Source organism: Lissotriton vulgaris, chromosome 8, assembly GCF_964263255.1.
Source record: "Lissotriton vulgaris chromosome 8, aLisVul1.2, whole genome shotgun sequence".
NCBI lineage: Eukaryota > Metazoa > Chordata > Amphibia > Caudata > Salamandridae > Lissotriton > Lissotriton vulgaris.
Window position 1 is genome coordinate 920,249,077 of NC_141696.1, and position 72,089 is coordinate 920,321,165.

At 41.6% G+C, this 72,089-nt stretch overlaps 1 protein-coding gene and 3 non-coding genes across 4 annotated transcripts; all 4 read right to left on the reverse strand.

The window, feature by feature from the left end:
• Nucleotides 1-15,870: 15,870 nt before the first annotated feature.
• Nucleotides 15,871-23,958, reverse strand: LOC147698157 (large ribosomal subunit protein uL11-like). Its single transcript, XM_086936189.1, has 6 exons — nt 23,818-23,958; nt 22,470-22,543; nt 21,738-21,836; nt 21,400-21,481; nt 20,855-20,967; nt 15,871-16,116 (listed from the first exon to the last, which is right to left on the reverse strand). The coding sequence occupies exons 1-6, from the start codon at nt 23,852-23,854 to the stop codon at nt 15,871-15,873; spliced, it is 651 nt and encodes a 216-aa protein (XP_086792315.1). The 5' UTR covers nt 23,855-23,958.
• On the reverse strand, nt 20,362-20,488 carry LOC147698158 (small nucleolar RNA SNORA65). Its single transcript, XR_015299655.1, has one exon. It is a non-coding gene; the product is annotated as a small nucleolar RNA SNORA65 (small nucleolar RNA).
• Nucleotides 21,214-21,342, reverse strand: LOC147698159 (small nucleolar RNA SNORA65). Its single transcript, XR_015299656.1, has one exon. It is a non-coding gene; the product is annotated as a small nucleolar RNA SNORA65 (small nucleolar RNA).
• On the reverse strand, nt 22,616-22,740 carry LOC147698160 (small nucleolar RNA SNORA65). The gene has a single exon (XR_015299657.1). It is a non-coding gene; the product is annotated as a small nucleolar RNA SNORA65 (small nucleolar RNA).
• Nucleotides 23,959-72,089: the final 48,131 nt, after the last annotated feature.

Consider the following 72,089-nt stretch of genomic DNA (forward strand, 5'->3'; position numbering starts at 1 on the left):
GTTTGAGGTTTAAAGTGATTAAGGGTAAGAGAACCTGGTGAGACCCACACAAGTCACCACATCCCAGATTCCCCTGGGGTCTAGTTTAAAAAAATGTATAGGGTTTCCTAGGCGCCAGCAGAGTTTGGTTTCAAAATCTACAGCTAGGCACTTTGCCAAAAAAGGGTCAGTTTTGACTGTAAAAATGTTGATTGTCCACATTTCATTTTGCGCCGTTTCCTGTCACAGACATCAGGCCTGCCCACACAAGTGAGGTATCAATTTTATCAGAAGACTTTGGGGAATGCAGTGTGGGTGGAATTCTTTGGACCCATGCATTTTCCAGAACTTTTCATCCTATAAATTAAGGGCAAAGTGTTTTTTTTTATAATGTTTGAAGTTTGCAATGTGTTCTGGGTACCAGAATCTGGTAAGAGCCAGACAAATGAACCCATCCTGGATTCTCCTGGGTGTCTTGTTTTAAAAAATATATAGGTTTTCTAGGTTTCTCTAGGTGCCAGCAGAGCTAGCATTCAAAATCTACAGCTAGGAATTTTAGAAAAAAGGGCAGATTTCACTGTAAAGATGTGGTGCGTCCATGCTGTGTCTTACGCTCTTTCCTGTCTCGGGCACTAGGCCTACCCACACAAGTGAGGTATCATTATTCATCAAAAGTCTTTGGGAAATGCAGGGTGGGTGGAATTTTGTGGATCCATGCAGATCCAGAACTTTCCATCACAGAAATGTGAGGAACATTTGTTTTTTTGACAGAGTTTTAGGTTTCAAAGGATTCTTGGTAAGAGAACCTGGTGAAACCCACACAAGTCACCCTATCCTGGATTTCCTTGGTTGTCTAGTTTTAATAAATGTATAGGTTTGCTAGGTTTTCTTAGGTGCCGGCAGAACTAGCATTCAAAGTCTACAGCTAGGCAGTTTGCAAAAAAAGGTCAGTTTTGACTGTAAAAATGAGGGGTGTCCACATTGCATTTTGTGCAATTTCCTGTCACAGGCATCAATCCTACCCACACAAGTGAGGTATACTTTTTATCGGAAGACTTTGGGGAATGCAGGGCAGATGGAATTTGTGGATCCATGTAGATTCCAGAACTTTCTATCACGGAAATGAGAGGAAAATGTGTTTTTTACAAAGTTTGAGGTTTGCAAGGGATTCTGTGTAAGAGAACCTGGTGAGAGCCACACAAGTCAACACATACTGGATTCCACTGGGTGTCTACTTTTCAAAAATGTATAGGTTTGCCAGGTTTCCCTATGTCCCGGCAAAGCTAAGGTTCAAAATCCACATCTAGGCACTTTGCATACAAAGGGTCAGTTTTCATCATAAAAATGTGGTGTGTCAATGTTGCTTTTTTGGCCGTTGCAAGGTATTATGGGTAACATAACTGAATGTGAGCCAGACAATTCACCCCATCCTGGATTTCCCTGGGTGTCTAGTTTTAAAAAATGTATTGGTTATGATAGGTTTCCATAGTTGCCGGCAGAGCTAGTGTTCGAAATCTACAGCTAGGAGCTTTGGAAAAAAGGATCAGTTTTTACTGTAAAATTGTGGTGTGTCCACATTGCGTTTTGGGCCATTTCTTGTTGCTAGCACTATTCCTACCCACACAAGTGAGGTATCATTTTTATTGGGAGACTTAAGGAAACACATAATTTTAAAGCAACTAATAATACCCATTGGCTTTTGATGCATGTCTGCTTTCCAAATGTAGGACAATGTGTAAAAATAAAATCACTTTTAAAAAATGTTCTATAATTCACATGTTAGTATGTGTATTCACAATTTTGGGGATGTGCTAATAGGTACTGTTTCTAAAATCTATATTTTTTCCCATTTCATACATACATAGGTGTCTTTCATATCAATTGTTCACTGTTTATATTTTCCCAAATAAATAGCTATATACCTGGTACACAATAAAAAAGCATTGCAAGACGCTGCTCAGTTATTGACTCCGGGTTCATCGGGTTTACAAGTCCTATATATCGCCACAACAAGAAGGGTCCAGTGGATGTAAAGGTATATTGCTTTGAAAAATACGTCATACTTAGAAGAAGTTACAGGTAAAACGTTGGCACAAATGGCTGTTTTTTTCAACTCATTTTCAATTTTTCTAATTTTCAACTTTTAGTTTCTATAAAATAAAATAAAAACTTAAAGGATCTACACAAATGGCCCCTTTCTGAATTCAGAATTGTGTCTACTTTTTTTTAAATGTATAGCTTTCCAGGATCCATTATTGCTTTCATATCCATTTCTACCATTAACTGGAAGGAGATTGAAAGCACAAAAAAGAGCAAAAATAGGCTACATCCAGGTAAAATGCCAAAACTGTGTAAAAAACTGTGGGTTTTCTGACAAAAGTCAGTGTGTCCCTGAACGCCGGAAGGGTGTTGAGTTCAGCACCACAAACCTATTGTTCATACCGTTTGCAGGGAAAAAAACATATGTTTTCATCTTTAGCACTTTTTTACAATTTTCCCCCCAAAAATACAAAATATGGTTGTATTTTGGCTCATTTTTGAGTCCCCTCCAAGGGAATCAACAAACCCAAGATACCTTTAAAATTCCCATGATGTTAGAAGACAAGGTTGCACATTTCTTGTGGATACATTATGTGGTGTAAAAATTACAGGGAACTAAGCACAAACTACCCCAAATTGCCAAAAAAGGCTTAGCACAGGGGGGTAACAAGCTTAGCAGCAAAATTATTAAAGTCCCCTCTTACTAGTTGTGGTGTACTCACCCATGCCAACAATGTCTGCAGACGATCTCCAGAAAGGCAACATAGTCTGTGTTGCGAATGTACATCCTGCCCAGCACTATGGGGCGAGCATCAAGCTGCTCCATGAGAAAAACACTTTGAACCTCTATGTCGAGCTCTGTCTCCCCAAAGTTCAAATTGTGTTCCTGCTTTCAGCCAGATCACTGAACGCTGGCATAAGTAAGTAGTATAACAGAAATTTCCCCTCCATTTACGCAGCAATTTATGCCCCTGAAATGTGCAGGAGTTTCTTTTCATTTGGGATTGAATTTTATATAATTTATCCATCATCCCAATGAATTTAATGTTCCATGTGTCTATAACTAATATATCTCATGGTCCCATTGGTCTTAGGTGTTATTGTATTTAATGAGCTTGGGTTAGTGCATGATGGCCCTGCCTGGATTCATTGTGAGTCGGCTACTGCCTCAACCTCCCTCTAGATATTTCCCAAGGTGCATGATAGTGCTCTCCCCCGATTCCCAGTCAGTTGCATAATGGCAGACTGATCAATAAGAAACATTTGGAGCGCGTTCTCACTCCGAACCCGGTGCACAGCTTCGAAAAGGGAATAAACCCTCTGTTTAACTTTCTTAAATTTTATCAATGATTAGTCAAGGTCCGCCAACTTTTTTTCAAACTTAATTTATCTTCTTCGTTTTTTTTACACGTGAGATGCTCATGGGTTTTACAGCTTCTCATGCCTTGGATATGCCCATCTGGGCACTTCTCCAGACATGCCAAAACACATAGAAAAACATCCAAGCTAGTTGATATTGTACCCAATGCATTTCAGCTATTTTAAAAGCCCTTCTTCAGGGGTTAACTAAATTAAAAAGAAATCACAATTAGCATAGGGTTTTAAACACTCTATTTCACTTAAACATGTCCAGCTGGCAGTTCCAAACCATATTTGCAAATTACCCTTTTGAACAACGCTTCCCCTCTAAAATGCTACCACTATATTCGCCTGGTGCTTACTCATATATATTCTATACTTTCCCCATTCCGAGCTCATTACTCTCTATTTTTCCACAAAACACTTTCATATTAACCCTTTTAGCAACCCAGATCTTTTCCCCATCACAGCATACCTCCACTATATCGCTCTGCATGTATCGCTCAGGAGAGTTCCCTCCATTTGTGAGTGTTACGAAAACTCTTCATTACCTGCCCTCTGTTTTAAACCATGTGACGTCATCCCACCTCTAGGATTGAGTCAATCACCGACTTCCTGTACTCACTATGTAGAGGTTGAAGACTACATTGCCCATAATCCCCCTCTTTCTGAATTATTGTCAACCCAGTAACGTTCTTCTATCTTTCACTCCATATTTTCCTTGGTATAATTCTGTCTTTAACAGAGGCTCATTTTCCCCAGGAATTTGAATTGTGTCCCCCGCCCACCCTTATGATATTAAACATTACGTTGTAGTTCAGATCTCACATTGCACTTTAAACATAAATAGGATATTGCAATATATGCGTCGCATTCTGCAGTTGTTAAAAAATATAGACATTTCTGTGTTCACTAATATTCAAGTCAGTCAACTAGGTAAAACCAACGCTTTGTTTGGAATGTTCTTTTAGTTTCTGGGATGTGCATAACACTGACTGATCAATAAACCTGAATCCCTTTTTCTATCAAACACATTTGGAAGTTGACAAAGTTTGTGGGAAATTTACTGCTGTGATACTTCTGTGTGAGAGGAATCATAGCTGCCTCTATCCCAGCGCCATTGGACATACTGGTGTTACCTGCTCTACAATTTTATTGTTACAGGAGCACCCTTCCATGAGGTATCCCTGTACCCACTATTGCGGACAAACTTATTACTTCATCAAGGACTTATAGTTTAGATCACTCAAGGTTTTCTTCTGCAATTTTTTGGCCTATAGCCGATTTACTAATGCAATAAACCATTACTTCTGTCAGGCTGTTCTGGTTACAGGGATACATAGTGTTTTTTTCTCTAAAAAAGTATAAAACTCAGAGCATCAAGTGAGATGCACCTTATAATGATTTTCCATTGTATACTGACCAACCATTCATCCTTTCATATTATAAAATCGAAATAATTAAAAATGGGTCTAAAAGAAACCTATGTATGTTTGAAACAGAATATCTTTAGGAATACTATCATATGATTCAGAGGCCATTTTGCTGAATGTTTTCTTTTTAGTACACTGACTTACATTTGTGAGAAAAATATAAACTCAATTGATAATAAAATGTTTTTACTACTCTCTGTTTCTACTTTTCTTTCAATTTATATGGTACCCCACTTGAATGGGTGACCCTATCGCCCACTTATAGGAAAGGCCCCAAAATATAATAAATACATAGCAAGATATTTCCCCTCCGATTTTCTCAATCTAGATATATAAATGGCTGCAGTATTTTAGCCCAGACTGGCCAGTACCTGTGGAAACCTGCCAACCCCATACATTTCCAAAATTTAGACACAAATTGGAGTCTAGGGCATTTTTTTGTGTGTGAATCTCACACACAAATTGCCCAACAAGTCTCAAGGTTTGGCCAAAATCATGGCTTTTTCTCACATTTCTGAAATGGAAAGTAAAAGACACTGCAGGGACCTACACATTTCTGACCGTACCAACCATATTTTGATAAAAGTGGTGCCCACTTCCATGGGTGGGCCTCTTGTCCATGATAGGAAAGACTCCAAAACACCAAAACAAAACATCAATGCTTTCACTTTCAAATGTACTCATTCTGTGATGTAGCAAGCTGCAGTATTTGGGCTGGTACCCATGAAAACCTACCAAACCCATTACGTTTTGAAAATCTGACACTCAGTAGTATCCAGGGTGGTGCGACTTGCATGTATCTCACTATGAAAGCCCCCTATATTCGACAAAGTAAATTAATACGTTATAGAACATGGAACACTGCATGCAGCTATACAGCAGGACTAGATTGACTATTCAAGCATTCTACTAGGTGCTCACAGATCTTGAAAAAGTTTACTTAACATAATTTTTTGTTTTTACATTTCGGTCTGATTTTGAGAAACAAATGGACGGAACAGGGAAGTCTGTATGAGCCTAGGATGACGATGCTTGACTTTGAGATAATCACTATTGCTGGTAAGTAAGGCACATCCAATTAAGAGTATCTTAAGAGGATAATCTTGGAAGTGGGAATGATGTGGCTTCATACCAAGCTCTCCATGCATGACCACTAGAAATTGCTAGTTTAGTTGAATGTCCGGCATGGATATTCATCAGCCCCCAAGTAATTTGCTGTTTCTATTATTATCTGTGATAATACATTTATTATCGGAACATTAGCATAGAGATCCAAGCTTAGCTGCACCATGCACCAGGTAGGTCAGGACCTCAGGGGCTGTTGGTAATGGATAGGTTGCTTCTGAAAGGAAAGTATGACATTCCAGCTTTGGAGAAGAATACGACACCCAATACCTGATACTAAGAACTCACCAAAACACTAGTTTAGTCTAACTATGAAAATTGCCTAAGGAACAGTTGCAATCGGTATGGCTTGAAGCTTGAAGATATGTTGAATTAATATCACTGAATGTAGAAAACTATCATGATTTGATTACATTGATTAATGGCATTGTAGGCTTACATCATGTGCCTTATATGAAGCTTAATTGCCCTCAAGAGCTTGCCGAGTGTACTAAACACTGTATCAGTATTATTATTAACATTATCATTAGCAGTATATGTAGTAGTAGGAGCAGTAATATATTATCGTTTGTCATGTTCTGTCCATAATATCTGGGGTTTTTATTATGATTATGAACACTATTAGAAAGGTTTGCACCTCTGGGGAAACAGATGAAAACGGCAATTAAACAGTTTCAGTTTCATACATCTTTATTTTGATTTTTACACCATAAAAGACATCTTATAAAGTACATACATGGTTCATAAATATCCAGTTCATAATTTGTTTAACAATTAAAAAAAAAAATCCATAGTATCCACTAAAACATCAATGATCCAATAAAAATAGATTAAATAAATTCAAAAGACGTTCAGAAATTCATTCAAGATTAAAAGTTGTTAGTCTTCACCTGATCATATAACAGTTGGGGGCCTAGCTCTGATGATCTATGCCCACCCTAAGAATTTAGCCACGCCTATAGTCACACACTCAGAGGTATTAGATCTTAAAACCCAAAGGGCCTCCATACACACTCGTGAGTTAATCCTCCTGCAGATGGGTTTAAGCCATTTGCACCGAGGGGCTGAGTAAACTGGGCAGACAAAAAAGAGGTGGCCTATGGATTCACTTTGGCCGCTACACCAAGGACAGAACTTGTTTTGGTGACCACGCCATTTGTGTGTAAACGACCTTACAGGTGGCGTACAAACTCTAACCTGATGGTAGAGTTTTCGGTCCAGACTTCTGGTGATGCTATCCCAATAAGGCTCTAGGCGGATGTCGACCTTGTGAAGCAAAAACAGACCTGCCAAATTTGTAGACTGAGATAACATAACATGTTGTTCTTTTACAGTAGCCCAATATAATAGTTTAAATTCTATTTTCGACGGAAAAACATTGTTTCCCGGGTCTGTCCACTGTGAACTCAAGCCCATATTATGCAGGATGGACTTCACCTCTCGGAATCATAGGAGGTTACCTGACCCTGTGATTGATCTTAGATCTAGAATTTCCTTTGCGAATAAAACCAATTCTGGTGTATACCATATATGTCTCCACAGAGCAACCATCCTGTATCATGCTAGATCTTTAATAGAGTGACAGGCCATATCTGATAAAAGGGGGAGAATAGGCGTAGATTGCCGAAGACTAACCAGGCTTCGCAAAAACTTATTTTGGATTTTTACTAAAGGTGCAAGATCCACATAACTCCATAAATCCGCACCATAAAGGATTGGGGAACTTATTTTTGCATTATACATTTTTAAAACTGGCAATATCCTTTTGGTTTGTGAACATCGTTGCTCCTTTACCAAACACCCCGTTAAACGAGTACATTTTAAGCAAAGGGCCTCGATCTGTGACTTCCAACGCAGCCTATAATCTATAACCACCCCTAGGTAAGTCATAACTTTCACCTGTTCTAAGTTGGTGCCATTCATGCTAACTTGACTCCGTTGTGGTTTATTTTTCCTTAGGACCATGAATTTCGTTTTGGACACATTGATCTCAAGATCATTAATTTTACAAAAGTCCCCAAATTTATTTATTGCGGTCTGTAGCCCCGTCTGAGTTTTTGCCAAGATCAATGTGTCATTGCCAAAAATAAGCAGGGGAAACTTTCTCCCGCCTAAGACTGGTGCCTCTGTTGGGGTATCTGCTAGAAACTGCACTACCTGATTTATAAATAGTAAAAACAGGGTTGGTGCTAAGACACAACCCTGCCTTACACCGCGACTCACGGGGAAAGGCTCTGTCACTTGACCCTGCCTACCCCATCTTACTCTAGCGAAGTTGTTCTCATGCAGTCTTACAGTTAACCCTAAAAGTTCTGGTGGCATTCCCATTTTGCCCAAAGCAACCCACAGCTTCTCTCTAGGGACAAGGTCGAATGGGGATTTGAGGTCCACGAATGCTGCATAGATAGTATCCCCACCTAAAAACACAACCTTCCAATATATCAGAATAAATCTGAATACTTGGTTGATTGTGCTAGTGCTTGACCTAAAGCCAGCTTGCATCGGGGATAATATATTTTCCTCGCACATCCATGCCTGAATTTTAGCCAGAAGCATTCTTGCTATAACTTTCTGCAAGGCGTCTATAAGACTTATAGGGCAATAATTCCCTGGTAGAGACCGATTTCCTTTTTTGAACACTGGTAGGATTTCAGCCCTTTTCCATGACTCGGGAACCCTAGCCCCGTTAGCAATGGCATTGGCTAAAGTCGTTATGTATGGTTCCCAGTTGTGCTGATCATACTTGAAAAGATCGGCTGGAAAGCAGTCCATACCAGGCGCTTTAGCCGCTTGGGCCAAACTTAACGCCTTCTCAGCCTCATTATTTTCAAACACTAATGGCATACTTGTAGTTTTCGATAAGGTAAACAAGTCTCTCTCCACTTCATTCGGTGCCAACACCCGACCACAAAACTGGGTTGAGTAGTGCTCCACCCAATCCTCGGCGGATACATGATTATCTGGTATTTGCGAGTCATTGGGCCCGCCCCATTTCACGACCTGCCAAAATTTTATCTGGTTAGAAGACAGGCTGGCTTCGTACAATTCTAGCCACCAGCGGTCGTCCCATGCTTGCTTCGCTTCCTTTTGGGCCTTCTTATAGTTTGACCTTTCCGCTTTAATAACTGATATCACCCTAGATTTAATGGCATTAATCAAAGAGCTATGGGCCTGACAACAGGTTTTATTGTACCATTTGGTACCAGAGGGACCTCCACCAACTTTCCCAGATGCCACTGGCTTCGTAAAGAAGGTTTTTAATTTGTCAAACAGTTGCTCATGTAGAGAACAGATCTGCTCGGGTGGGCCCGAATTTGCAATCACCAACTTGGCCTGTTTTACCGAAGATGAAACTTCGTGGGAGATTTTGTCAAGGGTGACTGGGTCGTCCAAGACCCTACACCAACGAACCCTGTGACAATCATTTGTGAGAGTGGCCTCCGCTGTAATACAATTTGGAGCGTTGGTTCTAGCAATTCCCCCATCAGTTTTCAGACTTAATACCAGGGGATTATGGTCACTCTTTGGCCGTGCTGAGCTTACCATGTCATCTAAAAGTGACCAAAACTCTAGTTTGATTAAAAAATAATCGATTCTACTTTTGCTGGTTCCATTATCAAATGTATCCTGACCTATCCTGTCAGAATTTGCTCGTCCATTGGCTGCTCTTAAGCCCCACTCCAGGCACAGAGCTGCCTCGGTGACCTTTTTAATAGGATTCATGGCAAGGTAAGGGGCGTTCCATAATTGGTCGACCTCTCCATAGCAATCTTCTCCCTCACTAGGCAGGGGTTCAAAGGTGCAGTTTAAGTCACCTGCCAATACTATGAACTTATCCCTCCCAATAGAGTCCAATAAAAGGTCAAGTTCATCTATAATTGCTGGGCTCCGACCTCCTGGTAAGCCCCTAGCATAGATATTGATTATATATAAATCCTGTTGATTTTCTCTACTAAGTTTTAGAACCATGATATCCATATTTTGGGCTATCAATTCCAGTGGCCTATAGCCTAGGGATTGTCTGATCCAAATTATCAGCCCACCAGATGGTCTTCCTTTTTACCCCTTAATTGCTGGTTTATAAAAATTAAGATAGCCTGTACGAAAGACAGGAGCGATTGCCCAGTTTTCTTGGAAGATTAAGATGTCGTGCAGGTCTATAAATTCCCCTCATTCTGCTCCGTCTAATTTCCCCTTCATCCCCGCGATATTCCATGAGGCTATCTTTATCATTGGTTCCTGTTTTATTATATCACTAGAGTCTAGGTCTATAGTCCCCCTCCCTCCCTCACCCATCAACAGCCCACATACAGGTCCATCTACCACATTGCAACCTTTGGAGTCATCTCCTTTGGATCCCCCCCCCAGGGAATTTGTTTCCACATCTTCTACGCTACACAGTTTTTGAATACAACTATCCTCCCCCATGATATGGTGTGCACCTGTTACAACGCATTTTTTACAACGCACTACTGTTACAACGCATCCATTACAACGCGGATACTGTTACAACTCATGTTTTTACAACGCATTTTTTTACAACGCAGGTACCTTTACAACGCATACCATTACAACGTAAGTATTGGTAAGTATATAGTTATTTTTTAAATGTTATATGTTTGGGGTAAAGGGGTATTTTTAGGGGTTAGGGTCAGTTTTGGGTTTTAGGGTAAAGGGGTATTTTTAGTGTTCAGGGTCAGTTTTCAGTTTTTGGGTAAAGGGGTATTTTTAGGGTTCAGGGTCAGTTTTCAGTTTTTGGGTAAAGGGGTATTTTTAGGGTTCAGGGTCAGTTTTCAGTTTTTGGGTAAAGGGGTATTTTTAGGGTTCAGGGTCAGTTTTTAGTTTTTGGGTAAAGGGGTATTTTTAGGGTTCAGGGTCAGTTTTCAGTTTTTGGGTAAAGGGGTATTTATAGGGTTCAGGGTCAGTTTTCAGTTTTTGGGTAAAGGGGTATTTTTAGGGTTCAGGGTCAGTTTTCAGTTTTTGGGTAAAGGGGTATTTTTAGGGTTCAGGGTCAGTTTTCAGTTTTTGGGTAAAGGGGTATTTTTAGGGTTCAGGGTCAGTTTTTAGTTTTTGGGTAAAGGGGTATTTTTAGGGTTCAGGGTCAGTTTTCAGTTTTTGGGTAAAGGGGTATTTTTAGGGTTCAGGCTCAGTTTTTAGTTTTTGGGTAAAGGGGTATTTTTAGGGTTCAGGGTCAGTTTTCAGTTTTTGGGTAAAGGGGTATTTTTAGGGTTCAGGGTCAGTTTTTAGTTTTTGGGTAAAGGGGTATTTTTAGGGTTCAGGGTCAGTTTTCAGTTTTTGGGTAAAGGGGTATTTTTAGGGTTCAGGGTCAGTTTTCAGTTTTTGGGGTACAGGGTAAAAATAAATTAAATTTAATTTTAAATTAAATTATTTAATAGTAAATAAATTAAATTAAATTACATTGCATTATTTTTGGGGTTGAGGGTCAGTTTTGAGTTTTTGGGGTACAGGGGTACAGGGTAAAAATAAAGTTATATTTTTTTTAATTTTCAATAATTAATTTAAATTATATTTCATAAAATTACTTTAATTTATTTTTGGGGTTTAGGGTCAGTTTTCAGTTTCTGGGGTACAGGGGTACATGGTAAAAATAAAGTAATATTAATTTAAATTTAAAATAATTAACGGAAATTAAATTATTTAAAATTACATTAAATTATATTTTTAAAATTAAGTTACTATTATATTATTAATTTTAACATATACTTACCAATACTTACGTTGTAATGGTCTGCGTTGTAAAGGTACCTGCGTTGTAAAAAAATGCGTTGTAAATACATGCGTTGTTACAGTATCCGCGTTGTAAAAACCGCGTTGTAACGGTATGCGGAGTAAAAGTCCGCGTTGTAACATCATATATCCCCATGATATAAGTAGAGTTAAAAACCTCTAAACAACTAAGGGGCATATTACCAACAACTAGCGATAATTTTTGTCTCTAACTTGTTTAGAGACAAAAATTATCGCCGCACATCGGCGATTTTTATCGCAGATAAACCTTGCTATTAGCAAGGTTTATCGCAAATGCGATAAAAAACGGCAGCAATGCATGAATATCGCTGAAAAGTCAGCGATATTCATGCATTATCGAGCAAATGCTCCTAGCCATGTTATCCACCTCCCATTGGATAACATGGCTAAGAACTGCTCAGGGCAGGTGTTAGCTTTTGGAGATATTCGCGCTTAGCGCGAATATCTCCAAAAGTTGGTAATAGGAGATAGCGATGTTAGGGACTGTTTCCAGTCGCTAACATCTTGGCACGCCCACTTTGCATGTCATTAGTGATAAATATCACTGACATGCAAAGCGGGGCCCAAGATGGTCGCTATCTCCTATTAGCTGTCACTAACTGGTGTTAGCGACAGCTTGGTAATAGGGAGATAATTTTATCTCCGCTTTCTTGGCTTTTAAAGCCAAAAAAGCAGAGATAAACCCCCTTGATAATATGCCCCTCACTGTGTTAGACACTCTGTTGTTATTGGCTAAATCACAAGAGAGTCAATCGACCCTTTCCAGGCCACCAAGCGGTTCATACCGATTCGAAGGTTGGGGAAAGAACTGGGGGCGTGTAACTAAATCAAAGGGGTGCCTTCCTCTAGGTGTTCTATTGTGGTACAATGGTGTTTGATAGGGAGGGTCACTAGATCTACCTCGTTGGGGATAAAAGTCATGCAACGTTAGCGTTTGGACTTCACCCACTTTCCCAAATCTTGGTTTTCTACGAATGAAATCCACCACCCAGGGCTCCCTGAAGCTGACAATAATGCAATCCCCTGTGGAAAAAGATAATTTTTCGTAGTTTATGTCCCATCATACACCCTCTCAATCACGTCCCCGAGCCCATCATGTCAGAAAACAAGCAGCGAGAACACGAACAAATCCGATCTCGCGCACACAAAGATGCACACGCACTCTCCTTCCTCTTAAATTCAAAGGTACATTCTTATGGTTAGGGCGATTCCGAGAAACAGCTTCCTCACTCAAACTGTACATTCCTATGGTTAAGCCGATTCCGAGAACAAGACTCCCCCCATTTGTAACCATTTCCCTATAATCGGGCCGATTCCGAGAAATAGGCCCCGTTTTGCTAAACCACGACAACCAATTCCGAGAAGAAGAGCCCCCGAATGCTGAAACACGACAACAGACATCCTGTCACGAACATCTCTCTCTTATCTAAGGAACCAGCCTAGGGTTATTTCTCCACATTTCTGTTTCTCTCGTGCTTCCTCATTTGATCATGATGAGCCTCATCTCCTCTGCCATGTTTCCTCTTTTTATGATGCAGCCTCTTTTCTTTAGTGCAACATATGACACGTGCCTGCATTAAAGGGAAGCTCCTTCCTCATTTCTATGTATAAATATACTGTGTTCTGAGAATAAAGTTAGAGATTCTTCCGATCCTCCTCAGGTGCCGGAGCTCTCCCTTAACTCGAGTTACTGAATAAAGACCCTGAATTTGAACCACCACGGACTCTGCTCTTCATACTTGACCTTATTGATATTATAGAAATTTCGATGAAGGTAAATTACTAAAATATTTACTACACCCCTCTAGGTCCTTTTGGCAAAGACCCACCCAATTTACTCTCCTGACATTGAGGATCTCTGTTTTGGACATAGGTGAAAGAGGTCTTTTCTTATTAAGCCAGAAATTGTCTTTATTGTAGAGATCCGGATGTGATTCCACTTTCCCCTCCTCCAATGGGACAACTCCCATTAAGATTATAGTATATGGTCCTGACTCTGGTGGCAAATTAACACATGGCGGTTTGGGATAAACATGTTTCCTGACCATATTGCCTTGTTCCAGTGGACCGGTAGTTTTAGCTGACCTGCTAGGGGCAGGCTGAAATTTAGATGCTGCACCTTCTTTAGGGGGTTTATCTTTGTCAGGTTTATTATCATCCTTGCTTTTCCCCTGCCTTTGCTGTACTTGTTGGGATAGCAGTGGTGATGGTTTAACCAATGGCCCTAACCCTCCGATGTTCTTTTTAGGCTGTTTCTGACTTCCAGATTGAGCATCACCGATATTTTCGGGAAGTTTTGCTAACTTTTTCAAAGTGACCATATTTTCTCTGACTAGCGCCTCCATCTGGTCCATTTTATCATTTAACAACCTCGTCTGTTCTGGTAATGGCAACAGTAGGGATTTAACCACAAATTCTATCTTACCCAGGAGAGCATCATCAGCATTTTTTATTTGGGGATAATTACTAGTGTTCCTAAGGGATGGGGAGATGGTCGGGGGTACAATTGTGTCTGTTGTGGGTGTTGTAATACACTTATTCTTTGAAACCTTTGCGGTACCCCCCAACTGAATTTTCTCTTTCTGTTTCCTTTTACTAGATTTTGGTTTATGAGGTTCTTCTGAAATTTGATTTATAGGTTTGGGACCGGATACGGGACTAGATGTTTCGGAACCATCAGTATCAATATTCCGTAAATTGTTAAAAAGGGAACTGCTTGATGATATATCCAGAGCTTGAGCAGCAACATCAGGCTCCCGATCCACTAGCACCAGTTCCGGGTTTTTACCAATGTTGTCACTAGGGTCCAGTTGACATAATCGGACTGGGGAAACAACCTGGCCTATTTTCCCTAGCGAAGACCGTTTCCCAGTGACCAGGTCAATAGATAGACGTTTTTCGGCGAGAGCAATTTCTTTTTCCAAGATACAAGTTGTCTGTTTAAAAAAATGATCAATGGTACCTGTAAAAACCCCATTTGATGTGGTGACCTGTACCAGTCTTTCTTTTCCAGATCGTAGAGTCATTATTGTAAGCAACTCAATCCAAAATCAATATCAATAGCTCGCCCAATATAATGAGCAGTGACGCCCAAACCCACATGTGAGAAATATATAGGAAGGAAATACAACAATCTCGGAGATGACATATAACCATAAAATATATTCCAAGACTCACTTGAAAAAGGGGTGACCCAACCCAACCTCACTCGACCTCGGATGGCCTTAGACGACCCGCCCTTTGCCTGGGCTTAGCCTGGCGCACGCCCGCGCGCGTCCCGCGGAAGCGTTATGGGCGTTCCTAAAATGATGGTGCAGAGGAGGGGCGGAAAGAGACACCAGCTGCGCCTAGTTGTTGACACGCAGAGCCCTCTGGCTCTCGCAGTACCGCACTCCCCAGCAGCGGCAGCTCCGGTGAACCAAAGGATAAGTATTGCACTCCAAGTCCGTTTAGAAATGAGCAGGCAAGCCCTTCAAGCACCCGTGACAAAACATTGGCAGTTCCACGACTGCGAGTGGCTCCTGCGGAGCGGGGGCCGCGAGTCGTATTTAAGAAGGCAGGAGGGTGCGGAGGAGGGGCGGGAAGAGACACCAGCTGCGCCTAGTTGTTGACGCACAGAGCCCTCTGGCTCTCGCAGTCCCGCACTCCCCAGCAGCGGCAGCTCCGGTGAACCAAAGGATAAGTATTGCACTCCAAGTTCGTTTAGAAATGAGCAGGCAAGTCCTTCAAGCACCCGTGACAAAACAGTGGCAGTTCCACGACTGCAAGCGGCCATTAAACAGTACTTTCAACTTTGCCATTCAAACCAGAGAGGTCTGAGTAACAACAGCCTGAAATAATGAGATCATATTTCAAATTCCCAGTGCTGCTGCACAGTTTCAACTATAATACTTGAAAACAGATAAAAAAACAACTTAATTTTGGGATTAGAATGTCTTTTCCTTAATGGCTTTTTATCTCAGACCTTTTCTTTAATTCTAAGCCTAAAATAGTTCCGAAGTACTGAGCATTATGTGGAATATGGGATGGCACCCTATGGGCCCACATTATAGTCAAATCCTGGCTAAATTCTGGAATGACATGAGATCTAATCAAGGATTCAACAAATGCAATTGGACCTATGCTGTCTTCCTCCTTTGGGAACTTCCACAATCCTCAAGTCTGATCACCTAGAATGATTTTGCAGCTGTTCCTGCTTTTCATAGGGGGATCTAATTTCTTTATCCAGCTGCATATTCTGAGAGGAGGCTTCCTCTAATTTACCTTCACAATCTGGAACCCAATGTTCCAGTTCTTCGCATCGGTCTCCAAACAGAGCCATTAGCCCCTCGATATTCCCCAGATGCTGTTTAATCTTGTTCACCAAATCTGTCTGCTGCTGCCTCAAAATTTGATTAGTGCATTTATCTCTCTAAGCAAGAGAATCAAAGGCTAGAAGCATCTGTTTCAAGGCTTCCACCATGAAAATCAGAAGCTGCAAAAACTAAACAGTTCTTTCAACAAAACCTGAACTACCTTGGGAGTGCCTTGATCTTCCAATTTGAGAATAGTATCAGTGTGTGTCACTCTCTCCTGTGCAGCATCTCCCATGAGTGGCCTTAATTCTAAATTGTCACTTTTAAACACGGTTTGATCTAAGGAGTGAACACCTTTGTACATAATCTGCATCAGTTGTGAAGAGAAGCAGGATAAACTGATGGAGTATTTAGAATGCTGTGTATGGTGGAGTTGTATACTAATCTCCATCTATGGCGTGTTTGGCGTTATGCTCACAAAAAATATTTCTGGATGAAGCTAGGGCCATCCATGCTATCTACACGTGCTGTGCTGAGCAGATGGTGGGGCTGTGATACATGAGTGGGTGGAGCTGCGCAGAGTGAGGGGAACTGTGATGCTAGAGTGGGTGGCACTGGGCAGAGAGCCGGGAGCTGCAATGCAAGAGTGGGTGGCGCTGAGCAGTGTGACCCAAGTGGTATAGTGCGGTTGGGGTTAGCGGTGAGCAGGATTACTAAGAAATGAGCTACAGCCACTGTGAGCAGAATTTCCCATAAGTAGAGACACGGTCTGTTGCTAGTTTTGGAAAAGAAAGCAAAAGCTGGTAGGAGTCAGGCTTTCTGCACTCTGTAGGAGCAGGTTTTTTTAGCCAGGTCATCTGTTCTACTGCCCCCTCCCCCAGCACTTCATTGAAATTTGGGTTTTTGGCTAAAACGTATTTGCTAAGATGTGCTGGAGGCAGCCTTTGCGGCAATAGGCCTAAGGGATTGCTGACTTTGGTCTGCTACTGTTATGTGCTGATACTCCTGATGCCCTCCAACTGCCATTTTGCTCGCATTATCAAGCTTTGACTCTAGCAAATGGATTCTAGTCCATTTTAAGCCAGTTAGGGTGCCTATTCAAGGCATTGTGTGCTTGGCTGAAGTGAGCCAATTGTCTGGACCAAATATATAACATTTCTATCTTAGCCAGCCCTTCCTCATAGAAGCCTGACACAGACTATGCAGTCTATTGGGCCTGAGACTCAAAGCATGAAGAATGGCCAACAGCAAGAGGTAAATGCGTCCAATTCAATCTCAAGTGTTTTCGCTGCACGGCAAACCTTCAGGGGATCAAGTGAAGCGATATCATCTACTGTTATCATTATAACTATCATTATTATGATTATAATGATGATTATGATGATGATGATGATGACTATTATTATTAGTAGTAGTATTATTATTTATACACCTATAATGCAACCTCATCGAACAGTCACTTAAACCCTCAATCCTTGAGTTATCGTTTTTTCCTAGAGCCAAGCTGATTTTGTGGAAATGTGGTCTGCTATAGCCTACGTTTAATGCTGCATCTCTTTAAGCTCAATAGTAGAGATTTATGGATTTATTTAGAGTTTGGTGGACAGGGATGCAGCCACAAATGAAGACAGCTATTCTATGCATTAAACTGTTAGTCTGCTCTCTCTGCTTAGAGTGGTGTGAGATGTCATGTTTTCTACCAGTAAAGCCGTCTCTGACTTTGTCAGGGGAAATATTCCGTTGATGGCCCCATGGACATCTTTACATTAGCCTACATGCCTCAGACGGCTAGCCTACCTAGGGAAGATATTCTGATGTACTTTTTATTGTTTGGGATCCATAGGAAAAATATGGCGATCTTGAACAGGAACATATAAAATGAGTCGTAGACTCTGGGAGAAAACTCGCAAGGTGTCAAGTTCATCAGATTGTCCAGCAAACCTAGGGAAGATATTCTGATGTACTTTTTATTGTTTGGGATCCATAGGAAAAATATGGCGATCTTGAACAGGAACATATAAAATGAGTCGTAGACTCTGGGAGAAAACTCGCAAGGTGTCAAGTTCATCAGATTGTCCAGCAAAGCTAAACCTCCAGAGAAGATGCTGTGGTGGCAACTCCTCGTAAGCAGAGATCTACAAGCTGAATGCTATCTGATAATATTGCAGCAGGTCATCCACCATTTTTTGTTTTATTTTCCTTATTACATTTTCTCTTTGTACATGAGCTTGATGCAGACATTTATGCTTTTCATTTTACTGACTGCTTCGTAGGTTACTTTTTCAGATGGAATTCATATAGGTGAAGCCTTACCACTAAAGATAAAGGCGCTCAGACAGCTGCCACATATGCATATTCATCTTTGGGGGGTTTCGAGTGGTAAGAAGCTGGGAAGCACACACAAGCCAAGACCTTATAGTACGGATTAACATGTGCATCTTCCAGCTTTGGCCACTTGTTCAAGCTGCTAATCACCAGGTGCTCCATTGAGATTCTAAGCCTTTAGTCCAAGGCTTTGAGTGTTGAAGTGTTTATCTTGTTTTCTAGGTTCCAGATTCATCAGGAGAATAGGGATTGGATGTTTGTTTGATACGGGCAATGTGAGGAGGGGTGATGGCAGCTCTAGCCAGCATTTTAATCTGAAGGTGTATTCAGACGCTGACAAAGTAATTGAGCAGAGCCAGAAACACAAACTGAAAAAACAAGAACCCCCGGCAGAAACAAATACCTCATAATGCTTGGGGCCTGACAAATAGAGTAAATCTAAAATTGGACTTAGGAGCAGATGAAGAAGGGCTGAAATCTGGTTGACTGGGGTGATGACTTACCTTCCAAGCTGCCCTTCACTTCAATCTAGCAACTTACTCCGTGAGCTCTTATTGTTTCTTGCATTTCCAGCACTTGGATGTGGTTTATCTTCACTGCTCTTCTTTCCTGGATTTACCTGGAGGTGATTGAGGCCTACTATTAGATGGCATTATACACTTGCTTGGGAAATAGCAATACATATCCATTATTTTCTTGACTGCTTGTAGAAGTCTGTATAAGCTTAACTCATATATTCTTTGTGGCAGGGTCATAGTCCCAATTATTCAGTACCACCAGCAAGGGCCTAACTATTCCTTTGACTCTGCATAATAGGAAGAAATATCACATACACCACTCATTAAAGTGACAATGAGTTGAAGAAGAGCAAGCAGTATCGTCAGTCTTATGGACATATACATTCTGTTGAATTTGTTGGGGGGACTTTAACCTCACTTCACAATAATGGTCGCAATTACTTGGGGTCTCTAATCCTGCTACCACTCCTACCTTACATTTTTGAGTTCCCCTTTCTCCACTTCAGATGCCATTGTTTTCCATGGTATGTCCCTTCCTCCTTTAATACATGAGGTTTGAAGTCCAGCCTTTGAAGGTTCATTGCCTCAACGTTATAATTCCATGGCAGTAGTCTTCATCACTGTAATTCTAAGTTTTTCAGATCCATTTTACTTATGTCATTGCCTTAGATGAATTCTCCTTTTCCTCCTACCTTTAAGGATTATCTTATATATTTTGTCTGATGACCAACACCTCTTCGATTCATGAGATCTTTAAACTCTCCAAAGCCTCAGTTCATTGAAGTTTTTATTTCACTAAATGGCCTTAGCTTACATTCATGTTACCCGGCTACCAATGTTTATATAAAGTGATTCCTTATTTTTAAACTTCATCACAAATCTTTGACCAAAAAACCCCCAAAGGATTATCAATGGATATGTCAGTCTACGCATTGTGTCAGATTTTCTTGTATTTTTTTATATCTCTTAAAATAGCCTTATATTAATATTACCTCCATCACCCCACTCCCTTTTTTATTGTTCCCAAAAACGAACAAGCATTTACAATGCAACGGTTTCGCCTTTGGAAAAGTTTGCGCTATTGGCATTGTAAATGACAAAATTTGTTTTTATGTGTTGGTTTTGAAAAGAGATAAATAAATGGCATTGTCATTTACATTGCCAGTAGCTCTAACTTTTCCAAAGGCGAAACCGTTGCATTGTAAATGCTTGTTTATTATACTTTTTAGCAGTGCTGCTACACAGCAGGGCTATAAAACATTGGCAATTTGTGTGCTGTACAGCATGAACAAAATGCAATGACAGAGCCAATAGTCTAAAATACGAGACCTATTGGCTTTCCCAACGCTTGTTAGGTCTCAGCACAATACCCCTATGAATTGGAGTAAATCAGTTAGTCTCCCCAGGGAGGGGCTTTCACCAGAACTGCAACCAGTCTCCCAACTACTCAAAACTGGCAGTGCTAAGGTGGGTGGACAAACGCCCCTTAAGACTCTGAGTTAACTTTTAAACAACGTTACCTGTACCCACTTTTTCGGCACAGAGCCATCCATAATAGAACAGCCCTGTTTCCTAAAATGGGATTTATTTTTAGCACACCACTGGTTTATACAAGTCACTTAGTTGAGACCAGTATAGTGGCGGGTGGCTGGAGCACTAACTAGGAAGAAAAAACTGCCATAGGCAGCAGACCCATAATATGTCTGGAAGCGAGGTTCTCCGGATCGAACTGCCACGGATTAATTCGACCCTCGGTAGTGTGAATGAAAGGTCTGGGGAAAGGCTCCATGTGTTTAAAACACTTGGGAAACTATCAACCAATGTTCCAGCGCGGCTAACGAGACAGATCAATGGTAAAAACAAGTCCTGGTCACTGGGTGACCTTAACTGTACTCTAATAAACTCGATGACAGTAAGCAGAAAACATCTGTGTAACAAGTGCAGACCTTATTTGCAGAAGGAAAGATAATCAATCAATAAGCTAGCACAAGCTTGCAGCCACTACTCTAACACAAATATACAAGGGGAAATTCTTACCAGAGAGCTCTCTGGCGAGGGACCGGTGCCTCATCTGACGGGCAATGGAAATAATCTCATCCATGCTGACGCTGCCACTATGTTTGACTAAAAGGGAAACAAAAAAAATCTTTAGCAAGCTGGTTAGACTAAACTTTCATGACAAGCGCTGTACTTTAAGGCTGAAAGCACACTTAGCAGCAGGTCACTACAGAATTAGATCCCAGTAGGAGAACCCATTCAGGCCTTTACTAGCGGGAGTGGAGTCCACTCGACTTAGAGAATTGAGTGTCCCCATTGAAGGCGCCAGCCCGCACATCCCAACCCGATATTGGAAAAAGGTTTCGGTGAAGCACATGTCCCCATCCTTTCGGCACAGAGCTGCCCACGAAGAGGGCAACCCTGTTTCCTTAGGCGGGATTTAGTTTTAGCACACCACTGGATTATACCCAGTCACGCCATTTAGACTGTTATAGTGGCGGGTGGCTGAACAGACTACCCCGCCCACAACCCAATTAAACGTTCACAAAGTAAACCTACTGTTCTTCTGCTTCTTTCTGTCGCGTGGTGGCTCCTTCAGGGCTTTGATGATCAGAGCAGAGGCAGATGGGACAACTTCAATCTGAAAAAGAATAAAGCACTTTAAGTCACACAGAATGATTACTTCGAGTGGTTGCACCCCACAACAGCTCACACTGCATTACATCTGATGATACCACCCCACCCTATACCATTCAAGTTATCTAGCTGAAGATTGTTTTACAGTTACATGGAGTAGAGATCACGGGAGAAAGTTACTCTGAAAAGTAGCAACTATTGGGCAAGCATACTGACCACCCAAAACAAGTGATTGAGGTATTATACGGTATGTCCTTTACCTGAGCTTGCCTATTCTGGATGGTGAGCTTGATTGTGATCCTCAGGCCCTTCCAGTCACCGGTTGCCTTGGCAATGTCATCACCAACCTTCTTGGGAGACTAAGATGAAAAAAATATACATGTAGGGTAGCACAATTGCAGCGTCCAGAAGAAATATGACAGAATTTACCTGGGCATAGCTTTGATAAACATTTTAATTATGGCATGCTTTGTGACAAGCCAGAATGCTATACATACATATCGTGCCTACTAGACAGCGGTTGCTGTACATCTAAAGTCCTATTAACTTGCAGTGGACCTACATCCCCAGCCATTGCGTGCCATGGATTGGCCTGTCTGGTCACTAATCTACTTGTTATCAACGACTCTTTCGTTTGTCTCTAATCCTTTTGATCAGCACGACTGCCTAACAGCTCACTTTCATTCAGCACACCTTTAGAGAACATGTTGCAGCAGTCTCTCGCCTGCTCCTCCCTCCATCCCCGCATAAAGTGCGTATAAAGGCACAGCGATAGGGACATTTTCCATTGGGGTTTGACTAAGAGCAGACTTTAAAAGCATTCAACTTATTGCATGAAAGCAAAAGCTTGGCACCAATTGCCCCGTTTCCGGAGTGAAATGTATTTTAGATACAATATGATCAACTTGCCCTTTCATGTAGCATTTCGATTGTTTCCGATAGGTCCATAATGAATACAGAAGTAACAAGTAGTTTACGGGAGAAAAACTTACCAGACCCAGAGGACCGATCTTGGGAGCCAAAGCAGAAGTGGCACCCACTTCACCTCCAGTGCATCTTAAATAAACTGCAGGACAAGCACAACGAACACAGTAAGATGTGCGAACCATTCAAACCAATTTGGATACAGAACGTGGACACGTGTACCCAATCTTACGGCACAGAGCTGCCCATGAGTGCAGACAAACCCTGTTTCCTAAGTTGGGGTTTACTCTTAGCGCACCACTGGATTATGACTGCCACCGAGTCAGGCATAGTGGCGGGTGGCTGAACATTTTTATAAGCATGCTCTACCAATTGAGAAAATACCCCCCAAGATACCCAACATACAAGCGCGCAAGTAATGCGTAGCATAGGCTTTTCACCCTGTAACAAATTTTATTCACACCAAATTGAGCGTTATGCTGCAGGGGTTAAGTAAATCCCATATGCATTTTTATGAACTTTTGCCTAAAAGAACATCTTTCAATAGTGTATTGGATTCTTAATGTAAACAGTATGGGCCCAACCAATATACATATGGAAGGGCATTTTTTAAAACATACCCAATACGTAATTCGGTAAATGAGACTGGCCCGGTAACACCATGGGTAAGTATGTACGTGAACAGGCAAAACGCAGTACAAGAATTGCTGAAACGATTGCTCCAGAGCCCCCTTTGCACGTTATAGGAGTTAAGACAAAAGACTGCCAGGATGTCCGCCATACAGTGTATGAAAGACGTTATTGCCTAAAAAACTGTTTTTGGGCGGGTAGTCGGCTTATTTTACATCCGCATGCGCTTCGAACAAGCAAGGTCAGTTCCCGAACATGTAGATTGGAAGGTATACACCATTTACCCATTTAGAAGGTCACATTGACTAGGGTACGACAACGTGGGAGGTAAGTTAATAACGGCTATCATACGCTCCTAACTGGTATGAGCCACTTAATCTAGTACAAGGATATAATTTCAACATACAACTACCCTCCCCCCACCCAAAAATAAAGCCTCAATATCGGCCCGACCACCACAAAACCGCAGAAGCCTACCCCGAACATCACAGGCCTCATTTCGTGACGGCCGCCTGACCCCCCTACCCACTAAACCTCCATACCGTGGTGCACGGGTCTTACCCTCCCCCCACCCAAAAATAAAGCCTCAATATCGGCCCGACCACCACAAAACCGCAGAAGCCTACCCCGAACATCACAGGCCTCATTTCGTGACGGCCGCCTGACCCCCCTACCCACCAAACCTCCATACCGTGGTGCACGGGTCCCGCTGCCCTGGGACATGAGCGATAATCCCGGGTCAGCCATTCACTGTACCCTGGGGTTCTCGCTGAGCTGCTCACGTACCGACTTTGATCTCAGTGGGGTCAAACTTAGGAGGCATTGCGGAAATAAACTACCGCGGGCTGCGCCACGGATTGCGGTTTCGGTGTCGGATGAACCCGGATTCGGGACGACCGATGTAAAGTTGCACCTCGACCGTCTAGAGGAAGCGAAAAAAAAAAGTCCAAAGTCTCGCGAGAAATCTTGTCAGAGGCTATTCTTCAGCCATCTTGGGCTTGGCAGCACTTGTCACACGGGAACTGCGCGTTCGCCAGCAACTGTTTTCCCCAGCACAGGCAGATTGCGGCGACTAACGTGCGGACAGAAGCAGCTTCCAGGGCGGCAACGCTGCTAGTATTACTTTTATTTACAGAAAAAAATGTTCCGCACAGATATGTCGAATGAAGACCCAGGACTCGATTTGTATTTTGGGGAACAAACGTTAAGGGACGTGCACGTCATGCATCTAAAACGAGAATAAAAACAAGTCCCGGGCCGTGCTGTGATTGGCTGACGTCACGGGGGTGTCCCGGGCCGGCAGCCAATCACAGCGCGGCCCGGGAAATGACGTCACGGGGGTGTCCCGGGCCGGCAGCCAATCACAGCGCGGCCCAGGACAAAGGGGCGGGGCTTAAAAAAAGAACGAGAAACGCCCCCGAATCGCGTTTTCGCAACAAAGCGTGATTGACAGCCTCTGTCTCCCAATGGCTAGCGTCCATTTATGGAGCTAGCCAATTGGAAACAGAGGCGGTCCGAACATCCCTACTGAAGACAAAAGTTTTCGAACTGGGAGGGGCACTGCGTGCCCCTCGCCAGGTCGAAACCTAAAAAAGCATTTCTGTAAGTGGTAATTTATGAAGACCTGTAGTACCGCACATATGAAATTCAGGTACTCCATGTGATTGACTTTGCATTTCCATGGATATATCTTCTTTTATTACAGTGCTAAATGCGTGAGGGGATTAACATTTGAATTGTCCCTCCCAGAAGGATGAAGACGATTTATTGTCTGCAGAACTCTCCTGAGTTGGGGGAGCGCGTTACCTCTTCTGGGGGCTTTTCTGCCTAGTAAAATAACCATATTTCCACTATGGTCATGGCTTATGTGGTCCCCATTAAGACAGGGCCATATAATATCTGTACAACTTGCTCAACTTTGTTTACACTCTCCCTTTTAGATGCAGTGACATCTTCAGTCAATTGCCCTTCAACACATCCATATTCACTCAGATTGCCCAAGATGTCACTGCTTCCCACTTGATTCATATTTTGCATATACTAATGATTGATTTTCTTATGAGCGTCTGCTCGCAGCACAAAATATAATTTCCTGTTTTCATACAATGCTTTGTTTCCAAATGCAATAAAATTATGAAGTCACATGCATTCATTCCATTTGGTCATTCAGTTATGGTTTTATATCAGGGCTGTAGCTTCGCGGTCATATTGCTTGTTGGAGCATATTGCCAGAAATCGAGAAAATTCGATTCTGGCATTCTCAACTTTCAAGACACATGTTCTTTAGACCTCACAGAGGTAAAGGAAAGTGCTAAAGGCTATTGGTTTATTAATGGGGAAAGGAAAGCGTTACATAAATACGAACACAATAGAATACAACACAATGCTTCTATATTAAACACAAGCTAGGGAATAGATGTGAAATTCCATTTGGCTCCTTCCACCGTGATATATAGGATAAAAACACACCTTAACATATATTATAAGGATATTGAAATCCATTTAGGAGTTCCATGACCGTATAGTTTGGCTGAGTTCCTTTGTTATGTTATGTTATGTTCTGTTATGTTATGTTATAATGCGTTTATATAGCGCACGGCTACTCAAAAAGAGTGTCCCGGCGCTTTCCACATGCAGCTCAAAGTAGAATAACACAACATGGGCAAAACAAACACCAGAAAAGAAGAGGGAAACAGAAAAGGCCTAAAGAATAAAAAGCCAGGTCTTCAGGCTCTTCCTGAAATGAAGCAGATTGGCGGTGCTGCGTAGCGTCAGCGGAAGCGAATTCCACAGCTGGAGAGCCTTACAGCTGAAAGAGCGCCCCCCATCGCGTGCCTTCCTCACACGCGGAACCACAGCAGTAAAGAGGGATTCAGACCGCAGGGAGCGGGCAGGCCGGTAGAAGGCCAATCTCTGCTGCAGATATCCGGCACCTGAGCCAAACAATGCTTTGTGCATCAGCGTCAGGGATTTGAACATAATCCGCTTCCGGATAGGCAGCCAATGGAGCGTCTGTAGCAACCTGGAAGCTCAAGCTCGCCTGTGCAGGCCGAAAATTGCCCGGGCGGCAGAGTTCTGCGCCACCTGCAGGCGCTGGACCAGATAATCAGGAAGGCCAAGGAAGAGGGCATTGGCGTAATCCAGCCTTGATCCAATGAGAGCCTGCACAGTAATCCGCCTATGCTCCACAGACAGCAGTGGTAGGAACTTGCGGAGCATTTTCAAAATTCCATAGCAGGTGCCAGCCAGACCAAGAACATGCGTTCTCAACGAAAGCTGATTGTCCAGCTTGACTCCCAGGTTTTTGGCAACCAATGATGACTGTACAGGAGGACACATAACAGACGGCCACCATTCCCGCCACTCAGGATCGGTGGCACAGCCGAAGAATAAGACCTCCGACTTACTCGAATTGGCCTTCAAACTGTTCCGCTGGAACCAGTCGAAGACCATTCCCTGGCAGCCCTGAATACTCTCTCCATCAAACACCTGGTCTTTACCGCATGTGAAGAGGAGTTGCGTATCGTCGGCGTAGGACACGATCTGGGTCCCATGAGCTTCCACCGCGGCCGCCAAAGGGGACATAAAGATGTTAAACAGCGTGGGGCTCAACACAGAGCCCTGTGGAACCCCGACTCTCAGTGGCAGCATCTCGGCAGAGCTCTGGGAAACCCAGATCGTCTGGCGGCGGCCCTCAAGAAAGGATGTGAACCATTTGAGCACCGTCCCCCTAAGGCCGATGTCATAAAGCCTGCCAAGAAACGCCTCATGGGGGACGGTGTCGAAAGCCGCCGACAGGTCTAACATGACCAACATGGCCTTGCCGCCAACATCCAAGGTCTCCCTGATGATCTCAGAGACCTCCAACAAAGCCGTTTCCGTACTTAGGTTAGGACGGAATCCGGATTGGGATGGATGGAGCAGATTGTTAGCTTCCAGAAAGCTCGACAAGACACCATGGACATGTTTTTCTGTGATCTTGGCTAGAGCCGGGAGGAGTGAAATTGGCCTGTAATTGGCCATAACCTCGGCGTCAAGACCCGGCTTTTTCAGGAGGGGGATCACCATCGCCCTTTTCCAGGTGCGAGGGACACTCCCCTCCCTCAGGGAGGCATTGAGGATGGGGTTGACCAAGGGGTCAACCCCATCCTCAATGCCTCACAAGTGCTTTGCAATATCTCTAAATGTATGAAAAGGGATTCTTTATTCCTTATAATACATGTCAAAACACCACGTTTCTTGAAAAACAATTAAATAACTGATGCGTAACTCTTTGGTATGAAAGAGAGATCATGTTTGTGAACATGAAGCATAAAAATAGAATCTCTAGTGCAAAATTAAACACATTAACCCCTTAAGTGCTGCCGTCGGCCAACGGTCGTCGCGAGCACTACCTTGCCAGTGCTGTGCACGACCGTTGGCCGACGGGCCAGCATTTGTTCTTCGAACGTTCAGCACTGGGCGCTGAACGTTCGACGCTCCTATGAGGTTAAATTAAAAAAGGCACTATAGTTCAGAATGTGTAGACACATGAGAAAGATTATAACGTTTCTATAATGACCTAATTGCAAAAAATAAACATGTTGCCAGGAATATCTAAATTCTGCTTGCCCCTATTTGGTTGAATGAATAGAGCAAAACAAAAAAATCAATGTTGTTTGTTTTTGTACCTAAAACAACTGATTTAATTATGCTCCATGTTCTGACCTGCTTTTCTTTAGGCTCTGTCAGTGGCCAAGGGTATGCCCAGACATGAGTCCCTTTCTCACTGTGCCACTGGACCCAATCTACACCCAACGGAAAAGCCCTAATAAGGGCAAAACCAGTTTCGGGTTGCTGGTGTTCTGTTCTAATGGGACCTGGCTTGGCAGTTTGGGCAGGACTGTTCTTATTGGAGCAGGGTATATAGCCGGGTCTATACATTTGTGGTGGCACGTTGAGCAAAAGGGTTTACATGATACCCAGAGTGATTGCCAGTGATTAGACTTATAGCAAGAATCCTCCAATCACCTTTTGTGTGTTTGATGTACCACCTTAAGTGGCCTAGGGTAGCCCAGACGTGGGTCCCCTGCTTACTGCGACATGGAACCAAGTATTGACCCAAGCAGGGCCAAATTGGTCTTGGGATGCTTGTGTTCTGGTTTGAAGAGGACCGGCCTTGAAAGTTTGGGTAAGGCTGTTCCTATTACAGCTGGGGCAAGACTAGTTTGCATCTTATCTGAGGTAGAGTGGAGAGAAAAAGAACAATGGAATGGAATACCACCCCAAGCAGATGCCAGTGGTTAGAATTATTGTAAGCATCCTTCAATCACCTTTTTGTTTTGTTTGATGGGTCTGGCAGAAGGCCCTGTGATGTTGTAACCCAACTGTAGCACATTGTTACAGTGGAGTTCTGATGTCATGTCTTTATAATAGGTAATTCGGTAAGTCACAAGTCACCTATTATAAACAAGTTAGAGGCAGGGTTTTATACCGGGATTGTAAAATGCCATGTATGACATGGGTATTAATCAAAATAATGCATATATCCTCCTTAATCCTTAATCCAATGTGCTTTGCAGCTTCTGAACTTGTGGGCTTTTAAACTCCTATTGATTTCCGTTTTATCTAACTATTGCTTCAATAAAATGGACAGTGCCATTTTCTCATGTGACCCATGTGATCTCCACACTGTTAACATGAGCATGCCTTCTACCAATTAGGACTAACATCTTGTGTTTGTGCTCCCTGTTTTAGGTCTATGCTTCTCTTTCCTTTCTCTCCTCTCTGAATCTTAGCGCCTAGATACCTTTGTGTAGTAGAACGCTCTACAAATCTCAGTCTCATTTCATTTAATTTCTTAAATGAAACTTTATTTTTTTAGTAAATTGGTTTGCAGTGCAAACCTTGTTTTTGCACATAGTTTTAAATATATACCATAAATATTCATTGAGATGAGTTGGCTTAATAGATACTGTTACTGCCTGGTATTATAAAGTGTTATGCTGCATTGTGTTACATTTTGTTAAGTCATCAGTGTTTTCATAGCATGCTTATCATACTTGAGGGTATTAAGGTGCTCTGTAGCTGGTGTGTGAAAACAAAGGAGACTCTGGTGTGGGAGGTAACAATAGGTTTTAGGAATGGCACACTTCCTGCTTTTATGTGTGCATGAGGTGTGTGCATGTGAGAGGCCAGCAGAGGTGTCTGAAAGATTGCTGGAAATGGATGTGACTAGTCAGGTAGGTCCTGTTTTGTGGAGCTTTGTAGGTATTGGAGAGGAGTTTGAAGTATGTGCGCTTGTGTAGGGGTGAATTGGTGTCCACTGTAAGCAACACAGTCAAAATTCTCTTATCACCAGTAAAAGGTTTCAATTCTGTAAACCAGAGCTCAAATACAGGTAGCGGTGGCACTGAGAAAACAGGCTTCACCTAGAAAAAAAAACTCTAGAGCATTTATATGTACCAACACAGTTAAAAAATAATTTGAAAAAACAGCACAATAAAATGCTTTCTCCTATTTATAAAAATAGAGACACATTTATTAAAAATGACAGCAAAAGAGCAAAAATCCAATAGGTACAAGCGAAAATAGCACTAAAAAGCGCAATGATAGTCAATGGTCATGGCAGAGAGGACCTAAGTGTGATGTGAGGCAAATGGTCGGTCCCCTTGAAGCTCCTGGCAACCTTGAGCAAATGTTTAGAATAAGCTCCCAAACCACAGAAACACATCCAAGTCCTCTCAGACGTCAGCTGAACCTCCTAGAGATTCTCAGTGTATCAGGCAGAGGGCAATAGCAAAGTCCATTCTAGGTCCCTCTGGAATCAAACTTGATACCATGATTCAACAAATCAGTTCTATGCCTTCCTCCTGTGTCAGTGGAGTCTCTAGTCATCTGTGCTTCATCTGTCTGACATTTGGAGCCAAAGTTCTGGATGTGCAGTGTGCACATCTGTGTTCAACTTTCACAATCCCTAAATCACAGTGCTGCACAACGTTTCACTGGAGCGTCTGCTAGATTGGAAGGGGTACAGGATTGCCCTTTACCCTTGTCACCATTGCCCAAAAGCTGCAGCGGCCATGAAATAAATTAGTTGAAACCAACACTGAGGATTTTTTAAAGATGACTGATAGTATGTGCAGGCACCACATCCCACACAATTGCACACTGTAAACTTACAGCAACAACTATGGGACTCATTTACAACCATTTGATACAGGAAAGTGTTGCACGTCACTTTGGTGTGCTGCCCTGCATCAAATGAAAGGAGCATGAATGAGCAAATCTATGATATACAGTGCATTTCTGTCATCTTTCACTGCGCTGGCACGAAATTGGCTGCCTTGCTTCAATGCAGGCACCCTTGCACCATAGGTAAATGATTTGGGATGATTTTACCCTGAGCCTGACTGGCGCTCTACAATTTCGGTTATTATTGGGTGTCTAGATTTGTTTCAACTGTTGGGTGCTTAGGTTGGGGGCAATCATCCAACACCTCCACAATTAGATCAGCCAATCCAATAACTTTGTTCCATATCGCATCACACCAATACATAGATTTCAACAGATCAGTAATTCCAAAATATATGACATAAACATTAGCATCATATGTGTCTTTTTTTAATGTCTTTTTCTTGGTAGACTCCAGCCAACACGTGTTTCGGCATTTGGGACAAGACACCCGTGACTTCCTCAAGGCTAGAAAACATATACAAATAATACAGTATAAGCCCAGGTTACCTCGGGCAGCAATTCTATAGTACAGGTAATACATCATGATTACTGTAAGAGTGTAACGGAAAAGGAATCCAATCATTAGCACATATAGGGGCACATGCATCATTTGAAATTGCATTCACAAATAGTGCGAATCGCAAAATTCGGCAATTTGCGAATGCAATTTCAAGTTTTGGGATGCATGAAGTTTTTTTTGTTTTTTGCAATTTAAGGAATCAGTAAATTTTTAGCAATTCCTTAAAATTTCACTAAATGAATGAATCGCAAATATAGTTAAGAAAAGTACATGCATGAAATTCGCTATTTGCGATTCCTTAAAAAATCGCCAATAGGAATTCTTAAATTCAGAAGAAGTCAGATCAGGTGGTAAAATAGGAAAAAAAATACAGGTGGAAATCATTAGGATAGTATTTAAGGCAGCCCAGATTGACTACAAACATTCTTTCACAATGGCAGCACTCTTTTTTGCGGCACGGAGGCTGAGGCTGAGAGCTGCAGCAAGGAGGAGAAGGAGAATACATGATAGGATGGTTAGACTACGCATGACCTTACTAAGGCTGACAGGAGCAGAAATATATGATAAGTATAGACTGAATGCTGACTCAATTTTGGATTTGATACGTGAATTAGACCCAATCTTGCAGAGACAGACACGCAGGACTCAATCCATACCAACCCATGTACAGGTCTTGTGTTCACTACACCTCCTTGCGTCAGGGTCCTTCCAGGGTGTTATAGCTACTGCTGGAGGTGTGTCCCAGAGTTCCCTATTGCGTTTCTTTAATACTTTCCTCAATGCAATGTTGCAAAGGATTAGGCATTACATTTCATTTCCCAACACACCACGGGAATTGCTGCAAACAAAATTAGATTTCTACATCATGGCAAATTTTCCACATGTGATTGGCTGTGTTGATGGCACACATGTCCCCATTTGTCCTCCTTCTCAAAATGAGTACATTTACCGCAACAGGAAATGTTACCATTCTCTAAACATTCAGGTAATTTGCCATTCCAAGACTATCAACACTGACTTAGTTGCAAGTTACCCTGGTAGTGCCCATGATTCTTACATTTTTAGGCTATTTACTTGGTAAATATATTCACCTTAAAGTATCATACATCTCTGAACCTTGTTGCCACATTGTACTCATAATGTGTATCTTCCATCTCATTCTATAGGTGACAGTGCATACGCTGTAAGGTCATACATTCTCACACCCTTTTTTAATCCAGCTACACGGAAAGAACAGCACTACAACCATGCACACATTTTAACCCGCACCGTAATTGAGAGAACATTTGGTGTTCTCAAATCTCGGTTTCGTATACTACATAAAACTGGCGGAGCTTTACAATATCGTCCAGATATTTGTTGTAAAATAGTTGCAATATGTGCCATGTTGCACAACTTAGCCACTAGAAGAGGCATAGAATTGGAGGAGGAGGATGTACTACCTTACAATGATAACCAGCCTCAACAACCACAACCAAGATGACATGGACCTGACGCAGCAGAGGGGAGAAGAAGAAGGGCTGAGATAACTCAACATTACTTTTAATAGAGGTAATAATTACACAACACATCTTTCTATTTGACTGAAAAGTTTTATTTATACATTTATTCAAGCATGGATTAAGGTTTCATGACACATTTTAGTGCATGCAGTGTGTGAACAGCAAATGTAATTGCCTTTACTGATCATAGTCATTGCAATGCATTTTCTGCAGATGTTTTATTAACAAAAGCTATGTTGGTAATGAAGTCATATCCTACTTCTTGCGTCCACGCACCCCTAATGCCTTTGCAGAATTTTTTGAATCAACCAATGTAGGCCTCTCAGTAATTTCATTACTTCTGGTGCTTCGCCGTCCCCCAGGCACAGAAGGTTCATTCAGGGTACTTATATTTGAGGCCCCAACATTCCCTCCAAAATGTAGTAGGCTCCCACTTGCAGCTTCACTTTGCATGCACTCACAACATTCATGAGATGTTTGATGTTTGGGGGTTTTTATATAGCGCACGCACACTCCAGGGAGCATATTGGCACTGTGACTTCATTACTAATAGATTGTCAGGTGGTTTTAACTGAGCTTTAGGTGTCATTTAGACAAGGGTTTTGCACTTTGATTTGGACAGTCCATAGATCCAAGTTTTTAGTAATTTTTTTAAGGTTTTTTCTGATGGGGGTGCTCTGAGGTGAGCCGGAAGTATATTCCAGGCTTTAGCGCCTAGGACTGCCAGTGATTTTCCGCCTTTGGTGGCCAGTCTGAACTTAGGGATGGACATTAAGTTGGCCGTAGCTGACCTGAGTTCTCTGTTCGGATGGTATCTGTGGAATTTATTAGACAGATATTTTGGCCCGCTTATGAAAGCCTCTGAATGTAATCAGGAGGATCTTGAATAATATACGTTTCTGGATGGGGAGCCAGTGCAACATGTCCAAGGCGGCTGATGACTTTCTAGGCCATCTCAAAACCAGCCGAGCTGCCGCATTTTGAACCATCTGTAGTTTATGCAGGGTAGATTTTGTCACTCCTGCATACAGACTATTACAGTAGTCAATTCTCTATGTGATAAGAGCAATTGCTACTGTTCGACGGGCGGGCAAAGGCAGGTAGTCAAAAAATTTGCGAAGGCCTTTGATGATGTTAAAACAGACGGCAGCAACTTCCTTAGATTGTTGTTTAAAGGATAGCATGTCGTCAAATTTTATTTCTAGGTTTCGTGTTGCACTGATGGTGTTTGGGGGGGCTTCCGCACCCGAAGGCCAACAGGTGTGTGGGGAGAAGATATTGTTTTTTCCGAAAGGAAGGATCTCTGTTTTGGCAGAGTTGCATTTAAGATGGTTATCATGCATCCATTTGAAAGTCGCAGTCAAACACTCTTTCAGGACCTGTTCGGCCCTATCTGTATCCTCATCCAGAACTAGGACCAGTTGGGTGTCGTCTGCGTATGCAACTGTGCTTACATTATGGGAGGCAATTAGATTGATCAGGGGTGCCATATACAGATTGAATAGGGTAGGGCTCAGGCTAGAGCCCTGAGGCACCCCTGAACTGATCTCCTTCTCCTCTGAGTAGAACTGGCCCAATCTGATTATCTGTTTTCAGTGTAATAGAAAGTTTTTAAACCAATTCAACACGGTGTCCCCTATGCCAGCCTCAACCAAGCGATGTAATAAGATGGCATGGGACACCGTGTCGAAAGCTGCAGATAGATCAAGGAGAATTAGGACTTCCCCTGATCTAGTGCAGCTTTTATGGTTTCTGTTGTTGACAAAAGTGCTGATTCAGTAGAGTGGTTAGCTCTAAAACCTGCCTGATTTGGATGTAAGATGTTATTTTCCTCTAAGAATGTTGAGAGTTGTTTGTTGACCAAGGTTTCAGCACATTTACATAGAGCGGGGAGTTGTGAAATGGGTCTCAGATTGGTTAGGACAGATGGATCATGTAGGGGCTTTTTTGTAATGGTTTTACAATTGCCGTCTTCCATGTACTGGGGATTTCACCCGATTGGAGTGATGCGTTAACAATGGCGTTAATCATGGGATTCACCTCATCTTTAATTGCATGGACCAGTACGGGAGGACAGGGGTCAAGTGGTGAGCCGGATTTAATTTTTGACATTGTTTGTGAGGTGTCGGCCAGATCAATTGTGGTAAAAGTGTACCATCTAGTTATCTTGGAATTATTTTCTAGGGCTATGTTTTCATTATTTAAAGGGATGTCTGGAAAATTTTGCGTAATGTTGACAATTTTTTGTTCAAAATAGTCTGCAATCTCATTGCAGAAAGTCTGTGATGGAGGTATTTCCTGAGACAAAACCTTTGGATCTCGAAAGCTCTTAACCACACTAAATATCGCCTTGTGATTGTTCTGAGATGCTTCTATCTTATTTGTAAAGTAGTTAATTTTGGTGCGTTTGATTTGTGCATGATAGTTTCGTCTTGCTGTTTTAAAACTGTCCTGGTCATCCTTATTATAGTGCTTACGCCATTTGCGTTCCAGTTTGCGTACTGTACGTAATAAGTCTTTTAATTCATTGGTGTACCAAGGGGCTGAACTTTTCCCTTGTTTAGGTTTAGATTTGTTGGCTCCTCCAGAGATCATTTTCTCCCCTATGGATCTCATCCATTTTTCGTAACTAAGGTTGTCGCTAGTCACATTACCAGTTATCAGTGGTTTGTTCTCTTTGACCCACTTTGGTAAGTCCGGGTGCTCAATGATTTTAGTCCAACAATGAGTTGGTTTCTTATTTCTGGGTCCGTTAGGTTTTGCCTTGTTGGTTTCTTCCGTTGTGAGATGAAATGCTATAAAGTTATGGTCGGTCCAGGTCTGGGGCAGGGGAGTGGATACTTTGATGGTATTAAGATTGGAACAGACACAGTCTAATATGTGGCCCGCTATATGTGTGGGGTCATTCGTAAGAATTGTAAGCCCTAGCACCTGCATAATGTCTTTAAAGCATTGTACATTTGGGTCAGTCATGTTGTTAAGGTGAAGATTTACATCTCCCAGTAATGTGAAGTTGGCTGCTTTGAGCGTCAGTGTGGTAATTACTTCCCCCATACTGTCCAGGAAATGTTTCATTTGGCCTGGTGGGCGATAAATTAATGCTCCCGAGAACGTGAAGGAGTCATGGGCCTGTAGGTTAAAGGCTATGCTTTCAGCTCCTTTAATGTCAGGTAGTTCAGAGATGCTACAGGTGAGAGTCTCATGGTGTATGACAGCAATCCCCCCTCCTCTTTGTATAGGTCTGTCAAGTCTTTGTATCCTATAGCCGGGTGGTAGTGCAAAAGTGATGTCTGGATTGGACCATTCTCTCAGCCACGTTTCCGTGATCATGAGGCAATCCAAATTGTTCTCTGAGATCAAATCGTATATGTGTAGTGCGTTCTTGCACATGGAGCGTGCATTGATTAGTCCACCTTTGATGGTATTATATATAATTTTAGGGGTGTCCTTGACATGAGGTTGTAATGTGTGTTTGCATATCATGCACGTGATAGGTCCTAGCCATTTATTGACTTCTATGACATGATTATAATTCATAGGGTTAGTATTATATTTTTCTCTAGACATCTGACCTGGTAGCATTTTTGACAGGTGATGCAGCCCCCAGCCCCTCCTTAGCGCGGACGGGCGCAGACGGGCTAGACTTTGGCTCGACTTCGGCGCGCTTCCGGCACGCCCGCTGATCGCGTCCGCTGCTCGGAGGGATCACCGTATGCTTTTATGCAGGAGCCTCGAAGACTAGAGCGCTGGGGCTGTGTGTACGCCCAATATGTCTGCCAAAATGCCGCTTCTCACTCAGCACTTTAATCGGCTGGGTGTGGGGCGATTCTACAGTATTTAGCAGTCAAATGAGTGTCATCATTCCCCTGGCAACTTCACTGCAACATTGTGACATCTGCAATTGCATGGCAACTGTTTGCTTTGAAAGCTGAGATGTAGTGTTTCAAACACGGTGCAATGCCCTGGTATACCCTTGCATGCTGGACGTTGCCCTATGATGCCTACGGTCACTTGCTAATTGCTGCGCTGGTATTGTTGTGCACAGTTTCTCCATTGCATTTTCTCGGATGTTGCTCTCTGTCCATGCTCAAAGACATTTGAGATTTTCTGAATGCAGTTGTGTATGCCACCAATGTCATAACTGATTTTAATAATTTTGCCCTTCATGACACGGATGTCTTTGCCTTGCAGGCGCTGGACTTTCAGGATTTTAACCTCCACATCACTGGCATTCCGTTCATCTTTTCCTGGCCTTTGGTTCTGTGAAGGTCGTGGCCTGCGCCTATAAAACTGTTGCAACCTACTACGCCTGATCTGCTGTGTGTTTAGGGTTGCTAGGATTGGAGCAGCCTGTGGTTGTTGGACAGATACATTGACATCATCCTCACTCTCTGAGTGTTTTAGTTGGAGCACTCTGCTTGTTAGTCTCCTACGTGCAATTGTGGGTGAAGATGTGGCTGCATTTGATTCATCTGTTTCTTGTAAGTCCTGGCTGTGGAACTCAGACCATTCATGTTAATTTCTGTCCTGTTCTGTATCTATGATTGAAATAGTGCAAACAGTCTGTTAATTTTTTGATTTGCACTTAAGAATGTTTAAAATCAAGTAATTTACAAATAAAACCTACATATTGCATTAAATGTCGCCTAATCTTTCATCTTTAGTGTAAAATATTTACTTTTACAGACTTTGCCATAGTACTTCTGAACATTATATTGAAATGACTACAACTCCCATGATGCATTAGTGCAGTAATAATAAGGGTTAGTAATTACTGCAATTGCATACATTTGAATTTCTATAGTAAGTAGACAAATTCATGAATACTACAACAAACTTAGGGGTCTCTGAATCTCACATTTACATGCTACACACACATGTTGTTTTCTTACCTTTAGATGTATGTGCATGCTCGGAGGTGTCAATATCTATTATGCCAACAACTGCCTCTGGATTAAGGGTGCCTTCCACCAAGTCCTCAAGGGGGGTATTAGGACTGTCAATGGGTGCTCCTCCACCGGTTTTCTTAGCTGCCTTCATCCTGTTAGCAATCCTTAGATAGACTACAGGATCTATGATATGATACAAATCTAATGTGAGATTATGGTTAACAATTATAATGTATATACGGAGGACTGAAATTAGTTAGATGAGATATAACAGCACATCACAGCATTAATATGAGAGGAATTTTGACGCACAATAATAAGTGATTGTGCTGTGTATTTGCCTGTTCTATAACAACTTTGTGAATTCATCATTTTCTGTAGGACTCGCTTGGTATTGCACTAAATGTATATATGCTATTACATACTGTATCTTTGAAGGATCGTGTGGTAATTCCCACAGTATCACGTATTTCACTTCCGTCTAGCTTCACAGATAAGACCGATTAATGATGGCATCACAGTGTATATATTGGGTAACATGAACCCTTACTGTTCCTGTGACTTCTAGAACCTTTGTGATTGATCGCCAAGGGAATCTTTCTCTTTACCATTGTACTTTATAGTGCATGGATACACTGGACGATATTTACTCACTATTAATTACTAAAGAAACTGAATGCGAATCACTTCACTTATAATATTTTTAATAGGACCGGTCCATACATATGATATTTAAATGTTCTGGCGATACTGCAGACAATCTTGATCGTATGCTTTTGCTCTCTGATACCCATATGTCTGCAGAACTGAAATAAGGATCAATTTAGATGTAAAGATAACTTTGAGGCGTAGACTTATTAAATATTGATGAGCTTGGCTTTTATTTTCCATTATACTCCTGATCGCCTAATTATTGGGGCTTAGATTTACTCATCAGTATTATTGACTAACTCTATGGGATTCATATTACGCACAGGTTAGCCTCTATAATAAGAACAACCCAGTTTAAAGATGTTGACCACTCGTCTCCGAATTACAGCAGACACGGGCCTAATAATTTTCTAATATTTCAGAACTGCAGATCGTTAATCAGCTTGAATTCTATTTTAGTGTTACGTATTTTTAATTAATTTACAATCCTGAAATTAAGAGTTCATGTAGTATGTTCACGCGTACTACGCACAACAAGGCAACTGCTGTTCCAACTTGCGAAGCCCCGCATAGGAGATCTAGTCTTCAGACTTCCAATTATATACAATCTGTTTCCAGGTTCCCGCTCACACACGAGTGGAGACGCCGATGGATTTATTGGAGGAGAGTTGCAGTTTGATATAAGTATTTGTTATGAAGCTCTCGTTTGAATAATTTACTATTCGAAATTGGACTAGCATCATATTGATGGTATCCCCTTATTTTGCTTATACGATCACGAACTACCACCAATATTGCCCAGCCATATTTAGGCTGGGTCGGAAATATAACCAGCCAGAAGGTATGTCTCCTACGTCTGGATGCGGATATGTCAAGCAAATTGTTGCATCACGTACTACTGTTACATAAAGATGCTGTTATTTATTTTAATTCTTCAAAAAACAGGGGAAAGCCGGTAAACCAAAGGCATCTGGGTAGATAAATACTATTATAAAGCAAAATGATGCCTAGGACTCAGCTAGCGTAATGTTATTTCTTGGATGAGATCATTTAATTATCGCATCCTATACCCAATTTAATGTATTTGGATAAATCAAATTTTATATTTTATTTCCCCGTGTAACCCAACCCTATATAGAGAACAACAAATGATTTTTTTACATATATGTGTTTGATTTCAATTTAATTGAATCAAATTTCTTATTCATGTGGTCTATTTTTGACACATTTAAACAAACAAATATATACATATACACACATCACTTTTTACAAATATACATATACAATACATATAAACAATGATAAATTGGTGTTGCGGTATATTTTGATAGCCCAATTTTTTACATAGGATGCTCGCTCCTAGTATATAGCCTCAGCATACCTTGGATAGTAAGCACCTCCAGTCCTATTTACAAAGAGTGTATCAGATCATATTAATTTTTAGATCCGTTCAATATCCTTTTTACTCTTTGTGAAACCAATTGTTTCATTTATAATTTTCAGTATTTTGACTGGGGTCTTCTCTCAAACAAAGGTGTCGACGCGTTTCAGCCCACTAATTTTGGGCCTCATCAGGACTTGGGCTAGTGTAATGATCCGTCTACAAAATCATACAAAAAGTAACCAATTACTGAATGTATTCATAATTACATGAATTCAGCGTCAGGGTTCTATATACACTATATACAACAATATACATCTTTTAACTGTTTTTCAAAACCTTGGAGTGGTCAGGCTCTATAGGTATATCACCTCTCATTCACTTTATGGCAAAACCATATATGATAGTGGAAAACATTCTATCTATTAACTTACACCTCTACCTGCACATTGTGCTACAAAAACAGAGAAAACACAGAGAGAACACACTGTGTATTATATGGGCGTGCACCAATCGAATCAACCTTAATCCCCATTGTGCTCTGTTTAAAAAACACAAACTGCCTGTGTATTCTTTAGTACTTACATCTAATCGGAATCCTCGGGCTTTCCTATAGAAATTCTTATATGTAGTGGCCCTTTAAACCAGAGTAATGGCGTCCCAGCGTCTCGGGAGTCCTACAGGGGTAATGTGGAAGCGTGTGAAATCACTTGACTCCAACTATCCAAATTAACGTGGTATTCCTCGTAGAATGGTAAGCTCTATCGCCTCTATGTACTTACTTTTCTGACGGTCTTCTTCTTTCTCGACTCGCTACGTGCAGTGCGGGGCGGCTATCCCTGTCTCTCTTTCTTGTCCGACGCCATTCTGACCGACCGGAGCCTGAAGTTGCCGGTCACGTGATACACCCAGCGTCTTAGTCCCAAACAGTAAAAATGGACTAACGGACCCGTCCTATTCATAGAAATAAACGAAATCGACGGGGATGTGTCTACATATATGTACTCTGCCAATCCTAATTAATCTATAGTGTTTTGTGTTGGCTAAAGTCCTTAATAAACCCGCAGCGGTATTTAACACGCACAGAGGACGAAATCACTAGGGATACCTCCATAGTACCAAAATAGAACGTAAATCATACCGAAAATAATAACTCTGGGAGAGATCCACTATAAAGGGTCAGGGTGATATCGCCTACAGTCTGCCACTCCGCACAATCTTTCATGGTATATTCATGGATATACACATCAATTATATACAATTTTATACATTTTTGAACAATTATTTATGTACACGAGCTGCTTTCACCACATACTCTATAATTTAATTATCTCATCATTATATAGAGTACAACCTATATCCAGTGTGCCAGCCTGCAACTTAAGATATTGACCAAGTCATATATCTCCAGGTCAAATATTCAAATGCGTGATAAAATTTCTGCTATGTCTTTATATCAAATTAATGCCCAGATTTCGTCTCTGTCATTTAGCCCAGTACTAGCCGTCTTGTACTTTTCGATCAACCTAGCCTCCAGTCTGTCCAAGCTCTTCTTTATGTCATCATGTTTATTTTTTCTTGAAGCACATAGAACCGTCCAATTAATGTCATTTTCTGTGTGTTGGTGTGTTTCATAATGTTGTACCAATGGCGCTCCATGAACTCTACATTTCACCCTCGATTTATGCTGAAGAATGCGTTTCTTTACAGTTTGTGTAGTCTGACCAATGTAAAATCTATTGCACGGACATTTAATACAATATATTGTATTTTGAGTGTTACAGTTCGAGAAACTTTTTTGATAATGTCTCTGTCCATTGATATCAACGTATTTTGTATCTGCTGTTTGATCGCACGCCACACAATTGAGGCACCTGTAGTGTCCTATCATGGGTGGTAGATTAAGTAGACCTCTCAAATCACGAGTCTGGGATGTCAAGAGCTTTTCTTTTCTACTTGCTCGTACCAGACTCTGTCTAAGGTTCTTACCCTTTTTAAATGCGAAGAGGGGCTTTTTTATTCCCAGCTGTTCAATGACTTTCCAATGTTTCTGAATAATTTTTTAGACCTTGTTGGCCTTTGGGTCATATGTGAGTACACATGTCAAAGGGGCATCTTTCTCTTTGATTTTTGGTACTAAAAGAGCTTCTCTTGGAGTGAACCAAGCTCTTTTAAGTGCTGTTTTGACTAACCGTTTTGGGTAGCCTCTAGCTATTAGTTTATTCTTTAGATGTTCTGCATTTTTAAAATATTCTTCCTTTTTACTACAATTTCTCCTAACCCGGAGGAATTGCCCATAAGGCAAATTTTCTTTGAGTGTACGCGGATGGCAACTTGTGAAAAGTAACAATGTATTGCGGTCTGTACTCTTTGTATATAGACTGACTTCTATATGGCCATTATCAATTTCAACATTAACATCTAGAAAATTCAATTTTTTCAGGTCATGAGACATAGTAAAATTCAGTTCTGCTGTTCTTGTGTTTAACCAATTGTGAAAGTCTTTTAATGATGTCGTACGCCTTGCCATATCATGAAGATATCATCTATATAGCGACACCAAAAATTAACCTTGATCTTAAACGGATTGGTGTCGCTATATATCCACTTTTTTTCATATTCTGCCATGACTAGATTGGCAATTTCTGGGGAGAAACTACATCCCATTGCCACCCCTGAGACTTGTAAATATAGTTGACCTTTATAATCAAAGTTGTTGTTTTTTAGGCAAATAGTTGCCGGGTCGACTAAAAAATCCGTAGGTACCTGATGTGGTCGTGGCCGCTGTTCTAGTACATGTTTCATTACAGCAATAGCTTCATCTTGCGGAATGTTTGTGTATAATGATTCTATATCAAATGACACTAACAGATGGTTCTCACAATCAAAAGGACGTCCCTCTGTCTTATTTATAAAATCCATTGTGTCCCTTATATAAGACTGAGTCTCTTTAACCAAAGGGATAAGGAAAACATCAATGTATTTGGCTAGGGGTTCTAACATTGAGCCACAGGCCGAAACAATGGGCCTCCCCGGTGGATCTGTGGTGGATTTATGCACTTTGGGCAGTACATATATATTTGGGACTTTATTGTTGTCTGAATTAAGGAAATCAAATTCTTTTTGACACAACCATCCTTCTTCCAGACCTTCTGTTGTTACGTTGAAGATTTTTTCTTTTAACCTCGCTGATGGGTCATCTGACAATTTTCTGTAATGATTAACATTGGATAGTTGTCTATTAACCTCTAAGTCATATTTGTCACTGCCCCAAAGTACAATCCCACCCCCTTTATCCGCCGGTTTAATTACCACGGACGGGTTATCGGCCAGATTTTTTAAGGCTGTTCTCTCCTCTTTTTTACAGTTTGAATTAAAAAAGATTTTTTTGGATTGTAACTCATCTATTTCTTTAAGGACCAAGTCTTCAAAAATGTGTATCTCTGGTGGTAATAGGGTGCTTTCAGGGATAAAGGTAGACTTATTTTTCAAGCCGCTGATATTGTTGGATTCATTTGTTTCTCTCTCTAAAAAGAAGGCTTTAAGTCTAATTTTCCTGAGAAATGTTAAGACTTCCTTTTTGGTTTCAATGGGATTTTGTAAGGTGGTAGGAACAAAAGACAGACCTTTTGATAGAATAGATATATTTATTTTAATAACACAATTACAAGTTGTCCCCGTAGGAATTATTTTCACAATATTCTTCAATAGCCTTTTTAGTGAGTAAGGTGTTGCGATCAAAGTACCATGCGCGTTTCATCGCTTTTTTTACTAATATGTGAGGGTATGCACGCATCACTAGTTTAGACTGTAATATTCTAGCCTCTTTAACCAACGAGGGACCGAAACATCGACGCACAGCACCATTTTATTTGTTTCATTGTTTGAATATTTGTTACAATGGATGAATTATGTTATAACTGCATCCTTTTCGCATGGTAGTGTGCTCCCCATGTAAAAAAACATAAGGTGTCCAATACTACAAGAAAAAGTGTATATATTGTGTAGTATTTTTGTTGCCATAAAAATCTTTTTGATAAAGACAAAATAAAATAACAGTTTCTAACTGTAATTTCCTTGCTGCTTTATAAATACATGATTACTATTGTGACTGATACTGATTGAAGAATATTGTGAAAATAATTCCTACGGGGACAACTTGTAATTGTGTTATTGATTATACCCAGTCCTTGTGGAATTATCGGGTGGCTCTGTCCTACTACATGTCATTTATTTGAGGCACTTAGCACTGATTAGATTTTCATATTGTAGGCCTGGAGCTTGCCTCAGTAATGACCTCACATGTGGAATTTAATCACATGGGGGTTGTAAAGCACTTTTTGAATAAAAGTCTAAACACTACGCCAACCACTCCCAATCCCCAGGACCGTTATATGCACCAGCTGCGCTTTCCTGTCTCACGTACAGGACCATCATTGATTAGCTCTTTTATTACTTATTAAGTATTAGATATTAGGTTCTATTTTACTGTGGTGAAATCTTTACCTTTCCTCACATTCATGAGTCCTCTGCACTGTTGATTGGCAAGGACCTTTTATGCAACTTGCATGGGTGTAATGCAAGATAACCTGTATTATAGCATTGCTGCCCGATGTAACCTTGGCTTATACTGTATTATCTGTATATGCCTTCCAGCCCTGAGGAAGTTTGGGTGTTTGGTCCCAAACGACGAAACACGTGTTGGCTGGAGTCTAACAAGAAAAAGACATTAAAAAACACATATGATGCTAATGTTTATGTCATACATTTTGGAATTACTGAACTGTTAAAATCTATGTATTGGTGTGCTGGGATATGGAACAAACCCTTGCACCATAGTTTAAGGGTTTCTGCTTTGCTGGCACAATTGTGTTTGTGCAGGATGGGTACCTTACAGCATAAAAAGAATCAATATGGTTCTGAGGCATTACCAGATTTACGTTGTGCAAATACCATTGGCGTTGAGTGAGAAAACCCACTGCAACCCCCATGCCACGCTTCCCTGAATCAGTGTGAGGCAACGCAGTGACTTGTGCTGTGTTGCCTTACACCATATCTGCAAGGCCATGAAATGCCACGAAGGGTGCACTCTGCTCCACCGAAACGTGACATTCAGGCCATGCACTTGGCTCGAAATTAAGCGCCTAAATGTGTTCATGTGCTAACAATCTTGAGAGGAAAGTTAGACTTTCATCTCAGTTCACCTTTGTGAATCGGGCCAATTGTCCCTAACAGCCCTTAGTGGCAACAGTGATGCACTTGTGCTTTGAAAATGAGAAGAGGTGTATGGTGTCTGTAAATGAAGAAGAAAGGTGGGCACATTATGTTTAATAAAGATGTGAGAAGAGTAATATATGTACCTTACAATGTGTTTCCTTTAAATACTGCAAGATCTATAAACAGAAGAGGTACTCGGCACATGACTAACAGAAAGCATCTTGACCTAGTTTTGCTCTGCCCCTCTGGGGCATATACCTTAAATAAAAGCTAATTAATTTGTGAACTATCTCAACTTGTCCAAGGGTCTCACTCAAGTCTCCTACAGTACTTGTCATTTGTATGAGTTTTTCTGTAATAAACACAATTTTAAAAAACTTGACCCTCTCGAATTAGCAAAAATAGACTAGAAAAAAATAATTTTGTGTTTGTTTATAGAAAGAACGTTTCACTAAGGTTCAGTTTAAAATGTTTGATTTGCCTCACAGGAAACTGAATCATAAATGAATTTGATCTAGTCCAGCACACATTTTTTTAGTAAGCCAGATTTTAGTTTATGGAAAAAATGCAATTCTTCACCTTTTCCATGAACTATGGTTCAGAAATTTGGTGCTGCACATATAATTTAGAGGAAATATTAGATCATGGAGCTTGGCACTGAACAGTATGTAAAATTGTATGTTTTTTAGAGGATTCCTACTTATATCAAAGTAATAGACTATGACCCTGTGGCCAGAACAGTGTTAAGGTCACAAAGAAACACGTCTAAATCTTGGGAGAGCTAGCTCCACCTTTCAAATAGTTATTGCCACTCCCTATATCTAGTCAATAGATAGGAGTTTGTACACTGCTGCTGGATACATAAGAGCAAGATTTGTATGAGCCTCCTTGCAGGTTCAATCACGATGATTGCAGTGTGAGGCGTTAGGCATCCATGGTATTATGCAGGTTCAATCACGATGATTGCAGTGTGAGGCATTAGGCATCCATGGTATTATGCAGCTCTCCATCAGCCTCCCTGAACATTCTGATGTCTGCTGTTTTCCTTCCATTCTACCTATGTGGGCATCTTTGCTAACCTTGTCAAGGCTTGCTCAGAATATGATGTAAGTCTGTCAGGCTAAGCAAAGGTCAGCCTCACAGACACTCACTATGTCAGGGTCCGGCAACTTGGTTCTTTACATGCACTAATACAAAGGCGCCAGCCAGTCTACGCCAAAAATTGACAGGCTGAAGATTTCCTAGCACTAAGGGCAGTGACCTCATCAGCCCAGCAAAGCACTGTTAGCTCTTCCCTTTCATGATGAGAGGGAGTGTGAGAAATAGAGCCAGCTTGGGCACTTAAGGTCTAAGCACTGAAATGCCCTGGGCTGGGTGGCAATAAATGATGAGTTGTCATTGAGTGAGGTGTGATGGGGTGAAGTTAGCAAGTCTCTCTGATCCTATCCCGAGTAAGGGAAGATCCTCTTCTCATTGGCTAACCAATTGCAAGGCTATCCAATGATAGGAGGCAGTGGGTTCTTCCATTGTTCCCTTCCCTGATCGAAGCTTTAAGAACTTTCCAGTGCCCTCATGCATCCCACTCCCACCACCCACCAGTCTGTTACCAATACCGTCACATCCTGGTAAATTATTTTTGATGTTTTGGTGTGGATGTTTATGTTTATCTACATGTATGCGGATGGTCGGGTACATCTATGTGCTTGTGAAGGATGGGTGTGAGTGCTTTTTAATGGCATGAGTATGCTTATGATGGGGTGGGTGTGAGTATGTATGTGCACTTGTGAATGGATGGGTGGAAATGAGTGTGAGCACTGTGCTTGAGCCACAATTCAAAAAAATTACGAGCTCCCATTAGAAACACCTCATGGACAGTAGCATCTGGGTGTCCATCTAGACTCTTCATTCCTAGCTATGCACTCTCTAATTCACAGCTTACACTACTTTATCCGAACACTGATGTACAGGTTTTGTGAGAAACCCAAGGATCAAATTTGAAACTGAAAAAGGACTTTCTCATCACAATCACTGTAATAAAAGGACAAATCTCCAACACTTCTTGCTCAATAAAATACCCAAACCTTTGCCAACTAGCCATCCATTGGGGCTGATGAGAACCTTGGTAATGGCCTCTTGGACCACTGCAACATTATCAACTATGTTATGCCAAGATGGCTGACTGACACAATACAGAGTACAGAACCCTTTCTGCCTAAATGTATTAACTCAGATCAGAACTAAACAACCTCCATTGGCTTCTGGTGGATTTGAGGATATATACAATATACACTCTTCCATCCTCAAGGCTAACTGCAATAAAGATCACCTTTAACTACAAAAATTGTCTACGAACTACACCATTTTAGGATCACAAAATTGGATAGCATGCACTTCATCCAACAACATAGCTTCTGACAACTGAAACATGGAAGCAGTTACTAGAAGTCTAAGGCACTAGACTCCAGCAGTCTCTAAATACTTATGTGTGAGCAAAACCCAATCATGACCATTTTAGAAAAAAATGTAAATACTGAACTTTTCAATATGTCATTTGGATAAACACACATCACTTATTGGGCAATAATTAAAACATTCTGGGCGGCTTCTATGACTTATATCGAGCAGGACGTGACCTATCCTATATAATTTAATTTGCAATTGTAGTATGATATGTGATCTTCAATGTTGGCAAAATTGAGTGCTATATAAAACTCCCGAACAAATAAAAAGGCTTGACACCACAGAACATAATGGGAGCTAGGGAGCTATAGCTAAGTTGATTGGCCTGGCTAGCATGACCATAGATAACAACTTGCACTACTCATATTTGTTATTGGTATGCTGCCTTGACTGCTCCCTTCTGCTGCTGTTATTTCATTGATATTTATACAGGATGTATGCCAGATCAGGGAAGCAGTTGTTGAATTTACTGAATAAGTGAAGCTTGCAGCATTCTGGGTCTCAGACATTACCAAATATAGGGACAGATTTAGAGTTTGGTGGACAGGCTGCAAAGGTCACAACAGTGACGGTGTGCTCTACCAGTTACATTTTTGGTCCAGACTTACATTTCCCATTGACTGGGCGCCTGTTAGCTCTGTCTATGGAAGGCTTTCTCCCATGGCCCAAAGAAGTAGAAGCCTTGAAGGAGAGACTTTACACAGCCTACACTGTTTTGGGTAGAAGGTATAATCTTCATTTTTTTTCTGTCCATCACTGCCAGGAAAAACCTGACAGTGAGGGACAGGAAAAAAAGAATGACTCCCCATATCATGAAAGAAAACTCCCAGGTTATCGTTAGGTCAGCAGATTTTTTGTTTTTTTAAACAAGCTTAAACCTTTGGAATTTTAATTTAATTTTAATTTAATTTTACGTAGTTTTACATAGCGCAAACTTGACCCGAATAGGGTATCAGAGAGCTTTACATAGCACCAGTTGCGTTACATGAGGAAGGAATAATTTTTTGTTAGGAATGGGGAGATTAAGTGATTTGCCCAGAATCACAGGATGTTCAGCGTTGTTGCTGAGTCACAAACCCAGTACTACCGCCCTAGCCATTAGGCCAACCTCTGCCCAATTAGTTAGGTTCTGAAAAATAAAAATAAACTATTAGTTTGGTGTACGGCTGTTAAACTGATCATGGCTATCTACCAAACATTTTGTGCATTGAAAAGGAACTTCCATGACTGCTGGGTTGGCAGTTGTCTCTAAATTTGATGGATGGTAGTCTGTCAGGATGACAGAACTAATGTCTTTCACCACCTTGTCAGACAAAGTAGCATTTGCTAAACTCTCAGGTAAGCCCATATTCTGTGACCAGTAAGCATGATGATGCACTATACAGATGTCAATGCACATATATACAATTGTGCAGATATAGGTAAGCAAAGGATTATCAGTTGCTGCTCTACTGTGAGCTATTTCAGCATTTCTTCAAGTGACAATTAGTAATGCTGCTTCGCATATAAGCTGTGAAACTTGGGATGGGCATGCATAGGAATGCTTGAAAGGCTTAAGGCACTTGCTCCTTCTAAAATGGCCTTCTTCTATACTCTAAGGGATATGTGATTGGAAAATAACATACATAGGTGCTAAACCAGATTATACTTTAGAACATTTGCAAACTGGTGGTACATATGTCAGAAATCATCGCACACTAACGCAAAATTGTACTTCGTTCTCCAAGTGGAGTGCTCAGTATGAAGGGTTGCTATCATTACAAAAATACCAAAGATACAGGAACACAGCTGTATCTAATGTCTTACATCTGAAAGGTGCAGTTCAAATACAAAGTGTATATGTAATACCTTTTATAAGGTTTCCAAATATAATTATTTATGGAGGAGGATGAAGCAATAATGCCCATCTTTCCAGCAAAAATCCCATCAATGACCTATGCCTTAATTCTGGATCATTTTCAATGCAAATAAGGACATGTTTCCTTTCGAGTCTAAATGACTCCTCCTATCCCTGTGAAGAAGGTTGTGCAAATATGCTACTGCACCTATTCTTCCTTGAAGATATGTTTGCTTTACAGTCTGACTGGCCTCTGCTACACCTGTGAGGAAGGTTGTGAAACATATGCTCCTATGCCTAGGCTTTAATAAGGACATGTTTCCATTCCAGTCTGATTGGCCCCTGCTACACTTTGAGGAAGGTTGTTCTAGATATGCTCTTATGACTACGCTTTAATAAGGAACTTTTTCCTTTCTAGTTTGATGGGCCCATGACACGCCTGTGAGGAAAACTGCCCTACATATGCTCTCGTTTTTATGCATTCTTCTTTGTTACAGCTTTTATCAATAAATTGAGGAGTCACACTGGGCAACTCCTTTCCATTTGGTTAGTGCTAGTACCTTTATATACATTCAGGACTACACTCCGCTACTTCATCCACTCAGAGGATTGCATCCTTGCCTGCGACAATGCCCATCTCTCATAAGGAATCGAATAGAAGCACAAATAAAAGACAAGAGAAGGACCCAGCTTCTCCAACAAAGTCCCTACTGCATTTAACATTTGAGGACTTCATGGATGAAATTAAATCTTTGAAAACCTTTGTAATAGAAACTAATGCCATGTTAAGGAGGAAGGAAAGGAAGTGGTCATCTATTGACTCCCTAGTGATGAGATAGAAACATGGTTAAGTGACTTCCAGGGTATTGTCACCAAGGTTGATGCAATGTTTAAGGTTATTTCCAAATTTAGACAATGAAAAGAAGAATTGGAAAAGTGCAAAAGATGCAACCACCTAAGAATTAATGGAATTCCAGAGGTTGGGGAGGGCTCAAACATGCTTATTTTTCTTAAAAAAATAATTCCCAAAATTGTAGGTTTCAAAGAAACTAATTTTAATTTGCAAAGAGCCCACCAAATCCACCCTAAACAGTCAAGTGCACCTTCATCAGCACCCTAGGAGGTATTATAGTTTTACTTTTACAGTACATTGACTTGATGATAGTTTTATCAGCAGCCAAGCAGAGGAAGAAAATGTTATGGTAAAGTCAGGAAGTTTTCTTTTCACAGGACATGGCCTTAACAACTGCTTACTGAACATAGGAATTCTTATTGCTCTGACCTGCTCTAAAATCTATGAATGCTCATTATGGTCTAATATATCCATATATGTTCAAGGTCACCTACAAAGAGAAAACTGCATCATTTGATTCCCCAGATGACTTGAAGACATTTATATTTCAGAATAGGGGAGAGATGGACCTTGAAAAAGCTTCATATATCTGTCTTAATGTGATATTCTAAGTTTGACTATGTCTAGTCATCTAGTCGAAATTGTTCAAAATGCGTCATCCTCATACTCCTCTTTTGTTTCTGCAGGTGCTCTTTGTCTCACCTGGTGGTCTCTGTTGGATTTCTCGCTCTCATGTGTCCCCTTTGACCTAACATTTACATTTTGTTCTTCAAATGTTGATAAGTGCTCCTGGTCTTATTATCATGTGGTTCCTAGTCCATAACTTGTGTTTCTTTTTTTCTCCTTTCATACTTATTCATTGTGTTGCTACCTTATTGACTACAGAGGCGTCCCTGTCACTACTAGCTGACTCTTTGTCGGTTGTCTATCTTTCTTTTTGCGGTTTCACCACTCCAGTCTAACATTTATGTTGAACTCTAGGTCTTATTTTTCTACATGCTTAAAGCTTTTTTGGTTCCTTACCATCGCTTCTTTCTTTCATTCCCTTTTCATTTTCCTTATCTTTTCCACTGCTTATTTGCTCTATTCTTTTTCTGTTATCGTGTTCCAAAATGAATTTCATGTTCATGGTTAAAATTATTGTTATTGCTATTGCTTAGCTTGTTTAAATAAAATTATTATACATTCCTAATATTTTTTTATATGACAAATAATCATTGTGTTATGTCCTGGAATGGTGAAGGTCTGAGAATCCCAATTAAGTAACAAAGACTGCTTCCTCATTGAGCTGGCCTTAAATGCAAAATTGCTATGTTGCAAAAACACATCTTTTAATTAGGATATCAGCTCATTATAAAACATTAGGAGGACATGTAGTCTGTTCTCCCTCTAGTAAAAAGAAGAACAGTTTTGCCATACTGTTCCACGAATCACTTCCTTTGGTGGTTGAGAAGGAGGAAATGGATGAGAAGGGTAGATGCCTTCTCTTTGATGTCACTATTCAAGACATCCAAATTTCCGTTCTCAATATTTACAGCCCTACTGGTGTTGATGTTCAATTTTGGGAACAAATGTTGACCACAAACAGTTTTTGCTCTAATTCAAACTTTATAGTTGGTGGAGATTGCAATCAGATTATGGAGCGTGTTCTCGACAAGAAATCCCCAGTCAAATATGACCCTAATAATAATCGAAAAACATGTAAACAGTTTATTCACTCCAAAGGCTTGGTTGATGACTGGACAGTTTACAATCTAAGCACTCTGGAATATACCTTTTACTCTCCATCAATACTAATCCAGAATAGATTACATTTTCTCACATCTCATTTACTCTACACCCTAACTAATGCTGAAATTGGTTCCATGTTAATTTCAAATCACGCACCAGTTACAATTGATCTAGAACTGCTGCCTGAATCTTGCAGATCTAGTAGATAGTGATTCAATAATGATATGACCACAATTTATAAGAGCACAACAAATGCCCTTAGGTGTCAAAACGATGTAGTCTTGCTGTGCTGCATGGCAAGATTCTGGTTCCAGATGATCCCAATAGAACTATTTCTCCCTACAGACTACAACGCCAGGACTTTAAGGCCTTCCTGAAGGGAGAATGCAACATTAGACACATAAGATGATTACGAAGAGCACTCCAGAACCTTCCTATTGTGACTGTGAAAGCTTTGCCTTTCACCTTCTTTTCTCCTCAATTCCGGGAACAACCACCAAATTATGATGTATTGAGTGAAGATTTTTTGTAGGAATGTGAGATTGAAACATGGTTTTATTTCATCTGGACTAACATTGCATAGAGTCTAGTGTTCAGTACAAAGAGCCTTGCACATAATGTGCTTCTTTATCAAAAGACAATGCAGTTTGAGTAGTCCTTTGGACACCAACGGACGTTTAGGTAGAGCAAACACAAGATGGTGGATATAGTGCTGAAACTTTTCAAACACTCACCCCTAGTCCAGAGATATAGGTTAAATCATTGTTTTTTTGCTCGCATGCCACCCAGATTAGACTTAGATAGATGTAAATCAGTCTTGACCCTGCATCGCATAGGAACAGTACAGCCAAAACTGCCAGCCCAGATCCTCCGTGGACTGGAAACAAGCATCCTGAGACCGGTTTAGGGGTGTCAACCCTCATCAGCCAGAATAGTTTGAATCCAGTGGCACAAGAAGCAAGGGAACTAAGTCTGGGCATAACCTTGGCCACTTAGGGCAAACATGGAAAACACAAGATGATGGATGGAGTGCTAAAACCTTTCAAATACCCACCCCCAGTCAAGAGATCTTGTTTAAATCCATTGTTTGTTTGCTCACCATGCCACCACAGTTTGGACCCAGCCATATGCAAGTCAGTCTTGACCCTGTTCCTCATAGAAACAGTCCAGCCAGAACAGCCAGGCCAGGTCCTTCCTAGACTGGAAACAAGCAACTTGGGACCAGTTTTGGCTTGCCACCCATCATCAGCCAGGCTAGCTTGAATCCAGTGCCACAGCGAGCACGGGACCCACATCTTCACATACCTTTGACCACTTAGGGAAAACATATCAAACATAAAAGATGAAGGACGGAGTACTGACATTTTCTAAACAATCACTCAACGAGTCAAGAGATCTGGGTTAAATCCATTGTTCTTTTGCTCATCATGCCTCCTCAGTTTGGACCCAGCTGTATGCAAATAAGTCTTGACCCTGCTTCTCATAGGAACAGGCCTGTTTGAACTGCCAGGCCAAGTCCTCCTTGGACCAGAAACAAGCATCCTGGGACCGGTTTCCAGGTATCACCCCTCACCAGCCAGACTAGTTCAATCCAGTGACACAGCGAGCAAGGAGCCAACATCTGGGCATACCTTTGACAGCCTATGGTGAACATAGCAGGTATGCTTGCCATCTCAAATTGGATGTTGAAAAATTGCCTCTAGCTAAACCACGGAAAAAACGAGCTTATGCTCTTGGGTAAAGCTTCCACCTTTTGGACCCCTGATTGGTGGCCTGACCGGTTGGGAGTGGCCCCTATTCCAACTTATTCAGTAAAAAATCTCGGACTAAAACTGGACCAGACCCTTATGATGAAAGATCACATCACAAGGACCATTAGTTCTTGCTACTACAGTTTACGCCTTCTTCACAAGATACTCCTCTACTTGCCATTGAAACATCAAAGAACCGTGGTCCAGGTGATGGTGATGAGTCACCTTGACTACGGAAAAGCACTATTGGCGGAAGTAGGGGAGACACTGCTAGCCAAGTTACAAGTGATTCAAAACACTGTGACAAGGATGATACTAAACTGCCCTTCTGGTTCCTCTTCACTCCCGCTATTGAGAACTTCACTGGCTGTCAGTGAAAAAACTGTCCTTTTTCAAGATTTGTTGCCTTACCTTTAATGCGCTATATGGAAAGGGTCCTCTCTACTTACAAAAGAAACTCACTAAACCGACCTCGGGCTGGAATCTCAGATCCGACTCATTAGCTCTACTAAAAAACCCATGTATACGCCTTACACGTACCGGGGGTAGAGCTTTCTCGTACATTGGCCCTAAGTACTGGAATCAGCTCCCTATGTATATGCACTATCTACCTGGTTTTCAGGAAACAGCTAAAAACGTTTTTGTTCTAGCTCACATCCATCAACTGATACCGACTTTTCTGTCTCTCATTTCGCTTGGTAAACCCCAAGATGCCCCTGGGTGATTTGTGCACTATAGAAGTGCACCTAACATAACATAACATAGCAAAGACAACAAGATTTCAGTGGAGTGCTGAAACTTTTCAACCACACCCCTGCAGTCAAGAGATTTGTGTTAAATCCATTGTTCTTTTGCTCACCATGCCTCTCCAGTTTTTTACCCAGCCAAATGCAGATCCTTCTTGACCCTGCTCATCATAGAAACAGTCAAGAAGGCGGCAATTTGTTAGATTGATTTTGGCTCTTCATAACTTCACAAGGAAATGGGAATAATCAGGCAAAAGAAATGTTAACCACTTACAACGCAAAATGTAGAACTATTGCAAAGTATGGTTCTGAAATATGAGGATATGCAAATATTGAATCACTACAGGCAGTGGAAAATGCTATTTTTAAAAATGTATTTGCACTTCTTTCCAGTTGCTAACACTTTGTATATCACTCTGAACTGAGAGCTAAATATTTATTAGATAGGATCAAGATTCAGCCAGTCCTTCTTTGGTACAAAATATGGACCAACGACTACATGGATTTGAACCGTGCCATTGCAAAGGACAGCTGTGACTCAGAGTTTGCTTTGAAAATCCCCTAATAAAAGTTCATTAAGAATTTTATGTCAGATATTAGCCCCCCGGAAATTTATGATCAACCTGAAACTTTGAGAAACATTTCACGGAAAGCACTAAAGACAGAGGCACTTATTAACAAGCCCCTTGTGCCACTTTTGAGTCACTTTTCCCATGTTACAAGTGATGCAAAAGTGGTGCAAGAGGCTTGTAAATCTGCCCCAGAGTGTTTACATTTATTGGAGGAACTGAGGCTATGTGTGTGGAATCAACCAAACCAACTGTTCAACATAATCAAATGGTTTGATGTTAACATTGTCCCTCAGCCGTTGGGCAAAGAGTTCAATACATAAATCAAATAGGAGAGGGGAGAGGGGGCATCCCTGCCTGGTATCCCGAGTGATGTTAAAAGGGGCTGACAATTCCCCGTTGACCAACAAAGAAGCTGTGGGGTTCCGATACAATAGGCTCACCGCTCTGCGAAAACCATCCCAAATGTTGAACTTCCCCAAGACCCCCGACAGAAATGCCCAGTTCACCCTGTCGAAGGCTTTGGTGGCATCCAACGTGATCACAGCTAGGGGCAAAGAGTTCGCAGTCGCCATATCAATGGCTCCCAGTAGATGATAAGTCAGCTCAAAGAGCAGGCGACACTTCACAAATCCTTCTTGGGCCTGATGAAGAATATTCATTGTGTTGCTACCTTATTGACTACAGAGGCGTCCCTGTCACTACTAGCTGACTCTTTGTCGGTTGTCTATCTTTCTTTTTGCGGTTTCACCACTCCAGTCTAACATTTATGTTGAACTCTAGGTCTTATTTTTCTACATGCTTAAAGCTTTTTTGGTTCCTTACCATCGCTTCTTTCTTTCATTCCCTTTTCATTTTCCTTATCTTTTCCACTGCTTATTTGCTCTATTCTTTTTCTGTTATCGTGTTCCAAAATGAATTTCATGTTCATGGTTAAAATGGTTGTTATTGCTATTGCTTAGCTTGTTTAAATAAAATTATTATACATTCCTATTATTTTTTTATATGCCAAATAATCATTGTGTTGTGTCCTGGAATGGTGAAGGTCTGAGAATCCCAATTAAGTAACAAAGACTGCTTCCTCATTGAGCTGGCCTTAAATGAAAAATTGCTATGTTGCAAAAACACATCTTTTAATTAGGATATCCGCTCATTACAAAACATTAGGAGGACATGTAGTCTGTTCTCCCTCTAGTAAAAAGAAGAACAGTTTTGCCATACTGTTCCACAAATCACTTCCTTTGGTGGTTGAGAAGGAGGAAAGGGATGAGAAGGGTAGATGGCTTCTCTTTGATGTCACTATTCAAGACATCCAAATTTCCGTTCTCAATATTTACAGCCCTACTGGTGTTGATGTTCAATTTTGGGAACAAATGTTGACCACAAACAGTTTTTGCTCTAATTCAAACTTTATAGTTGGTGGAGATTGCAATCAGATTATGGAGCCTGTTCTCGACAAGAAATCCCCAGTCAAATATGACCCTAATAATAAGCGAAAAACATGTAAACAGTTTATTCACTCCACACGGTTGGTTGATGACTGGACAGTTTACAATCTAAGCACTCTGGAATATACCTTTTACTCTCCATCAATACTAATCCAGAATAGATTACATTTTCTCACATCTCATTTACTCTACACCCTAACTAATGCTGAAATTGGTTCCATGTTAATTTCAAATCACGCACCAGTTACAATTGATCGAGAACTGTTGCCTGAATCTTGCAGATCTAGTAGATGGTGATTCAATAATGATATGACCACAATTTATAAGAGCACAACAAATGCCCTTAGGTGTCAAAACGATGTAGTCTTGCTGTGCTGCATGGCAAGATTCTGGTTCCAGATGATCCCAATAGAACTATTTCTCCCTACAGACTACAACGCCAGGACTTTAAGGCCTTCCTGAAGGGAGAATGCAACATTAGACACATAAGATGATTAGGAAGAGCACTCCAGAACCTTGCTATTGTGACTGTGAAAGCTTTGCCTTTCCACCTTCTTTTCTCCTCAATTCCGGGAACAACCACCAAATTATGATGTATTGAGTGAAGATTTCTTGTAGGAATGTGCCATTGAAACATGGTTTTATTTCATCTGGACTAACATTGCATAGAGTCTAGTGTTCAGTACAAAGAGCCTGGCACATAATGTGCTTCTTTATCAAAAGACAATGCAGTTTGAGTAGTCCTTTGGACACCAACTGACGTTTAGGTAGAGCAAACACAAGATGGTGGATATAGTGCTGAAACTTTTCAAACACTCACCCCTAGTCCAGAGATATGGGTTAAATCATTGTTTTTTTGCTCGCATGCCACCCAGATTAGACTTAGATAGATGTAAATCAGTCTTGACCCTGCATCGCATAGGAACAGTACAGCCAAAACTGCCAGCCCAGATCCTCCGTGGACTGGAAACAAGCATCCTGAGACCGGTTTAGGGGTGTCAACCCTCATCAGCCAGGATAGTTTGAATCCAGTGGCACAAGAAGCAAGGGAACTAAGTCTGGGCATAACCTTGGCCACTTAGGGCAAACATGGAAAACACAAGATGATGGATGGAGTGCTGAAACCTTTCAAATACTCACCCCCAGTCAAGAGATCTTGTTTAAATCCATTGTTTGTTTGCTCACCATGCCACCACAGTTTGGACCCAGCCATATGCAAGTCAGTCTTGACCCTGTTCCTCATAGAAACAGTCCAGCCAGAACAGCCAGGCCAGGTCCTTCCTAGACTGGAAACAAGCAACTTGGGACCAGTTTTGGCTTGCCACCCATCATCAGCCAGGCTAGCTTGAATCCAGTGCCACAGCGAGCACGGGACCCACATCTTCACATACCTTTGACCACTTAGGGAAAACATATCAAACATAAAAGATGAAGGACGGAGTACTGACATTTTCTAAACAATCACTCAACGAGTCAAGAGATCTGGGTTAAATCCATTGTTCTTTTGCTCATCATGCCTCCTCAGTTTGGACCCAGCTGTATGCAAATAAGTCTTGACCCTGCTTCTCATAGGAACAGGCCTGTTTGAACTGCCAGGCCAAGTCCTCCTTGGACCAGAAACAAGCATCCTGGGACCGGTTTCCAGGTATCACCCCTCACCAGCCAGACTAGTTCAATCCAGTGACACAGCGAGCAAGGACCCAACATCTGGGCATACCTTTGACAGCCTATGGTGAACATAGCAGGTATGCTTGCCATCTCAAATTGGATGTTGAAAAATTGCCTCTAGCTAAACCACGGAAAAAACGAGCTTATGCTCTTGGGTAAAGCTTCCACCTTTTGGACCCCTGATTCGTGGCCTGACCGGTTGGGAGTGGCCCCTATTCCAACTTATTCAGTAAAAAATCTCGAACTAAAACTGGACCAGACCCTTTTGATGAAAGATCACATCACAAGGACCATTAGTTCTTGCTACTACAGTTTATGCCTTCTTCACAAGATACTCCTCTACTTGCCATTGAAACATCAAAGAACCATGGTCCAGGTGATGGTGATGAGTCACCTTGACTACGGAAAAGCACTATTGGCGGAAGTGGGGGAGACACTGCTAGCCAAGTTACAAGTGATTCAAAACACTGTGACAAGGATGATACTAAACTGCCCTTCTGGTTCCTCTTCACTCCCGCATTTGAGAACTTCACTGGCTGTCAGTGAAAAAACGGTCCTTTTTCAAGATTTGTTGCCTTACCTTTAATGCGCTATATGGAAAGGGTCCTCTCTACTTACAAAAGAAACTCACTAAACCGACCTCGGGCTGTAATCTCAGATCCAACTCATTAGCTCTACTAAAGAACCCATGTATACGTCTTACACGTACCGGGGGTAGAGCTTTCTCGTACATTGGCCCTAAGTACTGGAATCAGCTCCCTATGTATATGCACTATCTACCTGGTTTTCAGGAAACAGCTAAAAACGTTTTTGTTCTAGCTCACATCCATCAACTGATACCGACTTTTCTGTCTCTCATTTCGCTAGGTAAGCGCCAAGATGCCCCTGGGTGATTTGTGCACTATAGAAGTGCACCTAACATAACATAACATAGCAAAAACAACAAGATTTCAGTGGAGTGCTGAAACTTTTCAACCACACCCCTGCAGTCAAGAGATTTGTGTTAAATCCATTGTTCTTTTGCTCACCATGCCTCGCCAGTTTTTTACCCAGCCATATGCAGATCCTTCTTGACCCTGCTCATCATAGAAACAGTCAAGAACGCGGCAATTTGTTAGATTGATTTTGGCTCTTCATAACTTCACAAGGAAATGGGAATAATCAGGCAAAAGAAATGTTAACCACTTACAACGCAAAATGTAGAACTATTGCAATGTATGGTTCTGAAATATGAGGATATGCAAGTGTTGAATCACTACAGGCAGTGGAAAATGCTATTTTTAAAAATGTATTTGCACTTCTTTCCAGTTGCTAACACTTTGTATGTCACTCTGAACTGAGAGCTAAATATTTATTAGATAGGATCAAGATTCAGCCAGTCCTTCTTTGGTACAAAATATGGACCACGGACTACATGGATTTGAACCGTGCCATTGCAAAGGACAGCTGTGACTCAGAGTTTGCTTTGAAAATCCCCTAATAAAAGTTCATTAAGAATTTTATGTCAGATATTAGTCCCCCGGAAATGTATGATCAACCTGAAACTTTGAGAAACATTTCACGGAAAGCACTAAAGACAGGGGCACTTATTAACAAGCCCCTTGTGCCACTTTTGAGTCACTTTTCCCATGTTACAAGTGATGCAAAAGTGGTGCAAGAGGCTTGTAAATCTGCCCCAGAGTGTTTACATTTATTGGAGGAACTGAGGCTATGTGTGTGGAATCAACCAAACCAACTTTTCAACATAATCAAATGGTTTGATGTTAACATTGTCCCTCAGCCGTTGGGCAAAGAGTTCAATATATAAATCAAATAGGAGAGGGGAGAGGGGGCATCCCTGCCTGGTATCCCGAGTGATGTTAAAAGGGGCTGACAATTCCCCGTTGACCAACAAAGAAGCTGTGGGGTTCCGATACAATAGGCTCACCGCTCTGCGAAAACCATCCCAAATGTTGAACTTCCCCAAGACCCCCGACAGGAATGCCCAGTTCACCCTGTCGAAGGCTTTGGTGGCATCCAACATGATCACAGCTAGGGGCAAAGAGTTCGCAGTCGCCATATCAATGGCTCCCAGTAGATCATAAGTCAGCTCAAAGAGCCGTGACACTTCACAAAGCCTTCTTGGGCCTGATGAAGAATATTCATTGTGTTGCTACCTTATTGACTACAGAGGCGTCCCTGTCACAACTAGCTGACTCTTTGTCGGTTGTCTATCTTTCTTTTTGCGGTTTCACCACTCCAGTCTAACATTTATGTTGAACTCTAGGTCTTATTTATCTACATGCTTAAAGCTTTTTTGGTTCCTTACCATCGCTTCTTTCTTTCATTCCCTTTTCATTTTCCTTATCTTTTCCACTGCTTATTTGCTCTATTCTTTTTCTGTTATCGTGTTCCAAAATGAATTTCATGTTCATGGTTAAAATGGTTGTTATTGCTATTGCTTAGCTTGTTTAAATAAAATTATTATACATTCCTATTATTTTTTTATATGCCAAATAATCATTGTGTTGTGTCCTGGAATGGTGAAGGTCTGAGAATCCCAATTAAGTAACAAAGACTGCTTCCTCATTGAGCTGGCCTTAAATGCAAAATTGCTATGTTGCAAAAACACATCTTTTAATTAGGATATCAGCTCATTACAAAATATTAGGAGGACATGTAGTCTGTTCTCCCTCTAGTAAAAAGAAGAACAGTTTTGCCATACTGTTCCACAAATCACTTCCTTTGGTGGTTGAGAAGGAGGAAAGGGATGAGAAGGGTAGATGGCTTCTCTTTGATGTCACTATTCAAGACATCCAAATTTCCGTTCTCAATATTTACAGCCCTACTGGTGTTGATGCTCAATTTTGGGAACAAATGTTGACCACAAACAGTTTTTGCTCTAATTCAAACTTTATAGTTGGTGGAGATTGCAATCAGATTATGGAGCCTGTTCTCGACAAGAAATCCCCAGTCAAATATGACCCTAATAATAAGCGAAAAACATGTAAACAGTTTATTCACTCCAAAGGGTTGGTTGATGACTGGACAGTTTACAATCTAAGCACTCTGGAATATACCTTTTACTCTCCATCAATACTAATCCAGAATAGATTACATTTACTCACATCTCATTTACTCTACACCCTAACTAATGCTGAAATTGGTTCCATGTTAATTTCAAATCACGCACCAGTTACAATTGATATAGAACTGCTGCCTGAATCTTGCAGATCTAGTAGATGGTGATTCAATAATGATATGACCACATTTTATAAGAGCACAACAAATGCCCTTAGGTGTCAAAACGATGTAGTCTTGCTGTGCTGCATGGCAAGATTCTGGTTCCAGATGATCCCAATAGAACTATTTCTCCCTACAGACTACAACGCCAGGACTTTAAGGCCTTCCTGTCGGGAGAATGCAACATTAGACACATAAGATGATTAGGAAGAGCACTCCAGAACCTTGCTATTGTGACTGTGAAAGCTTTGCCTTTCCACCTTCTTTTCTCCTCAATTCCGGGAACAACCACCAAATTATGATGTATTGAGTGAAGATTTCTTGTAGGAATGTGCCATTGAAACATGGTTTTATTTCATCTGGACTAACATTGCATAGAGTCTAGTGTTCAGTACAAAGAGCCTTGCACATAATGTGCTTCTTTATCAAAAGACAATGCAGTTTGAGTAGTCCTTTGGACACCAACTGACGTTTAGGTAGAGCAAACACAAGATGGTGGATATAGTGCTGAAACTTTTCACACACTCACCCCTAGTCCAGAGATATGGGTTAAATCATTGTTTTTTTGCTCGCATGCCACCCAGATTAGACTTAGATAGATGTAAATCAGTCTTGACCCTGCATCGCATAGGAACAGTACAGCCAAAACTGCCAGCCCTGATCCTCCGTGCACTGGAAACAAGCATCCTGAGACCGGTTTAGGGGTGTCAACCCTCATCAGCCAGGATAGTTTGAATCCAGTGGCACAACAAGCAAGGGAACTAAGTCTGGGCATAAACTTGGCCACTTAGGGCAAACATGGAAAACACAAGATGATGGATGGAGTGCTGAAACCATTCAAATACTCACCCCCAGTCAAGAGATCTTGTTTAAATCCATTGTTTGTTTGCTCACCATGCCACCACAGTTTGGACCCAGCCATATGCAAGTCAGTCTTGACCCTGTTCCTCATAGAAACAGTCCAGCCATAACTGCCAGGCCATGTCCTTCCTAGACTGGAAACAAGCAACTTGGGACCAGTTTTGGCTTGCCACCCATCATCAGCCAGGCTAGCTTGAATCCAGTGCCACAGCGAGCACGGGACCCACATCTTCACATACCTTTGACCACTTAGGGAAAACATATCAAACATAAAAGATGAAGGACGGAGTACTGAAATTTTCTAAACAATCACTCAACGAGTCAAGAGATCTGGGTTAAATCCATTGTTCTTTTGCTCATCATGCCTCCTCAGTTTGGACCCAGCTGTATGCAAATAAGTCTTGACCCTGCTTCTCATAGGAACAGGCCTGTTTGAACTGCCAGGCCAAGTCCTCCTTGGACCAGAAACAAGCATCCTGGGACCGGTTTCCAGGTATCACCCCTCACCAGCCAGACTAGTTCAATCCAGTGACACAGCGAGCAAGGACCCAACATCTGGGCATACCTTTGACAGCCTATGGTGAACATAGCAGGTATGCTTGCCATCTCAAATTGGATGTTGAAAAATTGCCTCTAGCTAAACCACGGAAAAAACAAGCTTATGCTCTTGGGTAAAGCTTCCACCTTTTGGGCCCCTGATTGGTGGCCTGACCGGTTGGGAGTGGCCCCTATTCCAACTTATTCAGTGAAAAATCTCGGACTAAAACTGGACCAGACCCTTATGATGAAAGATCACATCACAAGGACCATTAGTTCTTGCTACTACAGTTTACGCCTTCTTCACAAGATACTCCTCTACTTGCCATTGAAACATCAAAAAACCGTGGTCCAGGCGATGGTGATGAGTCACCTTGACTACGGAAAAGCACTATTGGCGGAAGTGGGGCAGACACTGCTAGCCAAGTTACAAGTGATTCAAAACACTGTGACAAGGATGATACTAAACTGCCCTTCTGGTTCCTCTTCACTCCCGCTATTGAGAACTTCACTGGCTGTCAGTGAAAAAACGGTCCTTTTTCAAGATTTGTTGCCTTACCTTTAATGCGCTATATGGAAAGGGTCCTCTCTACTTACAAAAGAAACTCACTAAACCGACCTCGGGCTGTAATCTCAGATCCAACTCATTAGCTCTACTAAAGAACCCATGTATACGTCTTACACGTACCGGGGGTAGAGCTTTCTCGTACATTGGCCCTAAGTACTGGAATCAGCTCCCTATGTATATGCACTATCTACCTGGTTTTCAGGAAACAGCTAACAACGTTTTTGTTCTAGCTCACATCCATCAACTGATACCGACTTTTCTGTCTCTCATTTCGCTAGGTAAGCGCCAAGATGCCCCTGGGTGATTTGTGCACTATAGAAGTGCACCTAACATAACATAACATAGCAAAGACAACAAGATTTCAGTGGAGTGCTGAAACTTTTCAACCACACCCCTGCAGTCAAGAGATTTGTGTTAAATCCATTGTTCTTTTGCTCACCATGCCTCGCCAGTTTTTTACCCAGCCATATGCAGATCCTTCTTGACCCTGCTCATCATAGAAACAGTCAAGAAGGCGGCAATTTGTTACATTGATTTTGGCTCTTCATAACTTCACAAGGAAATGGGAATAATCAGGCAAAAGAAATGTTAACCACTTACAACGCAAAATGTAGAACTATTGCAATGTATGGTTCTGAAATATGAGGATATGCAAATGTTGAATCACTACAGGCAGTGGAAAATGCTATTTTTAAAAATTTATTTGCACTTCTTTCCAGTTGCTAACACTTTGTATGTCACTCTGAATTGAGAGCTAAATATTTATTAGATAGGATCAAGATTCAGCCAGTCCTTCTTTGGTACAAAATATGGACCACGGACTACATGGATTTGAACCGTGCCATTGCAAAGGACAGCATTGACTCAGAGTTTGCTTTGAAAATCCCCTAATAAAAGTTCATTAAGAATTTTATGTCAGATATTAGTCCCCCGGAAATTTATGATCAACCTGAAACTTTGAGAAACATTTCACGGAAAGCACTAAAGACAGAGGCACTTATTAACAAGCCCCTTGTGCCACTTTTGAGTCACTTTTCCCATATTACAAGTGATGCAAAAGTGGTGCAAGAGGCTTGTAAATCTGCCCCAGAGTGTTTACATTTATTGGAGGAACTGAGGCTATGTGTGTGGAATCAACCAAACCAACTGTTCAACATAATCAAATGGTTTGATGTTAACATTGTCCCTCAGCCGTTGGGCAAAGAGTTCAATATATAAATCAAATAGGAGAGGGGAGAGGGGGCATCCCTGCCTGGTATCCCGAGTGATGTTAAAAGGGGCTGACAATTCCCCGTTGACGAACAAAGAAGCTGTGGGGTTCCGATACAATAGGCTCACCGCTCTGCGAAAACCATCCCAAATGTTGAACTTCCCCAAGATCCCCGACAGAAATGCCCAGTTCACCCTGTCGAAGGCTTTGGTGGCATCCAACGTGATCACAGCTAGGGGCAAAGAGTTCGCAGTCGCCATATCAATGGCTCCCAGTAGATCATAAGTCAGCTCAAAGAGCCGGCGACACTTCACAAAGCCTTCTTGGGCCTGATGAAGAATATTCATTGTGTTGCTACCTTATTGACTACAGAGGCGTGCCTGTCACTACTAGCTGACTCTTTGTCGGTTGTCTATCTTTCTTTTTGCGGTTTCACCACTCCAGTCTAACATTTATGTTGAACTCTAGGTCTTATTTTTCTACATGCTTAAAGCTTTTTTGGTTCCTTACCATCGCTTCTTTCTTTCATTCCCTTTTCATTTTCCTTATCTTTTCCACTGCTTATTTGCTCTATTCTTTTTCTGTTATCGTGTTCCAAAATGAATTTCATGTTCATGGTTAAAATGGTTGTTATTGCTATTGCTTAGCTTGTTTAAATAAAATTATTATACATTCCTATTATTTTTTTATATGCCAAATAATCATTGTGTTGTGTCCTGGAATGGTGAAGGTCTGAGAATCCCAATTAAGTAACAAAGACTGCTTCCTCATTGAGCTGGCCTTAAATGCAAAATTGCTATGTTGCAAAAACACATCTTTTAATTAGGATATCAGCTCATTACAAAACATTAGGAGGACATGTAGTCTGTTCTCCCTCTAGTAAAAAGAAGAACAGTTTTGCCATACTGTTCCACAAATCACTTCCTTTGGTGGTTGAGAAGGTGGAAAGGGATGAGATGGGTAGATGGCTTCTCTTTGATGTCACTATTCAAGACATCCAAATTTCCGTTCTCAATATTTACAGCCCTACTGGTGTTGATGTTCAATTTTGGGAACAAATGTTGACCACAAACAGTTTTTGCTCTAATTCAAACTTTATAGTTGGTGGAGATTGCAATCAGATTATGGAGCCTGTTCTCGACAAGAAATCCCCAGTCAAATATGACCCTAATAATAAGCGAAAAACATGTAAACAGTTTATTCACTCCACAGGGTTGGTTGATGACTGGACAGTTTACAATCTAAGCACTCTGGAATATACCTTTTACTCTCCATCAATACTAATCCAGAATAGATTACATTTTCTCACATCTCATTTACTCTACACCCTAACTAATGCTGAAATTGGTTCCATGTTAATTTCAAATCACGCACCAGTTACAATTGATCTAGAACTGCTGCCTGAATCTTGCAGATCTAGTAGATGGTGATTCAATAATGATATGACCACAATTTATAAGAGCACAACAAATGCCCTTAGGTGTCAAAACGATGTAGTCTTGCTGTGCTGCATGGCAAGATTCTGGTTCCAGATGATCCCAATAGAACTATTTCTCCCTACAGACTACAACGCCAGGACTTTAAGGCCTTCCTGAAGGGAGAATGCAACATTAGACACATAAGATGATTAGGAAGAGCACTCCAGAACCTTGCTATTGTGACTGTGAAAGCTTTGCCTCTCCACCTTCTTTTCTCCTCAATTCCGGGAACAACCACCAAATTATGATGTATTGAGTGAAGATTTCTTGTAGGAATGTGCCATTGAAACATGGTTTTATTTCATCTGGACTAACATTGCATAGAGTCTAGTGTTCAGTACAAAGAGCCTGGCACATAATGTGCTTCTTTATCAAAAGACAATGCAGTTTGAGTAGTCCTTTGGACACCAACTGACGTTTAGGTAGAGCAAACACAAGATGGTGGATATAGTGCTGAAACTTTTCAAACACTCACCCCTAGTCCAGAGATATGGGTTAAATCATTGTTTTTTTGCTCGCATGCCACCCAGATTAGACTTAGATAGATGTAAATCAGTCTTGACCCTGCATCGCATAGGAACAGTACAGCCAAAACTGCCAGCCCAGATCCTCCGTGGACTGGAAACAAGCATCCTGAGACCGGTTTAGGGGTGTCAACCCTCATCAGCCAGGATAGTTTGAATCCAGTGGCACAAGAAGCAAGGGAACTAAGTCTGGGCATAACCTTGGCCACTTAGGGCAAACATGGAAAACACAAGATGATGGATGGAGTGCTGAAACCTTTCAAATACTCACCCCCAGTCAAGAGATCTTGTTTAAATCCATTGTTTGCTTGCTCACCATGCCACCACAGTTTGGACCCAGCCATATGCAAGTCAGTCTTGACCCTGTTCCTCATAGAAACAGTCCAGCCAGAACTGCCAGGCCAGGTCCTTCCTAGACTGGAAACAAGCAACTTGGGACCAGTTTTGGCTTGCCACCCATCATCAGCCAGGCTAGCTTGAATCCAGTGCCACAGCGAGCACAGGACCCACATCTTCACATACCGTTGACCACTTAGGGAAATCATATCAAACATAAAAGATGAACGACGGAGTATGTAAATTTTCTAAACAATCACTCAACGAGTCAAGAGATCCGGGTTAAATCCATTGTTCTTTTGCTCATCATGCCTCCTCAGTTTGGACCCAGCTGTATGCAAATAAGTCTTGACCCTGCTTCTCATAGGAACAGGCCTGTTTGAACTGCTAGGCCAAGTCCTCCTTGGACCAGAAACAAGCATCCTGGGACCGGTTTCCAGGTATCACCCCTCACCAGCCAGACTAGTTCAATCCAGTGACACAGCGAGCAAGGACCCAACATCTGGGCATACCTTTGACAACCTATGGTGAACATAGCAGGTATGCTGGCCATCTCAAATTGGATGTTGAAAAATTGCCTCCAGCTAAACCACGGAAAAAACGAGCTTATGCTCTTGGGTAAAGCTTCCACCTTTTGGACCGCTGATTGGTGGCCTGACCGGTTGGGAGTGGCCCCTATTCCAACTTATTCAGTAAAAAATCTCGAAATAAAACTGGACCAGACCCTTATGATGAAAGATCACATCACAAGGACCATTAGTTCTTGCTACTACAGTTTACGCCTTCTTCACAAGATACTCCTCTACTTGCCATTGAAACATCAAAGAACCGTGGTCCAGGCGATGGTGATGAGTCACCTTGACTACGGAAAAGCACTATTGGCGGAAGTGGGGGAGACACTGCTTGCCAAGTTACAAGTGATTCAAAACACTGTGACAAGGATGATACTAAACTGCCCTTCTGGTTCCTCTTCACTCCCGCTATTGAGAACTTCACTGGCTGTCAGTGAAAAAACGGTCCTTTTTCAAGATTTGTTGCCTTACCTTAAATGCGCTATATGGAAAGGGTCCTCTCTACTTACAAAAGAAACTCACTAAACCGACCTCGGGCTGTAATCTCAGATCCAACTCATTAGCTCTACTAAAGAACCCATGTATACGTCTTACACGTACCGGGGGTAGAGCTTTCTCGTATATTGGCCCTAAGTACTGGAATCAGCTCCCTATGTATATGCACTATCTACCTGGTTTTCAGGAAACAGCTAAAAACGTTTTTGTTCTAGCTTACATCCATCAACTGATACCGACTTTTCTGTCTCTCATTTCGCTAGGTAAGCGCCAAGATGCCCCTGGGTGATTTGTGCACTATAGAAGTGCACCTAACATAACATAACATAGCAAAGACAACAAGATTTCAGTGGAGTGCTGAAACTGTTCAACCACACCCCTGCAGTCAAGAGATTTGTGTTAAATCCATTGTTCTTTTGCTCACCATGCCTCGCCAGTTTTTTAACCAGCCATATGCAGATCCTTCTTGACCCTGCTCATCATAGAAACAGTCAAGAAGGCGGCAATTTGTTAGATTGATTTTGGCTCTTCATACCTTCACAAGGAAATGGGAATAATCAGGCAAAAGAAATGTTAAGCACTTACAACGCAAAATGTAGAACTATTGCAATGTATGGTTCTGAAATATGAGGATATGCAAATGTTGAATCACTACAGGCAGTGGAAAATGCTATTTTTAAAAATGTATTTGCACTTCTTTCCAGTTGCTAACACTTTGTATGTCACTCTGAACTGAGAGCTAAATATTTATTAGATAGGATCAAGATTCAGCCAGTCCTTCTTTGGTACAAAATATGGACCACGGACTAAATGGATTTGAACCGTGCCATTGCAAAGGACAGCTGTGACTCAGAGTTTGCTTTGAAAATCCCCTAATAAAAGTTCATTAAGAATTTTATGTCAGATATTAGTCCCCCGGAAATTAATGATCAACCTGAAACTTTGAGAAACATTTCACGGAAAGCACTAAAGACAGAGGCACTTATTAACAAGCCCCTTGTGCCACTTTTGAGTCACTTTTCCCATGTTACAAGTGACGCAAAAGTGGTGCAAGAGGCTTGTAAATCTGCCCCAGAGTGTTTACATTTATTGGAGGAACTGAGGCTATGTGTGTGGAATCAACCAAACCAACTGTTCAACATAATCAAATGGTTTGATGTTAACATTGTCCCTCAGCCATTGGGCAAAGAGTTCAATATATAAATCAATTAGGAGAGGGGAGAGGGGGCATCCCTGCCTGGCATCCCGAGTGATGTTAAAAGGGGCTGACAATTCCCCGTTGACCAACAATGAAGCTGTGGGGTTCCGATACAATAGGCTCACCGCTCTGCGAAAACCCTCCCAAATGTTGAACTTCCCCAAGACCCCCGACAGGAATGCCCAGTTCACCCTGTCGAAGGCTTTGGTGGCATCCAACGTGATCACAGCTAGGGGCAAAGAGTTTGCAGTCGCCATATCAATGGCTCCCAGTAGATCATAAGTCAGCTCAAAGAGCCAGCGACACTTCACAAAGCCTTCTTGGGCCTGATGAAGAATACAGGGTGCCACCTTCCCCAATCTTCTGGCAAGACCAGATGTAAAATGCTTATAGTCTGAATTTAAAATGGAGATCGGTCTGTATGAGCCGCAGCTATCAGCTGGTTTACCAGGCTTCAATATCAAAGTAATTGAAGCGTCATTCCAAGAGTCAGGTGGGGACAACCCCTCCTGGAAGATCTGATTGAACAACTGGGTTAAAGAGTGGACCATTGTTGGTAATAGGGCCAGGTAGACCTCCAAGGGGAGGCCATCAGGACCTGATGCCTTGCACTTCTTACTATCTGTGATCGCTCCAATAACCTCTTCATTCGTAATGGGTCTGTCTGAGGTAGTTTTCTGGTCAGGCGAAAGAGAAGGGAGGGATACTCCAATCAGCCAATCATCCACTTGCCTCACCTCGATAGTCTTGTCCTCATGATAGATGTCCTTAAAAAAATCACGAAAGGCATTTCTGATGTCACTATCTACCGAGTGAGCCACTCCTTCAACTTTAATATGGTCTATGTTGTTTCTGACTTGATCTGTTTTTACCTTCCACGCCAGGAGCCTACCTGCACATTCTCCATATTCAAAGTGGGCTATCTTACTGGCCTCCCATCTCTGGAGAACTCGTGCATTCAGGGTTGAACCAGTTCCCCTTTTAATGTGATTAGCTTATTTTGCCAATCATTATAAATTTCTGGTGGCACTGTAGGATGCAACAGGATATTCTCCTGTACCTTAGCCATATCGGCTTCCAGCGAGGTGACCGTGTCTCTATAGATCTTCCTTTTATACGAGACCTTGTTGGTGATCAGGCCTTGCAGAAAAGCCTTAAATGCATCCAAGACACAACCAGGGGAAGTGGACCCGATGTTGTTATCGAAAAACCTCTGTGCTTCTGATTTTAGAAAGGAAATGTCATCTGGAGCATTGAGAAAGGAGCGGTCAAACGACCATGTTCTAGGTGTGGTTTTTAACAGCCCGACCAGTTCCAGGCACAAAGCTGCATGATCAGATAAATGGAAAGGAAGAAAATAAACATTTTGCACAGATTTAACTAATTCCTGACTCAACAGCGCTAGATCTATCCTTGACTGAAGCCTTTTATCTATAGGGGATGGGAGAGGAAAGTAGCCCTGTACGCAGATGACATTCTTGTATTTTCTTCATATCTGCGTACAGCACTCCCTGCGGTCATTGCACTGGCACATGACTATGGTGAGATATCTGGATATCAAATCAATGCATCCAAAACGGAGATGATGCTGTGGAATGAGGCTGAGCCAGTGGCACGGGCTCAACTAAGTCATTCTATGCGCTATCTGAGTCTCACTATCATAAAGGACATAGATAAAATTGTACCGTTGAACTTTGATATTGTCGCGAGAGATTGTAGAAAGCTCATGAGGTCTTGGTCTTCGCTCCCCCTTTCCATCTTAGGTAGAGCTAACCTGGTTAAAATGTCTATTTTACCCAAAATCACTTTTTTTGTTTAATACTGTCCTGTTACATTTTGAACCCTCTATTTTAACAAAACTTCAAGGCCATATTAGTTCTTTTATTTGGAATGACCATATACCACGGATAGCATGGAAAAGATTATGCGGCGTAGAGAAAAGGGGGGTCTGGCAGCACCTGACTTACAACTTTACGCTTGGACTTTTCAATTTTCCCATGCCAGGATGCTGCTTAAATGTAGGGGTAGGCAGTATGTTTGCTGCGCTACTTAGAGGAGAGGGAGTAGGCCAGCAGGGTTTTTTGCTTAAATTCGGGGGTCCTAAGTTTTCAAAAAAGGTTAAGTTGAAGATTTTGTTGGGTTTTACAAAGACATAGGTTAACTTAAGAGGTCCCATAAAGGTGGGGTACTTTGCAAGTAGGTCTCCACTGTGGGACTCACCGGGTTGTCGGCGTGGCTCCTTGATAGCTTGGCAACACCCTTGAGAGAGGCTGGTCTGGAGGTCTGGGGGGACCTTTACTTAGACGGAGTCTTGCTATCTTGGGACTACTTATCAGCTAGAGTGGGATGGGGTCTCTCTAGATTTAAATACCTACAGATGGCGAGTTGGGCCCATGCACAGAGTTCTGCTAGGGGCAGATTCCAAATGGGAGGGGATAGCAGAATATTGACCCTGATGATGGACAAACCTCCTGTAACTAAGGAGATCTCGTTCTGGTCAAATCTGTTACTAGAAGAAGTCGACGGAGATTTCATTCTACCCAAAACATTGTGGAGCTCTTCCTTTATTGGAAAAGATCTTGAGAATATCTGGTACTCCTCCTTTAAGATCTTGTGGGACACAGTGAAGCCGGCGTGGTTGCGTAGGAACCAACTTTTTACGCTACATAGGGCGTACTATTCTCCACAGAGGTTATCAAAGTTTTCTATTGACTCCACCATGGCGTGCCCTAAGTGTGGTTTGCTCGCAGCCTCTGACCTACACATGTTCTCCGAATGCCCATTGCTGATACCTTATTAGGACTCTATCAGTACTCTGTTGACAACATCTTTTGGGTATCAAATCCCAATCAACGCAATGTTCGTAATTTTCGGAACATCACTGGAAATCCATGGTCCTGTCAAAAAACTACTGTTCTATTGTATCCTATTGGCAAGGAGAGAAATCTGCAGGAAATGGAAGGAACCACTGCCTCCCACCTTGTTAGATTGGCGTACATCAGTTCTGCAAACGTCTAAAATCGATCTAGCAAGATCTGGTAACCCCGATAAACGTGGCTTTTGGCACCTTTTAAATTGGGCCTAGGTGATCTTTCTTTTGACAGTGGTTTTTTTTCCACTGTCCGATGATTAACGCTGCTTGGTCTGCTCTCCTCCCTCGACTTACCCAATGTCATGGCCTCCTTGATCTACAATGGGTATTGAATAGCAGCAGCATTGCTCTTTCATGGTTAATATCTCCTTTGGAGAGTTTGAACAATACTGAGTGTCAATATCAGTTGGTTGATGGCACTACCAGTTTATCTGTGACAGTACAGTTCAATTCCCTCTCCTAGTGCTCCTATGTGGTTTTCCAAGGGCAAAATGAGGACACAAAAAAACAAAAACATAATCAAATGGTTTGAACCACTTTATCAATGCAACCATACCTTTGTAATATTTTTAATGTTCGGCACAAATTTGTTTTAGCGCGTTTCAGCTTAGATATATTCCATCCCCTGATAAGTTTCCCAAATGCCAACAATTGGTCAAATGATTTCATCCTCTGCCCTTTTGACAACGTGTCTAAACAATCAATCATACATTTAGTCTTCTTTTGTAAACTCTATACAGACCTGAG

Coding starts and splice junctions, on each gene's coding strand:
- LOC147698157 (XM_086936189.1), bottom strand. CDS start 23,854: ATGCCTCCTAAGTTTGACCCCACTGAGATCAAAGTCG. Junction 22,544..23,817: donor CCCCACTGAGATCAAAGTCG/GTACGTGAGCAG, acceptor CTTGTCCTGCAG/TTTATTTAAGATGCACTGGA. Junction 20,968..21,399: donor CAGAAAGAAGCAGAAGAACA/GTAGGTTTACTT, acceptor TTTCCCTTTTAG/TCAAACATAGTGGCAGCGTC.